Source organism: Haliotis rubra, unplaced genomic scaffold (assembly GCF_003918875.1).
Source record: "Haliotis rubra isolate DU_JTF1 unplaced genomic scaffold, ASM391887v1 Scf661, whole genome shotgun sequence".
NCBI lineage: Eukaryota > Metazoa > Mollusca > Gastropoda > Lepetellida > Haliotidae > Haliotis > Haliotis rubra.
In genome coordinates, this window is record NW_025767370.1 from 366970 (window position 1) to 432901 (window position 65932).

The window sequence follows — 65932 nt, forward strand, 5'->3', positions numbered from 1 at the left end:
TGCTACAGGGTCGTGTAATAATAATGCGACTAACCCGGCTCTCCCCAGGCGGGAATAACCCGTCAACCCAATCTCTTTTGCTCGGAGTTTTAGTTGTTTTACCGTGGGAGGGGGTTGTATGTTAAGTAATCTCAACAACGCTGGTTTGCTCATTCGAGAGTAACCAACTACACCCCGCTCTCTCACCATCTGCTTGAGCTCCCGATTAGTAGATATTGTTATACCATCAATAATAGGTCTGAGGACTGTGATATCTATACTTCTACCTATATCCATCTGCCAGCTTCTCAGGCAACGACTTTCCCTAGGTTCAACTTCCACGAACATCATTATACCTAGGTGTACACAGTCTCTAATTGGATCACTACACCTCCATGCTAAGGAGGCGTCTACATTCGTTTATGTAGTCTTTTTTCTTCTCATAGATAAGCTGGTGCCTGACTACGTTTGCCCCGTGGGCTTTACATAAACGGTAGTGACATTTCACTCCAATACCGCACACGGAACACGTGTAGTTCACAAAACATTTTCTATGAAAACAGCAATACCCCCTCCATCCTACATTTCCTACCACAGGTCTCAGTCTTCCCCCTCAGTATGTTCTGACATTGGTACGGGGCAGGTCTCATCTTTGGTATACTGATATGAGTACTTAGTCTAATTGTTTTACAACCAGCGCAGTCGCTGCTAGACCCTGCGCTATAAAGACCAGTTCCCGGTCCTTTTGCCCCAGGGATGGTGCGTAGTACTGAGCGAGTGTGGGCTTATGGAGTGGTTCTAGCTGTTTACTGGTTAGCGGGTATAATTCTCTCGCTCCGGGGATCAACATCATGGAATGTTTTAACGGCATGGTTCTCACGATGGAGTTGTTCGTTAATGTAATCGATCCTCTGCACACGTTTCTTCGCGTACTCATCTTGCGCTGCTTGAAATTTCTCGAAGGCCAAATCGTGACGCTTCCGTTCAGCTTGTATCTCGGCTGCGTTCGACCCCTGTAGTTTCGAGAAGAGGAAATTACTACCGGAAAATGCCAGGGCATTTACTAACGCCCCTCCAACCATCATGGCGATCGTAGCCATCCTATATATAGTTACATTTACTTCAAAATATTTTCCGGTAGGATCCCTTGTTTTACGAGGATGTCCTTGGTGGCCATCGCCATACCCAGGTTCATTATGAGCATACCCATATCCTGCAGGTTGAAATCTAGCTTGATAGACTGGCGACCATGGTGGCGTGGTATGCATCGTTGACAAACGTTTTACCCTCAGACATTATGTATATGATATAAAAATATATATTTATAACATGATATGTGGGTTGACCTCAAATTGTGGGGGAGGGTTTCCCTCTCGGGGTGGTTGTTTATTATATAACAATAATGAGAGAGTCACGGCAGCAGTTGCACCTGCAATCCACAGAAGTGGAGCCCGGCTCCACGTGTAGTTACTCTTATGTTGGTTAGACCACCTTTTTTCACCGGCAGCTACTCTCTTAGGGTTCTTCTGCCTGGTGACTGTAGGATTCACCTCCTGTGGAGGGTTTCCCTCCTGGGGTGGGTTCTCCTGTGTCATTTCTTGGGCAGCATCCATCTTGTATACTATTATTATTATTTTTCCCCTCCTTAAATTGTCAATGCTTTGCTGTGATAATCGCCACCGTCACCGGGGCTAAAAACATACCATATTTGTGGTACAGCACGCAGCTGATAGAGCTCAAGGCGTGTTCAATAAAAGGGTCTTTCTCAAGGTCCTCCCATAGGTAAAGGCGACGTTCCTGGGGAATGGGAAGGAAGTACGACACTATACCAGTGTAGATCTGGGTCATAGCCGATCCTATAGTTTTTGTCATCTCGGCCCCGAGTCTAGCCTCGTATCTCGCATACAGCTTATCGATTTCTTCGGTTGACATTTTGTGAATTTTATCTGGAGTGTAGTCCCCAAAGTATTGTTTGGCTTTACCACCAACAGCCAACACTACCAGTCTCTCAGTCTTGTCATCGTCCCCTCGCTTATCCCCCTCCACCAACAGTTGTTCTAGCAATTCATCACACTCCATCTTATAATGTAATAAGCAAGTTTTAGTTTTAATAATATAATACCCGATGCAGGTGAAACACAGCGAAATGAAGGTTAAGTTGCACACGACTAGCACTTCAAAAACAACCATCGGTCTTCCCTATAGAACTGTAACAATTAATTGCTAAGCTTTGCTAAGCATTTGCTAAGCATTGCTAAGCATTTGCTAAGCATTGCTAAGCATTGCTAAGCATTGCTAAGCATTGCTAAGCTAAAACACCCTATAGGCCACGGGTTGGTCGGTCTTGAGCACGAGCTTAGCATGTTTAGTTTCAGCGAGCTGTTTCTTCACCGATTCCCTATCATGTTTATTCATCACATCGTTCTCTCTCAAACACTCCTCGAACGAATCCCTGTCCTTGCAGTGGAATAAGGCCACCCATCGTGTCTGCTCCCTGAGGTCTTTCAACACCGAGTTGAACTTCTGCGTTAGCACCCAGACGCTGTGCTTTGCGTGCCGGCCGGAGAAGGCCAGGTACGATAGCATGTCTCTCTTTTTTGTTACTGTAAACGTACTTATTTTCGCGTGGTGCAATTTTCGCGGAATTGACAGTTTAGACTACATCGCGCGGTCAATTATTCGCGCAATCAGTAACTGCCGGAACTGCCAGCTGTCTCTTTGGCCGCCACTAATAGCAGTGAAAACAAACAGAGTGGCTTAAACTGTCAGGCGGCGTTTATTGCTTACTCACAGGAAATCCCTATCTGTGCGATATACTAGTACACAGTAATCCGTTTACTCACGGAAGTATTAAGTGCTTAGGAAGTGAGATATCGTGATGCAAGTACTAGTATATAAAGAGATGAAAAACACATCAGTGTTATGTTCCGAATTTTGATGATCTGACGATGGCATTGCGAATGTGTATATGAAGCTCTTTGTGATTTCAAACAAGCCGGGTTGTTGTGAATGAGATGAATGAGTGTTAAGTGATGTACTGGTAAATAAAATCTTAATGAATAAATAAAATACTGCTGTATTATTTCTTTCCGAGTCGTTTCATGGTAATCTGTTTTGTATCAAACCATCTGTCACTACGATTGGTCGAAATAGAACATGTGACCAATTTCCATGGCGGCCACAACACACATTGCTGTTTTCGCTAATTCGGCGATGGGATTTGGGTCATTATTTAATTATGTTTTGGGAAATCCATTACAGCGACAGTTAAGTATGATTCTTTATGCTTCTATCAGTCGTCATTTAAAGATTCCCGCAGATTTCTGTCTTCAAACTTGATGTGTTATGGTAACAACTCAGGGGCGAGCGTGGCTAGACTGAATGAATGACAGGTTTATTCACGGTGTATAAATTTTTGCGCTAAAATGTTTTGCGCGAAAAGCGCGAAAATAAAACCTGCGCGAAATATAATACGTTTACAGTATCTCACGATTAGCGCTGCAGTCGTCCAGGATGAACAGTCGACTCCCCCTTGAATTTGTTGTGATGAGCTTTCAACCAGTCCTGCAGACGTGTTCCCGGGTCGACTCTGTGTACGTCCGGGTCCGTCATCACCCAAGGTCTTTCCGTGTACGTTCTATTCATATGCAAAGTAGGGCACATGATAAGGATGTTATCGAACACATCCCGGTAGTACCCCTCCAACATATCCAGCACGAAAACAGTCTTCCCACAGCCCATCTGCCCACACACTATGGCGCAGTGCGGGTCGTGGGGCAAATCAATAGATGGCCTGCCGGAATCTCCCATTCTCTATATTAAGTTGCGCGTCCATAATAACGTATAGATATAATATCAACTTGCCCGCGGGTTGAGCCTTCTTGGTAATCTGGATTGTAATCCCCTCGCTACCGTTGTCGATGCGGCGGCCGCTACTGTGCAGTTTATCGTCATCCGTGGATCGCATGTCCAAACACAGCGCGTACTTGGTGGTCAGGTATTCACCGATCTGCTCGGCGGATAGGTCCAGGTCTTTGATGACGTGTTGGTGTCGGGTCGGTAGTTTCATTATCTCATCCCACTGCTGGTGTGCCCTCATACCGGCGCTGAACAGCTGGTTGGACACGCCCTCGATGGTCACTTCCACCTTTTCAATTGCGGGGTTGAAAAACTTCTTGCTGTCCCTCCGGAACGGCTCGTAATCCTCCACGGGGATGATCAGGATACCTTTCATCGATCGTTTAGGTTGATGTTCTACAGCGTGTCGCTCTTATCCCACACGATCGCTCTATGTCGCAGGACCCTGTCGTACAGGATGGCCACCTTCCCCGAGTACTTCTTTCAAACCTGCCTGGCCAGCTCCGGGCTAGTGACCATGTCGAACTCCAGAGAGATGTTGTCGATGGTGTAACTGGCCTCATCACCGTTCGGCGTACGCACGACTTTGCTGTAGTCGTTAAACGTCAGCTCGTATTCAAGCCTATCACCGAGTGTGGCCTGGTAAAACGGCGCATGTCCCGTGAGCAACTCAAAGTCGAGCGGTACGCAGAACCTGTTCCCGTACGCTTGGGCGATGGCCTTTTCACCGTCCGAGATCTTGTCTAGCTGGTCTTGCGTGAAGCCGTAACCCACGCGCAACTGAGTCGATTTGCTGATACCTTGGTACACGTCATTGACGCGTTCTCCCTCGCTTTTCCAGAGGTCCCCGTAGCAGTGAAACACGTCCCTGTCGTCGATTCTCAGCACCTCATTACCGCTGATCTTGATAGTGGTTTTCTTGATGATGGCTCGACCTACGTTCCGCACTAGCTCGCGTTTGTCGTTGGTGGAGGTCAATGTGAGGTTGAACATCAGTTGAACCGTGCCTGGTACGATGAGGTCATTCTCACCCAGGTTTGGGAATCTAACCAGCAGCGTTTGGTTCTGGTCTATCTTGCTGGGGTTGTTGCTGATGGTCACCGACTGGCGCATGGCTCTGACGCCTAGAGGCTCTCTTGATCTTCGGAAAGGATCTAGTTTCCTACCATACATTGTTATATAGATAAAATATAAAAGTTTAATATAAATAATGGGTGAAGGCGGTCATGAGGACATCCCGATGGATGATATGGGTGATGTGGATTACGATGACACCACATTCACGAACAACCCCTTAAGTGCTGAACTTGTACAGCCGGCCGTCTACGATTATTACGACGCAGTTGAAAATAGAGACAACATCAAGCCGTTGGTATGAGACTATGCCAAGTTTACCATCAATAAGAAGGGCACTGCGATTGAAGGCTCGCCCGGGGGTCTATATCATGAAAAAAAGATGGGAAAGGGCTGTATGCTTTGTCAACACTCACCAGTCGCCCTGGTGGGAGTCAACTGATCCGTGATGAACTAGGCTTCATAGATTACGGTGGCGCGGCCTAAGCTTCCCCTGAAGGTCGTCCAAGATCTGCAAGCAGCCAGAGCCAAACTCAGCGGTGAAGGTGATATGCCCCAACATGCTAAAGAAACATCAGACAGTCTCGAAACAATATTGGTCACGTACCATGCCAACCCCTTGCCGGGTCTCGAATTTACCCTGAGGGAACTGCGATGCCTAGACAAAGCCTTGAAACGTGTACGCGGAGAACTCGTAAACAACATGGGGAAACTGAACGAAGTCGATGAGCACATCGCTTGTGAGAAAATAAAACTCACTGAAACGGAGGACGATGATATGAAACGTCGTATCGAGGAGAGAATAAAAAACTTGGAAGATGAGAGACGGACTCGGTTGGAATCCGCTTCCTCGAACCGGGAAGCCCTCCGATCCCAGATCAGCCGCGTGCGGGAAACCATCGATCGAGTCCTAAATGAGGACACCACGCTAGCTGACAGGATCCGAATCCTCTTCCGAGAGCAAGGGATTACTATCGCCAGCATTCTGACTCCATTGGGCTTCATCATATCAACCCTGGTCATTTCGCTGACGCCTGCCGGCGGCAGTGGTACACCAGGTGGCACACTCACTGGTGGCGTCAGAGACTGGATAAAAAAAACACCTGAAATCCCTCGGGGAAGCCCTGGCTAAACTCGCTGGTAAGGCTGCCGAAACCCTGCCCGGCATCCTGGGTAGCATCGTCTCGTGGCTGATGAGCGTGCTGGCTAAAACTGCCACGTGGCTCGGTCAAAACCTGTGGGCAGCAATCGTCGGCGTGGTGGGTCTGGTGTACGTAGCGGCTAAGGAATTTTTAACCAAATAAGGCCCAAACCGACCGCGACCCCGCCAACCACCAGCGCTGTTTTACGATCGATGTGTTCCTTGTTTTCAGCCACCCGGTGTGGTGGCAGGGGCTGTGGTGGTGTGGGTTGAACCCTGGACTCTGGGGGTGGTACGACTATACCCGTTTCACCCGTGGGGGGTGGTACGTGGGTGACGTTGACCTCGGGGTTGATACCCGGCTTCTGGTCTGCCGTGGCTATGGTTATTTCGTTGTTGTAGCCCACCACTTTGTTGATTCTCAGTCGCATGTCGCTCGGAGCCATGTACAGCCCCATGTCGAACACATAGTCGACTTTCGACCGGGCATATTCCAACACATCTTGGTATCATCGGATGGCACCCGGTAGATCGACCGGGGAGGCTATTGCATCCTCGACGTTAGCAACGAACTGTTTCTGCGCGTCGTAAGCAGTCCCCTTGCCGAGGATGTTGGAACGCGTTTGATTCTGAGCGCCCTGCACGGCCCACACGTACGTTCGAATTGAGTCGTTCAAGCGTTCGATGCCGGCACGAGTGAACCCTCTCGACGTGTCCAACATGAACTGTCATCTGTCATCAGTCATCTGCTGCCCCCTGATCGAACCTCCAGACTCGGTAATCCTTGCTGTTGTCGAAAGCCATGTAACGGTCATCCCACTCGTTTGTTGTGAGGTGATGATACGACTTGTACCCCCCATTCTTTCATCTTCTTGCTGGCTTCCACGAGGGGCATGTTGTGAACGATGGGGATACCCAACCCATGGTTCGGTCCCGGCAAACGCCAATCCGTCTTCGGGTCTAGCTTAAATTCGTTGCAAATACGTTCGTAGGCCCGTCTATCGTACTGGTTGTTTACTGCGTCCCATGCTTTGTCTTGTGGGAGTGGAGCGCTGATCTCTTTGAGGATACGTCTGACCTGGTAGTACACATGGAACGTGAACACAGACTGTCGGTTAATGTCAAGCCGCACCCAGTCGTCGCACACAAGACGGCGAAGTTGAGTTGATTCTGCCAGAACTGCATCGGGTTGTTGAACCAAGCATGAACTACCTTAGCGTTAGTCACCAAAAACCGATACCTGGCAAATACATCCATAAACTGGGTGCCGAAATACAGCCCATCAGCGACCACGATCTTCATATTCGTGAAGTCTATGTCCAGTTTATGGTAAAACACTCCTGGGGAGGGATCCCTCCTGAGGAGGATTCTCCTCCTGGGTTGTACATTTTTTTAAAGTATTATATAATGGGTATATATACTCTAACACTTCCAGGAATAACGAGCTGTGAGGCCGTTCAGGTGATGTAGCGATCGATAACACGTCAGGTCAACTTGAAGTTGCACTCTGCGATATCACCTACCTACCGCGATGGACTAACATCAACGTCAACAACAACAAGCTGTTCGTCAGTGGCGACCGCAACCAGATAGCTGACGGCTGCTACAGCGTGTGCTCGCTAAGTGATGAGGCCTTCAAACCCTTGGGAGCCGAACTCAAGATGAACGACTCAAACGGTACAGTGGTGTTAATCAACAACGGAATAAACCCCTTGAGGCTCGGCTGGCCATTGGCGAGGACACTCGGTATGCCGCCTGATGAGATAAAACCAACAACTACCATCACAGGCACGAAGTTACCCGACCTAGTAACGTTCCGAGAGCTGTGCATTCATCTCGGTCAGCTGAGCACAATGGACAGCATTCAAGGGGGGTCACCCTTTCACGATACTGAGAGCCGTACCGTTGAAAACGGAGAAATACAACGACGGTGGGACCGACTCGTTTTCACCGCGGCAGTATAAAAGGTTAACTCGGGGCAACATCCCTGAGCTGATAATATCGGTGTTAGATATAAATCATAATCCTGTGAATATAGGATACCTCAGCATAACTGCGCACATAAATTGACCAGTGCACAAGGCCCCGGAATGAGGTTGAAAAAATGCATCAATGCGGGGATCTCCGACCTCGGGGACACACACGGATTCGACGACCCCGGAGTAGATGGTAAATTGTACGCCTTGCAACTGAAAAACAACATTTACAAATGAACCCTAGGTGATATAGTAGATACCTCAGGAGCGACCGTCAACACTCGGTACACCCTAGTCCACACCGGTGATGATAGATGGATTGTATACCCATCGTTCGGGTCAAACTGTTCAACATAGAAGATGTTGAGAGCACGACCGTCGCCCAAAACAAGCCATATACGCTCGTCTTCACCGACGATGACAAGTGGGTGTTGTTACCCCGCTAAAGTCGATTGGTTTCTCAATATTAGGCTCGGCTCCCCCTACATGTTCACGGAGAACAAAGACAACTACCTAAACAAAGTCGTGAACAATGGAACCCTGCTCGTGGCTTACGTCCCGGCTCAGAGATGTAGCATAATCATCAGCCCATTCGCCAGTATGGCAGCCCACATGCTATCTAGCAAACCCGGGATGCAAAACGTGACATTGCAGTTGGTGTCTGAATTCGAAGGCGTGGTCTACCGGCGAACTCCACGCTGGTCATCAAAGTCTACCTAGGGGAACCATCGCGGGATGAAGTCGAAATCGTGAAGGGGGTCAAACTGGGGTGGGTGAAACTGCACCAGTATCAGGTTTGCACTGTTTACGTGCGGCAGGGTGTCAACTCCCGCACCAGTCTGCAGGGGGTCACCGTGACCGTGGAAGACACGATATCACTCACCAAGATCTTCCTACCCGACAACATACACTTCATGGGGGTGAAGTGCACCCCCTGAGAAATTATCAGAAAAACAATTGGAAACTATCTCGTAATAGTATTATAGCAATGCCCAATCGTCATCGACCCAACGCCACACTTAACGATCTAGGAGACACGGAGGGATTCGATCTGCCCGGCGAGGAAGACGCCTTGTACGTCCTACACTTGAAAGACAACGTGTATAGGCGGGTGTCCCTAGCAGACTATAAAGAACCCGAATGGTTGATCAACATGACCCTCACCGCACCTTATATCTCGATAAACAAAGATATCTCGATAAACAAAGATAACCACATCACTGAAATTAAGAACAGCGGTATCTTACTCGGGGCTTTCATTCCGGGCCCGGTGCCTAATAATATAAGTGCTCAGGTAACAACGGATCAAAAGAGCAACCGCTTAGTTTCATACGGGGAGGGTGAGTTAAGGTTTGACTCCCCAGAGTATCTATTGGGGTTTATGACTATGAGACGAGGCTCCACACTCATCATAGAAGCCTATCTCGGGGGATATTCTTATTTTGCAGAACAACAACTTTTACCCGGGGTGACAATACACTGGAGTCCTCCGAAGAGTAGCAAAGGACGTTGCTGTATCATCATACAACCGGACCCCTTAACGGGTTCTATAACCCCTTCAGTAAGACCCTCCTATGAGGTTCGTGTGGACGCAGAGTTACCTATTAGCCTCTCACCTATTTACCTAGGTAAGTATCTAAACTTTGCAAGTATCAAGTACATTGATCAACTATTAACTAAAGCCCAATTAGGAAATATCTCATAAGATATATTATATGCACACAGAATGGGTCTGTACCCAGTCGTAGAGGAAGTCGCGAAGACCCTGGAAACCGTAGATGGATTCCGCTTGAGACAGTTATGTGATGTAAAACGCCAACTAGAACAAGACTATATAAGAAGTACCATAGAGCTTTCAATATCGTGGGCGGGACTGATACTGCCCTTATGGTAACTAGCATGGGACTAGGGGCGGCAGGTGTTGGGTTGTTAGCCACCATCGTGGCCGCACCTATAGTGCTAGGCATTGAAATAACAACTGGGGTGGTAGGGGTGGCAGGGTTGGTGTTTAAGTTTGCATCATGCAGACTGCATCGTAAGGCCTTGAAACACGACGAGATCAGGGTTCTAGCCGAAGCAAAGCTGAACACGGTAAGTGAGCGTATTTCGGCAGCACTCACTGACAGTAAGATCTCAGAGGAGGAATTTCGCTCAATCTTCTCTGAACTCGTACGATGTACCGTAAGATGAAACAAAAAATCCGGTCCAAGTCTCGTAAGTCTGCTATCAGCGAAGACGAGAAAAAAAGTACATAGAACAGGGGGTACGAAAAGCCCAGCAAGCCTTTATTATGAACACCAAAGAGATCATAGGCGATTCACATTAAACTGTTTCATTGAGGTCAACACGTCATAGCGACACTATTGTGTCACGTGGAGTCGAGAAGTTAACTGGGGGTTCAAAAGTAGTATATACAATGGGGGCGAGATCTAAGGGCCTGACAAAAGCTTTATTTGTGAAATAAAGCTTTACAGAGGCTTTTGTTGGACTTGGTCTCGGACTATCATTATATCTACTACTTGATGACATCTCTGATCATTAACATGAAGACATGTCTGATCATCAACGTTCTTGACAAACGTTGGCTTCAGAAAAAGATTAATCTTTAAGATTTAATTCCATAATTTACAACATAACTCTTGTAATATATCACAGACTATGGAGGTTTGTATTACAATTCAACGCAGTGTAACTATTATGAATTATTGCAGTTGATGCCATAATTTAGGACAGTATAACACTTCATCGGAGTTTATTACATTTCATTGTAACAGGGTAACGAATGTCCTCCACGAGTCCACGGTAAAACGTTGTGCAGACGTTGCATTTTAGTCTTGCAGGAAATCTGTTCGATCAAACACCAGTTGAGTGAGACTTATGACGCTCTTTGAATTTAAGAAGAGTGTACCTCACAAGTAAACTGTGGAGTCGCAGAAACACAGTAGGAGAGTTGTCACTTGTCATAGTTTTATTTGTATGAATCTTCGTGCGAAGATATACTTAAATATCAAGTTGAAGTGGCCAAATCCCTATGGTTTGATTTCACCAACTGGAGCAGAAATTCCAATTCATATGCATAATGAAACAGATAAGCAAGAAGAATGATATTTACAAGACATTTACAATTTTGTAAAGATGCTATTTACAAAAACAAATACAATTTTGTAAATATGTACAAAGGAAGATAACTGGTGTGTAATGCTAAAGGATTGTTCTTTGTACATCCCAAGACCTAATCCCTTGTTAATTGATGAGTGAGTCAAGTCAGTTTAGGCAGCCTCTTGAAGTAAGCTGTTTAAATCTGCTGAGTTGTAGGTTGGTTCGACATGTCCCGATGTGATCATCGTCCTCATGCAGTTAATAGATTCGTCATCAGAGTGCCTCAGTGGTATGCACAGGCTGTGAAAGTTGTATTGCACTAAATTTGGTTCATTGTATTGAGCTGCCCGTTTGTATGGTTTGTGTGAATGAGGACCCTCGCGCGTATTATGATATTGAAATCAAACTGCACGTTCTATATGAACATGGTTCATTATTCCATGGTCAATATCGCAAAGTTGGTGAAATGGTAGTATGCGGAAGTTTGTATCACATTTTTGATAATCCCTTCTTTTATGCTAATAAAATTGTTGAAAAATAAACTAATAATGCCATGCAAGATAATTTATATAGTGTTTCTAATTAAATTAGATATTTCTTTTTGTCCGAACAGAATTGAGAGCATAAACATGGAAACACCAATCTATGCATCGACAAGAAATCGGTATCTGTAAAGTCTTCTCAATGCAGGTTTTAACATTTGTTAAACAAATATAAGTTCCTTTGGCGCGGGTGTCACTACAAGAACAGACATATTCTGTATGAATACATCAAAAGATCAACGTCCAGATGTCGCTTCAAACCTTTCAAGAATCGCATTAAACAGCAGGCGACTGCAGATTTGAACATTATTTTCAGACTGTTATGATATAAAAGTGGTAATAATTCCTGCGCATTAGGGATCAGATTGGTTTGGCTATATAGGAATTTAATGCTTCTCATAAACTAGAATACACGTATTTGAAATTTCTTTCTTTCTGAAATCATCTGTGATATGAGCTTGTGCCCTGATGTTTCTTGAATTATTTAACGTGATCTAAAATGAATAATGTATAAACAATATATTTCTTCATTTAGAAATAAATTGATTAAACTGTGATTTATTTAAGAAGGAATTAATTTATGTTTTTGCCCGTGTATCGACACCAATTACATAAAGCCGTCCGCACACAAACCAAATTTCGTTTGCTGCACTGTGTAGACAAACAGAAATAGGTGATTACCTGGTTTGTAGACAGTGTGTGTTTACCCGAGCGTGGTGATGTTGTGACATGTAATTAACCTTGTTAAGGTATAGCCTATGATCAATAGTTATATAATATTTTTACACATCCAGTTGAGAGTAATTAATTAACTGACTGTTAATTACACAAAATTACTTCCACACCCCTGTTATGTAGAATGGAAGTGTCCACTAACCCAATAATGATGTGATTCACTGGCCTTTACTCATATCGCCTACACGATTACGCATTCTTATTATAAGTTTAATCAGTTATGTATTTCAATTACCTTTCAACTGACATTAACACTCTTGAGAAAATTCATATTTTTAAAAATAAGTTCGTTTAAGAGCAGGAATGTCCGTGTCAAATTAATGATCAGAGTAATAAACAGTATCTCTCCTGTGAACAATGCATATACGGGGAAACTATTACTGTATTAAGCGACAACAAAGTATACAATATTATTATATTGTTGCTACATGTATAAAATGTTGGGCACCCATGAAAGGCCACCTCCTCGTGGTGGGTGCTGGGTCACGCTAAGCGCCTTTCAACCCCCCGTTGTGGACCCGGGGGGCATATTTTGGTCCACCAACCCGTTTGCCGTGGGTTGCGCCCCTGTGTCGGTGGAGGACGGGAGGCTGGTGGTTGAGGGCACTGGGAGCCTGGAACCGTGTTCCTCTTGCCCAACACACCACTTCGCCCCTTACTTCACCTAGACGGGTGGTAGAACTGGCCCGGTTCTATCAATCGGCTGGTCACGCCAAGCCCTGTGCATGGTGATTATTTTATGCACATTTTTGTTACTGGGTCTTGGACATTTCGATTTTCTATGTACGAATTACTCATATATTACAATGCCTAGAGTCCTATGCCAGAAGGCGGTGGCTCATGGGCCAATCTGGCATTTTTGACCTCCGGGTTCTGTTTGTCTTCAGGGATCTGTCTAGGGCAGAACCAGCCTGACTTATACCCTGTTTGGCAAAATCAGCTATCTGTGTCCATTTTGCTGGAGTATAGCATTCCTGTAGCCTTGGTGTTTGTAGTTGGCTTCCACTACATCACTGTCCTTGTTGACACTCGATGGCGGGTGAGGAGCAGGGATGTTGAATAATCTTTCTTACATTATGGCTACCTTACAATTGACTGGTTCTCGCTCCAAAACGAAAAGACGGCATATTGATCCAGATGTTTCACTATCTTCCGATGAGGAGTCTCATCCACATACTGATTCTTGGCCACGATTTCTGGTTGTAGAAGGAGCTGATGGTGGTCCACTAAAAATCAATCCTTTTGTAGTTTCCAAATCCATTGAAGGAATATGTGGCACAGTGAAAATGTCACTCGTCTCCGCTCTGGTTCCCTGCTTGTGGAATGTTCAAGGAGACAACAGTCTGAAAAATCTCCTGAAAGCACATCAGTTTGCGAACACGGAGATTGTTGTGTCCGTGCATAAAACTTTGAATTCGTGTAGAGGCATTGTCCGAGATCGCGCGAAGTGCCTTTCAGACATGTCCGAAGAGGAAATTGCTGTAGAAATGACATCTCAAGGTGTAACGTCAGTTAAACGTTTTACCAGGAAGGATGGTGACAAGATTCTTAACACCAATACTTACCTGTTTACGTTTGGCCTATCAAAATCCCTTCATCTATCAAGGCTGGATATTTCAACATCGGTGTGGATGTTTACATTCCTCATCCACTCCGTTGTTTTAATTGTCAACGTTTTGGACAAGGAGTTTAAGTCTTGTCGCGAACACGCAAGTTTGCTCCCGCTGTAGTAAACAACATGATAGCACGGACTGCACTGATGTAATCAAATGTGCAAACTGCAGTGGTAATCACATGTCCTCTTCTAAATCGTGTCCTTCTTTTCTTACGCAAACAAAAATTCTGAAAGTAAAATATACCAATGATATTTCTTTCACAGACGCAAAGAAATTAGTGGCACATACATCGGACAATCCTTCTTCTTTACAGACATATTCTACTGTAGTCTCCTCTTCTCCTCCTCCGCCTCTTAAAGTTGACAGTTGTTGTCAGACAGCCATAAGCTGGGTATCAACCCTTCAGAAAACATTGTTTCAAATCAATGCTAAAGACACTGACACTTCCATTTCATCAGCTTCGCAAACTGAAACTGCACCAGAAATAGCAACTACTTCTGGACCAGTCACTGACCCTGACTGTCTTCCTGAACTGAAAATGAACAGAAAATGAGTGCAAAAGAAAAGAAAACAGCGGAAACAGGAGGCACGGTCTCTTAAACATATTGAGGCATCTTCCCCCATACTGACCCCTGTGCAGGTTCATAATACCTTTGAACCTCTCGATATGGAAGTCACTCCATCGCAGACATTGCAGCGTAGAGAACATTCCCCACACTCTCGATCACCAGTTAAGCCTCCATGAGTGGCCATGACCATATAATACAATGGAATTGTAGAGGACTTCGGAACAACTTTAATGATCTCCAAATTTTAATACAAGATTTCAAACCATCAGCAATTTGTTTGCAGGAAACGTTTCTCAAAGCCAGTGGTAAATTTGACTTAAGGCAGTATGCTTCATACCATTGCTTTTCACCCCAGGAAATAAGGCTACCGGAGGATCTTCTGTTATGGTGAGGCAGGGTATTCTTCATAGCCCTGTTCCTCTTAATACGCCTCTTCAGGCCGTTGCAGCACATAACGTTAAGTGTAGCTTTTACATTATGTTCTTTTTGTATATTCCACCAACATCTTCACTTCAACAGTCCGATCTTCAGGCACTTTATGACCAGCTCCCAAAGCCATGTGTCATCATGGAGATTTGAATGGCCATAACCCACTTTGGGGTAGTAACGACATAAATTCAAAAGGAAAATTACTTGAGGAGTTTTTCTTAAATAATGATTTATGCATTTTCAATGATGGATCTACCACTTATTTACACCCTGCAACTGGTACTTATTCCTGTCTGGACCTATCAGTTGTAACTTCTAATTTACTAGGCGAATTTGAGTGGTCTGTGCATGACGACCTCTCAGGTAGTGATCATTTTCCTACCGTTTTGAAATCTGTGACACCATCTGATGTCCCTCCGTCAACAAGATGGAATTTCACTAAAGCTGACTGGGCTCACTATCAAACTCTTTGTTCTAAACATCTAACACCTGATGTTTTGTTGATGCTCCTGACTCTATACAACACTTCTCCGATGAGCTGCACAAAATTGCTGATGAATGCATTCCGAAGTCCTCTCCAAATCCTCACATACGTAAGCCATGGTTTACTGTTGATTGCAAACAGGCTAGGAAGGCACGGAAGAAGGCTGAACAATATTTCCGTCGCCATCCAATGGTCCATAACTTCAATAAATATAAAGTATTAAATGCTAAAGCCCGGCGTACCTTTAAACAAAATAAACGCCAGTCTTGGCAAAGGTATGTTTCAAAGATAAATTCCCGTACGCCGATGTCAAAGGTGTGGAACATGATCCACAAAATTAAAGGTAAGGGTACCAAATCAAGCATACATCATCTCAAAACTGGAGATCAGTTGTTAACAGATACATCTGATATCGCAAACAAACTGGGTGAAACACTTCAAAAACATTCTTCCTCGTCTAACTATGTTCCTCAATTTCAAAAATACCAGCAACGGCAGGAAAAGAACAAAATCAATTTTCATTCGATAATGGGGAAGATTATAATGAAATCTTTTCTATTCATGAGCTTCATACTGCTCTTGACCAAGCGCATGATACTGCAACAGGAGCTGATAACATTCATTATCAGCTCCTGAAACACTTACCGGAATCCTGTTTAGAGACACTACTGAATATTTTTGATGACATTTGGACATCTCGCAACTTTCCTTCCTCCTGGCGTGATGCCATTGTTGTACCCATACCTAAACCTGGACGTGATCATACCGATCCCTCTAATTATAGGCCCATTTCTTTGACTAGCTGCGTTTGCAAAACCATGGAACGCATGGTCAATAACAGATTAACGTGGTACTTAGAATCAAATAATTTAATCCCAAATATTCAATGTGGTTTTCGTAAAAATCGCAGTACCATTGACCATTTAGTTCGATTGGAGTCATTCGTAAAGAATGCCATTATTCACAAGCAACATGCGGTGTCAGTATTTTTCGATTTAGAGAAAGCTTATGACACAACATGGAAGCTTACGGCATTTTAAAAGATTTACATGATTTTGGTTTACGAGGCCGTTTGCCTCAGTTTATATCCGAGTTTTTAACTGACAGGCAATTTCAAGTCCGCGTGGGTTCTACCCTGTCTGACCATTATGAGCAGGATCAGGGTGTCCCACAAGGTAGTATTTTGTCTGTCACATTGTTTAGTGTTAAGATCAACAGTTTATCAAAGGTCTTAAGTGATTCAATCGATGGGTCACTTTTTGTGGATGATTTTAATATTTCTTGTCGTGGTAAAATATACATACTATTGAACGGCAACTGCAGTTGTGTTTAAACAAAATAGATAAATGGTGTCTTGAAAACGGCTTTAAATTTTCTAAATCCAAAACTAATTGTATCCATTTTGTAGAAAATATAAACCACATAAAGACCCTGAACTGTCTCTAAATGGCTCTCCCATCAAAGTCGTTAAGGAAGCCAAGTTCTTGGGTTTAATTTTTGACTCGCATCTAACTTTTCTCCCCATATCAAGTCCCTCAAAACTAAATGCTTGAAGGCACTTGACTTGTTGAAAGTCGTTTCCAATTCTAAGTGGGGAGGGGATCAAGCTACCCTCCTACAATTATATCGATCATTGGTACGTTCCAAACTTGATTATGGCTCCATCGTGTATGGTGGAGCCTGCAACAGTAATCTAAAACTTTTAGATTCTGTCCACCACCAAGGTCTAAGACTATGTCTTGGTTCCTTTAGAACTTCACCTGTTGACAGCCTCTACGTCGAGGCTGATGAGCCATCTCTTACACAACGCCGTATAAAATTAACTTTACAGTATATTACAAAACTTTATTCCAATGAGTCAAACCCTGCATATAAATGTGTCTTTAATCCCCTATATGAAGATCTGTATAACAAAAAGCCTTCTCTTGTACCGCCTCTTGGTATAAGAGTGAAACCTTCCTTTCTGCTGCTGGCATTGAGCTAGAACATATTGCTCCTTCCCGTCTTCTTTCTTCTCCTCCTTGGCAGTTGGTTAACCCACAGGTTGACCTAACTCTGACAAAGTTTAAAAAATCAGAAACTAATGAATTACAATATAAACAAGAGTATAATCAATTAAAAGTACATATAATACATATAAATCCTTATTTACAGATGGGTCCAAGGACGGTGGCGCAGTGGCATCTGCCACTGTCGTTGGATCCAGAACAATCTCTTCTAGATTACCAGATAACAGCTCTATATTTACAGCAGAAGCAAACGCCATCTTAACAGCACTCGAATATATTCAAAGGCATCCTAAACATAAACAATATATAATCTTTTCTGACTCTCTATCTTGCCTTCAGGCTATTAAAAATCTATCTTGCAAACATCCACTTTTAATTGACATAATTGAATTGTATAATGATCTTGCTACTGGCCAATGCGACATCGTCTTTTGTTGGTTACCCAGCCACGTTGGCATTTCTGGCAACACAATGGCCGATCTAGCTGCCAAGGCAGCACTCAACAAATCTGTGACACCACTTCTGATCCCATACTCGGATTATAAAGCCAGCATTAGAACATACATCCGCGATCTGATGCAAAAGAAGTGGGATGCCCAAGTAGGTATCAATAAATTACTTGCAATCAAACCAACTATCGGTTACACCTACTTGGGTTGTCAGTCCAGATTTGAAGAGGTCATCATACGACGATGTCGTATTGGCCACACACAAGATATACTCATGAGTACCTATTGAAAGGTGAGGATCCTCCAGTTTTGTATCCCTTGTGATGAACGAATCACGGTCAAGCATGTCCTGCTTGACTGTGTTGAATATTCCATCACAAGGGATATCTATTTCAATGTCAAAACTTTGAAGGATCTTTTTATAATGTTAATTATCATTTAATAGTTGAATTTTTAAAAGAATTAGATTTGCTTACTGATCTGTAAATAGTTAAATATTTTATTGTTGGTAGTTTAGATTAATAACTGAGATTGTTAGTGGCTGTGCCCTCAAAGGGGGTTGAAGTACTGTAAAATTATTGTCCTCCTGAGAGGGTACGTGAAGTCCCAAAGCATTCAAAGTAAATTTAAATCTACTGTTATTTTAATCGTAGAATATATGTTCTTTTAATTTGTGGTTTGAATATCTAAAATTGCTAATAGCTGAGGGATGGTGTAAATCCAGCTAGGGTCCATGCAGGAAGCAAAAGTACTGTAAGTCCCCATGGTCCCTAGTATGGTGATCTACCTTCAGTTGTTAGCAATCTATAGCCCGGTTTTATATTGTATTGTCAACTATAGTTAAACTGTTTTAGATATAATTACTAGTTTTTAAATTATTCTTTGTGATAATCTAGTTATTTTACTGTCCTTCGTAGGCAGGCTTTTATAATTTACTATTACTTACTATGTGTACCAATTAATTGTTCTCGTCACGATATGGCTGAAATATTGCCGATGTGACGATAAATTTTAACTCACTCACTCACTATAAAATGTTGATATATATCAAAGTTTGCAAAGCCATCTCATTGTTGTCTTGTTGCAAGAGTTCATTATCCTAAAGGGATGAAGGTGATTGTGTTATGTGCACTCATGCATGAATTTGTTTTGATAGAGGTGTATGCGAAATGGGCTGGAGGCAATATGAGGCCGAGTAAAAGATCAAGCTAGTTAAGTTTTATGGTTATGTGATAGCGACTCTAAGTATAGTGCAAAAAGAATTTAGATGCATCCACATGGCTAATGCTTGAGTTCGTGTCACGCTCCTCGACAATATTCATGGCGGCAAGAATCTGTATCACAACGGCCACAAGTACCGAGTGAACATGGAGAGAGCTGAGAAGACTTACTGGCAGTGTGTTAAACCTGCTTGTCCTGCATACCTGGTGACAGTTGACAACATTCTCAACATGGTTGGCCACCTGCACAACCACAGAGCTCCCGACTTCCTAATGCAAGTTGACGTCTTCAAATCCAAACTTCACCACCGTTCTAGAACAAACACAACTACCCCGATTCCTCAGATTTACCAATAAGAATCATGCAACCTCAGACGCAACCCCGATATCGTCCTAGTTGCGCTGCAGCAAAATGTACCTACCTTTGACGCAGTAAGAACCAGCATGTACCGGCTGATGTCAACCTAGAGGACCAGTGGACGAGGACATAAGCTGAAGACCGATTCCCGCACATATGTTCCAGATACAATGCTGATTTTCACAAGCGACACGAACACTGAGTTTCTCTCTAACGCAGATGTCCTCTTTGGAGATGGAACCTTTTCTTCAGCACAAACATTGTTTGATCAGCTATATTCCATTCATGCAGAATTTCAAGGTCAAATTCTACCCCTTGTCTACGCCCTTACTCATAACCGAAGACACATTAATCCATGTGGAACCACTTTAAGAACAATGGACATCGCACCAATAACCATCACAAGGTCAAAAGCTGGTGAAGTAAAGCCACCCCAACATCTACGAAGTTGTTCGACTGATTCAGAAAGAATAATGTGCGACTGAGGTTAGAATTCAGCAAATTCGAGGACAAGGACGAGAACCAACTAGTAAGGGTAAATACCGTGTCATAGACTCCAGACATAGAAGAACGACTTGATCGCAAATCGTTTTAGGTGAAATGCAGTACACTGACCATGTGTCTGCAGTGGTGCATCGGTGTCGTCTCAGGACGCCGACCTTTCGATTTTCCACTAGTCTCAGGACTCCGTCCTGCGGTTTCCTTTGAAGGTTAGGTTCTGATTAGGCGTAATTAGGGTTGCCGATAATCTACTCTAGATGTTTTGATAAGGTGGAGTCGTCGCACTAGGTGAACATATCGCAGCTCACATGTCCCTTACAATTGATTGAAAAGTTTACAATAACAATTACATGTAGTAGGGTGCTAATATTGGACACTGTTCATATCTTTGGTATAAATATGGCCAACGGATTCACATTCGATTTCGAAATGGCAAATGCACAGTTAGATCAGAGATTCATCCCTACAGCTCACGGCATCGTTACTTGGTTGTTGGCAGGTTCATGTACAGAGTCAACAAGAGAAAACGAGACTGGATATCTTGGATATGTACTGTAAAAGACTGCAAATCCACTGCATCAACAACGAATGACAACGAATGTGTGCTATATGTATCATGAATAGGCATCGGATATGCGATGTATTTATTGAAAATGTCATATATTTACTTATGTGAATCATTGTAAAAAAACGATAAAATCTGTCAAACTGAGTTTGTTGATGGGTGCTTCAATTATCTTGATAAGCGGATAAAATATGAACAGTTGTCGTCTTCTCATTAGGTGTGCTCTCATCTGCATAATTCGGATTATCCTCTTCTAACGACTCGTTGATCCTTCATTGCCCTCGTAATCCTTTATTAATTGGCAAAATGAAACTAGTCTCTGGACGCCGATATTTCTTTACACTCAACCGTGAAATTTAGTCGAAAGGTCGGCGTTATGAGCCTGAACTGTCTGCAGTATTACACCTCGGTTAATTTTAAAGTATCTGAATGATGATGTATTTGAATGAAATGACACTGACCCTATTATACAATGTTGACGTTTATTAAAGAGTTATATTCAAACCAAGCCTTGTTATTTCTCTTAATTGTTATCACAACACGAGATCAGTGGAGCGTGATATCAACCGTTGACAACCTGTTGTTGCACTCATTATGGTGTACCTAATACTGGTTGTCTACGGTTCGGTTATGACACAAACGGACGGTCCCTTGTGACAGGTGTTAATTAGAGAATGTATTCTACTACAATAAACGTATTATGCCCTGGTAAGTGTTCACTTTTATTATATGCAGTAAACATTGTCCAGTCAGTCACTGGGTCTGCTAAACTTTTATTTAATCCATGTAACGTAGGCGGATGTAATTTGTATTTATACGAACAGTGACAGGGGAACAAATTAAACATATTAGCGCTTTGTGGATAACAACAGAAACATACACTTGAAACGGTATTTTGGAAAATGCTCCCCATAGTAGGGGTAAATGTAACAGTCAATGTCAAGACTGATGCAGACAAAGTGAAGTTATACTAGTATATAGAATTGGTTCCTAGTTGATCAAAGATGACGGCAAATAGAAAACATATTGCTTTAAACATGGTCCCAACTTTTAAATATCTATTTCTTCATGCCTCATATGAAGTTGCATTAATATAAAGCACAGGTGAATACTATTAAAACAGGGCTTGTTCCGTCAGTTCTCGTGTATAAATATGTCACATGCAAGATGCATTATGTACATCAACAATATGAACTCAAACAGAACAAAAGATGCGTCAAATAGTTACGTCTATACACTCCTCCTGACATCGGAGAGAAATCATTCAGGAGATCCTTGAGAAAAGGAGAAACTGAAAGAAGTTACAAGCTTTGTAAATATCATCTTTACAAAAAAATGATTTTTATGTACATAAATTGTACATTTGTGTTTGTAAATGACCATTTCTTTCTCGGGTATACCCTTAGTCAATGGTCAATAAAGAACAGCGGTCCTGAATTATAAAAACTCAAAATCTCTAACGGTTCATTATCAAATACCAGCCGAGGTCTTCATGTTGATGTCATATCATCTGACAGTTTTCCCGAAGTAAAATAACCTTGGTCCAGGCTTATCATCATTGAATGATCTTATGCTTCCGAATTGAAATTTCATTCATCATATCGTCGTTCGTGATATCCAGGACATCCAAGGATGTTTGCTAATGTGCGACGTCAGATGAATTAACCCCACACCTTTCAAGAACTTGGCAAGCACTCGTTGAACAGCGGCGACTTCCTGCAGGAGACGTTGTGTTGCCCACGCGGCAAAGCCACACCTGTTACTTCTGTTCCCACAGTTTTATCAGTGTGAAGTTCGCGTTGGGGACTTATGGAACGTCATGCATTACTTTTCGAAAAGAATGATGCCTTAATCCACCTTTCATTGGCTGTAATGTTACCTGAAAAGAAACTGTTTTCATAATAATATAGACTCTACTTTCATCGTGAGATTCAATTTAACAAGTGTCAAGTGTGTAATTCGGTAGTGTATAAGCGACAGTAGGTGTCAGAGTGTTGTGGTTACGATACATACAACCAACCAAATGTATAAAAGGGAGACAAGCGACCAAATGTATGAAAGGGGTATGACAAGTGCCAGGAGGTATTAGATGTTTGTAATGAAGAGTTGATGCGAATGGTTTGTAACAATGACAAGCTACAATCGGTGTGATGGCAATGGATTGTTATGGAGACATGCGACAGTTGGCATGAACGGCTTTTGATACAGAAAAGAGACAGTAGGAACGAGCGGGTTGTAACAGTAGGCGACACAGGCAAGAGACAATCGATACGTTTGAGTGGGATGTGATAGAGACAAGCAACAGTAGGTTTGTAATGGAGGGTTGTAATAGAAACAAGACTGAGTGCTGTGATGGAGACAAGAAAGAAGCAAGTGATAGGGCTGTTATAGAGACCAGTGCGGTATGTGTGAGGGGGGATGCTATAGAAACAAGACTGAGTGCTGTGATGGAGACAAGAAAGAAGCAAGTGATAGGGCTGTTATAGAGACCAGTGCGGTATGTGTGAGGGGGGATGCTATAGAAACAAGACTGAGTGCTGTGATGGAGACAAGAAAGAAGCAAGTGATAGGGCTGTTATAGAGACCAGTGCGGTATGTGTGAGGGGGGATGCTATGGAAACAAGACTGAGTGCTGTGATGGAGACAAGAAAGAAGCAACGTGATAGGGCTGTTATAGAGACCAGTGCGGTATCTGTGAGGGGGGATGCTATAGAAACAAGCCATAAATAGTTTTGCAAAGGTTGTGATAGAGACAAGTGTTAGCAGGTGTGACATAGTTGAAAAAAAGACGTGGCTGTAGACGAGAAAAGTAATACATGTACATAAAAGCGAGAGTATAGATGAGAGGGATGTGATAGAGACAAGGGACAGAAGAGTTTACTGGGGATGGAATAAAAACATGCGACAGCAGAAGTGTGATAAGAACAAACCACAGTATCTGTGAAGGAGTGATGGAGGCAAACGCCAGTAGCGATTGCTAGAACTGTGATAGAGACAAGAGACAGTTTATGGATTAAAGACAAAAGAAATTCATAAATCATAAACATTCGTGGTTGTAAAAATATGGGATTTATGTGTTCAGGCAACATATAGTAAAATGCGACATATTTTATATTTGGGATTACACTTTCTCAGTAAAGTGCCGATTCTAGTATTTTTGTAAGCCTCGGTTGCTGAGTGGGTTAGATGGCTGACCTTGTTTGCTGTCGATTAGGTACCTAACTCGGAGAGCGTGGATTCGAATCCCGGATGAGACTCAACCTGACAGAAGTAATAGAATCAGTATTTTAATGAGAAAGTGTAATCCCAAACGTAAAATATGTTGCATTTGACCAATGTCTAAATGGCCTAGTGTATTCATGTATGTGTGACGAAGGAACTTGGACTAACAGCTGTCTTGTTGAACATAATGTAGGAACCTACGTGCTGTGGGCGATTAACACAATATCACAGCCGTATACTTGAGATCAGCTTCAGTATTATTGATAAATATCGAGAGGAAAAAGGTCGTTCTGCCCTATGGCTGTGCAACTGCCACAACAAAAAGCCCCACGAAAAATCCTCCAATATAGTTTACGTCACGTAATGCTGATTGGTATATGGTTGTAGCACGACATAAGATCTGTAGCGACTTTGATCATTTTGGGAAATTGTCACATTAGGTATGTTGGTGAGCATTGCAACGTCCGATAAATAGCCATACACGTTTTTAAATGAAGCTGTTAATATGAATTTTGCCAATCTATAAAAAAACCAAAAAAATAATGATAAAAGATACGGCAATTGCATGCACGTATGCAGGTTCAAAATGATATTTTCGAAGTAATTCCCCCATATCAACATTCATAAAAATGACGAAAAACAATGATCACAACGAGGGTACGTGGGTGGCATCGACAAACTGTCGGTCATATAACCTGAGAGATTCTGTTGATATATGGGAAATGCTGACCTCTATTACATATGTATAGGTCATGATGTCATTTTTCGACATAGCATTGGTAAACTTCACAAAGCCTCTGAGAAAGTGAGCATTATCTACATATTCCCCGACCAATTTTAAGAAGTGGTAGACAACCTCACGCCACAGCATAGGTTAGCACCAGTTGTAGCTGTAAAACTGATCTTTGTCTAGGACTCGAAAACCTAAACATTCTGAAGTACCTATGCACATATTTCATTCAATGCAGATGTAATAAATTCAGACACTCGTGGTCTTGTTCCACACCATTATGAACTTTGCATGCATGGGATTCAGTTGTATAACATTGTGGAGGAAAAGATTGAGAGCTCAAGGTCAAAGCCGCGTGGCTGACGTAAAGATAATGTAATAAGAGGCAGCGATAAGAAATACCCTCAAGCGTGATTGTAGTTTGCGAAATCTAGCCAGATAATGCCCATGTCAATGTGAGACTTGTAGCGACTTGCAATCGATCAGTGTTTATTTGTAGTTGAAAACTTGGCATGATTTCAAAATTCCTTCATTTGTGTCATGTGCAGAGATTAAATACAGATAGTATTGTCATTTCGCTGTCCAACACAGCTATTATCATTTATCCAACCATGACCCACCTCACAGAATTGTAACACATGTGTTCTCAATTACCTTCACGGATACTTTTGTTTTGCAATTGGAAACCTACAGGCAAGAAGTGACTTGTCGCGTACAGCACATATGACAGATCTGCCATATTCTCCGAGAAGGAACGAGGTCAGTATTTTGAAATTCTTGTTATGCGACTTACTTACTCTTAATACATTTGTGCATCCATAAGAAAACATTACTTTTTCTAACACATGTGAATCAACTATTTACATATGAACTCTCACACATATGCTACGGTAGTAGTAAAGGGAATGTTCCCATACTCGCCTTGTGCGTTGTGTCTCCCGTTACTGTTTGTTAGCACTGTCGTGAGTGTTTACCGTCCATGACAGTCGTTCATCGTCAGTGAGGGTAAGCATTGTCCATGCTAAACGGTAAGCGAAAAGTTCGCAAGGAACCTGTTCTGGTGAATCTGACAGTTGAGATGATTGAGAATGATTGAGACAAGTTTATGTCCCTTTTAGTAAATAGACATATAACCTACACTGAAGGCATGGAGGACCATAACCGTTAGGCAGGTTAATACAACACTGACTATAAAAGAAAAACAACATTTCTATTTTTACTTTTGACTGTTAGACTTGAGTCAAACACAAAGTGCTTTCACGTTCAGCTTTATTACAGTAGTCTAGCTATTTTCGGATATGCGTCAACGTATTTCCTTTGCGTAATGTAAATATTCCAAGATATCTTACAAAGTGTATGAATTCATGGTAGTTGGTTTAACACTAGTCATGGTTAATGTTAGTGTATATAAGCTCTGTCTTGCTAATTAAAGCTTGATATCATGTTCGCCTTAATTGTTACAGCCTTTTCCTATAAAGCCACATAACGCGATTTTGAGGATTATAATATTTCAAGAAAGTATGGAACCCTTTTTTCATTGTAGTTACTGATTGAAGTGAATTGATTTCACGCTGTTCTTCTGATACACTACATTAAGACTCCTACGTCGGACATGATTCACGCATTAAATCATGTTTCTTGATGAAGTGGATGAAGCTTCGAACATATATATGCATCCTTCTTCACATCAATGCTGACAATCATGTTTGTTCACGAAGCAACATTCCAATTTCGAAATGGCCGTCACGACAGCCACATTGAAAAACACTCTATGTCGCCTTCTATTCTAGTGAAAACAAAATTCAATGACACTTTGGATGTTTATAGTAGCAGAAGGGCTCGCTTTCCGATTTGTATGATACTATAAATCTTTACGCTTGGACTACTAACTTTGCTGAAGCTTCACATGCTCATTCTCACCAAAGATGACACCTCAATTTGTTCAAGAGATCAAATCCGATCTGTTCTAGCAACTTGAACTGCTTTTTGCCATTTTGTTTACGTTGCGATAAACGTACATTTGGTATTTGTCCTCTTTGAAAACCGTCTGTTTACTTTGCAATCTTAAACGATTCGACCCTGTTTGGGACATGCTCTCAAATTTGTCAAATGGTATATTTCGCTCCTTTATTATGAACTAGCCAGCATGAAAGAGTGGAACATTGTAATGCACATTTCTCCTTGTGATAACATCAGAGGTTTTACACATTATTAGCATTTAGAGTTTCATGTTAGTCAAAAACTTTTGTATATCAGTACTGACAGCAATTCTGCTGGTTCTTTGATGACATTTTAAACTGCCCACTACATTTCCAGCTGATCCACAGTGCCGTCGCAGTATTTGCGTTTCATGTTGCACAATATGCTCGGTAATCTGCGTTCATATTCCTTCGTGTTATCCCATTGTATGTTGTGTTGTAGGTGCCATGCGGTGTCACGCTGATTACCGCCGCAAGCGAAAACTACATGTATATGGCCATTCTACTAAATATATTGATGCATATTGATAAAAGACATCAGAACAAAAACCAGAATACAAAAGAAACACAATGTTTCACTGACTACATTGCCAGATATCATATATATTGTCTGATGACCTCATTTTTTCAACAGACATAAATGCATATTTGACATACAAGCATCTCCTGTCAAATGGAATGCCTTTAGGTATTTCTGCCACCGAGCTTTCATTTTGAAAACCATTCGGCACTTGGATATCTATGGAGTATGATATAAGGTATATCACTTTTGTGGCCATGTAAAAACATTTAGAGTCTAAAACTGCCCTCAAGATCCTGGAATAATGTTATCGAAGCTTGCTGCTGCTGAGTGACATATAATACGCCTTCCCGAGGGCTGTGGTCCGTAAAGGTCATTGTTGACCTTCATACAGGATCAGATTCACAGTGAAGATCATTCGTAACGAATGTTTGCCAGTTTAAGTAATGTGGCTTTGGTGTAGATTTGCGTCGTCGAAAACAGATTGTGTACTATTGAATAATTTGGTATGTATGAAACGTGATAACCATAATCATACCAGCAAAACTGAAGAAATGTTCGCTGTATTCGGATGCAACAAAATATCCTTTTCCGAGGCAATGACGAGGAAAGATACTGAACGAACGTTTTGGAGTGGTGATTCGTAATATTGTTCTGCTTCTTCATTGCTTTGCACGAACCAACTGTAAAACTCGTACCAAAATTTTCAACTAACATATCCAAGCATGTGAATATAATAAGGAACATATTTATTACTCCGACACGACACCTCAATCTCTGGGGAAATATCTCTCTTCACCTTCGAGTAAGATCGCACCAGGAGAACACTATGTGAACGTTTCCCGAACCTATAAAGCTGATCCAGATTTTGACATTTTGAAAATCTTCATTTCATTGCTCACTAATGTATTTATCAAGATTTCAAACTCGCTTTCATGCCCATCGTTATGTCACTTATACTCACAATGTAAAGCAATGCTCGTACATTCCCCACCAAGTGCCTTATGCCTTTCTCTAATGGGACTTATCTTGTTCCTGTTATTAGGAACGCGCCAACCAGCCTATAAAATCAAACACCTCAATATGCTAGGCAATAACCATACCATTATTAGTTTTCCATTATACCAAACCGGTTGCACATGGACTCATGTTTTGAGTGTTCAATTATTGTTTTAAAAAAACTTGTTTTGTTCTTCAATTACTATTGCCTTAAACTATCATTGCCTTAATGGATGATACTCGCTTTCAATTCATCAATAATTACACACTGCATGCGCACACATGCAATTATGTTATCATCCAAAGGTATCCTACGAATTCACGCAGTCAAGCAAAACATGAGTAACGGTGAACAAAGGATATTATACTTAGGACGTTCGTCTTCATTTGTTTGAAACACATATTCGGGCATTGTCCTGCTGGAAAACAGCGTTGACGTTGGCCACGGTGGGGACGAGGTGCGGACGCAAGATCTCATGGACATAGCGCTGTGCTGTCAAGTTCCCTCGGATGTGAACCAAGTCTGTCCTGGCGTTGTGAGAGATGGCTGCCCACATCATGACACCTACTACAACAAATCTTTCCACTTCCTGTATGCAATTTGCTGCGAAGCGTTCATCTATTCGGCGGTAGACACGGACTCTACCATCCTGTCTGCAGAGCATCAATCGGGATTCATCGCTGAACCATACGTCCCTGAGGCCATGTCCCGTGCGCTCGAAACCATTGCAGTCGTAGCTGGCGATGTTGCCTGGACAAAATCACGCCTCTAACAGGACGTCTTGGTCGCAACCCTGCCTCTCGTAGACGGTTCCGTACAGTCTGGTCCGAGATCCTGCGGAGTCCCGGTACTGAGGATGCAGTACTAATTGGGGGAGCAGTTGTCGCCCTTTGGCATAGGTGGCGCAACCGGATGTATCTTGGGCATGAGTGGTGACACGTGGTCTACCGGATCTGGGAAGGTCACGTGTTGATTCCTGCTGCTGGTAGCGGTTCCATAGCCTCGATATGGTGCTAGGGTAGTTATAAAAAAAACTTGCAACATCTGATTTGGACTCACCTCCTTGCAATCGTTCGATGGCGTTGTTCCTTTGAGCTTCGTTCAGTCTTGGCATTATGGAATCTGTGCTGAGAGTTTTAACCGAAGTGAAGCAAAATCGAGAACCCTGCACTTTATAGTGATTGTTGTGCCTTTTGCACGTGTATACCATGCCTTTGCGTAAGTGGCTCAAAACGACAGCTGTTCCGTTTTTGCTATTTTTCACTTTTACCCATCTGTGTACAAAGTCATCGATTTCCCAACTATTCTTGCGATTAAAATGGATTTTATAAGCTCCATAACACAACATATTCAGCGTTCGTAACACTCAGTTTCAACATATCTAAATTTATAAGGGAATTGTCACTTTTTCGTTACTCCTTTTTAAGAGTATATTCAAAAGAGTCGTTAAAAATGATTCCGGTAAGTGTTTCAGGCGAATGGATGTTTTCAGCTTTTCTCCTACACTCCACTCAGTATTACAAACAACACAACAGTTACATGGCTCGTCAGCACATACAATATACATATTCTCACATGTATTATCATGGCTCGTCAGCACATACAATATACATATTCTCACACGTATTATCGTGGCTCGTCAGCACTCACAATATACCAACACCCACACGTATTATCATGGCTCGGCAGCACATACGATATGCCAATACTCACACGTATTATCATGGCTCGTCAGCACTCACAATATACCCATACCCACACGTATTATCATGGCCCGTCAGCACTCACAATATACCAATACCCACACGTATTATCATGGCTCGGCAGCACATACGATATGCCAATACACACACGTATTATCATGGCTCGTCAGCACATACAATATGCCAATACTCACACGTATTATCATGGCTCGTCAGCACTCACAATATACCCATACCCACACGTATTATCATGGCTCGTCAGCACTCACAATATGCCAATACTCACACGTATTATCATGGCTCGTCAGCACGCTCAATATACCAATACCCACACGTATTATCATGGCTCGTCAGCACATACGATATGCCAATACCCACACGTATTATCATGGCTCGTCAGCACTCACAATATACCAATACCCACACGTATTATCATGGCTCGTCAGCACATACAATATGCCAATACTCACACGTAATATCATGGCTCGTCAGCACATACAATATACATATTCTCACATGTGTTATCATGGCTCGTCAGCACATACAATATACATATTCTCACACGTATTAACATGGCTCGTCGACATGTACAATATGCCTGTACACAACATCAAACACTGAAAGCAAAATCACTGAACACAAGTGATCACATTTCATTCAGATGATAAAAAACATACCATAAACCAACCACAGGTTAATACTAGACTCGAGCGCACCGCAACTGAGAATGCACTTCGAACTCCCGCCTTTCCTTATAAACCCATAACAGAGCCATCTAGCGGGCATTCTTACAGCAACAAGTAGAACTTTCCTACGCAAGGAGAAAATAATTTCAATCTTATTCGTTCCTCAAACGAAAGAAATTATATTTCTCCTACACTCCACTCAGTACTACAAACAACACAACAGTTATATGGTATGTCATGTGCGGTGCACTCTTGAGACCAAAAGAACGGGGGCTTAAACACCCAAAGAAAGAGACACTTTCAATCTGATTTCTACACTGACCTTTACACAGCCATCTTTAGCCCCTTCGCTCCTCCACCGTACGCGTCCATGCCGTTTGAAAAGCCTATCAGGAACTCCCCGATTTGCAGATACACTTGCCCCACCTGATCTCAAACTGTGCAAACCATAGCATTTAATGTCAGGCATATATGGTTTAAAGGCCTCAATAAGCATTTCTCGTAGCCGAGTATATGACATTGATTTGTTATCTGATCTAAAACAATAACTTTCTTTTGTTTTGCACGTATTCCTAAACACAAAGGAATCAGAGTCAGCGTTTTTGCAAAATGAAGATACTTCCAAATACCTTTCCAAGCACTTTACAGGACACATTTTTGTATTGGTTCTACCAATAACCAGCCAGGCTCCATCCCGATACACATCTGTTTTTGAACTCTCGATGAAAACTGTCATATAAGCATCGTAGAAGATGATATCGTCATATTTCACATTTAGTAATTCAGAGGAACGTAAGAAACCAGGAAAAGCAAGAAGACACATAGATACAGTTCTCAAATTATATACATTAGGCTCACGCAGTTTATCATCAAAAATCTTTTCAAGCAATTCTAACGTGATAGGCTCCTTCTTCTTCACAGGTTTCGATAATTTTCGCTTGGCTGCTTCTAATACATTAACAACTAGGGCATTATCAGTAGGAGACGATAGCCTAATGATATTATGAAAGTGTCTAATGCTATAAAAGGCATTTTGCCCCGCGAAAAAAGATTCTGATCTTTGTATCACGGATAAAAGGTATACAGCACTATGCAAGGGACTTAACGGTAACACGGTGGACATACCGTTAGTAATCGCCCATTCTTTCCATGCACGGAATCCATACTCGTACTTTTTGCACGTGGACGTCGCTCTAGCATGAGGCAAAAGAACCGGCACATCTCCAGCTAGCTGTCTCACACTCGGGGGTAGCGTCCCTATCTCCTCGGAAAACACGTGCAAAAATACATCTGTAAACACAAAATACAATATCGACCACAAAGCGCCAACATTTGGAAATTTAAATTACTTATACCAAACAAACCATTTCCTTGTCTACTAGGCACATATGCCTCTTTACAAGTGGGTAAGTACACAATGTCCTTCACTTGTGAAATGAACGAACCCCCGGGACACAATGAAGGCCAAAATTTTGCAGAATACCATTGAGGTACTATCAATGTGGCTTTACAGTGGGCTCTAGCCAAATGTTGTAACACCCTGGCCACTAAATACACTGTCGGTACTATCCAGTTATTTCCTTCAGTCCAGCTCGTAGTATATGCATCGACTCCTCGTGAACCCGGATTCCAAAACTTTGAATAAAACCTGGTGACTTTGTTGTTATAATATGAAGCAAAAAGGTCTACATCATATGGGCCCCACATGGAACTAAGGTGTTGAAAAACATAGTCAGCTATACCCCAATCGTCTGTGTCTATGATTTTACTGAGGTAATCAGCTCTCTCGTTCTCAGCGCGAGGTAACCACTGCATTTCTAAGTGAATCTGGCATTCAATACACAAGTGGAATATCTTCAAAGCAATGTTCTGCAAATGCTTCTTCATGGAACCTTTGGATACAATAATGTCAACATTCTTGTTGTCGGTAAACCATTTGACTCTCTGCGATTTCAAATTGGCAACAATACTCTGCATAACCATATACACAGCCTTTATCTCTCGATAGGTAAAGCTCGCGTTAGCCTCATCAGGAGACCACTGACCATGTGACTGATCGCCACCAAACTGAACACAGTATCCACCATACCCGACATTACTTGCATCACTATATACAATCCGCGTAACAGTATTCTGCTCTATCAAACACTTCTCAGTATAGTTGCTTATGTTGCTTAACCAAAACTGAAGCTGTTGGATGCTTAGTTCAGAGAGAAGTACACTCTCATTCCATGATACAGTATCAACAGTTTGCATGGACAACGACCTCGTCATAAGCTGAGCAACAGATCCAAGCACAATACTCATGTTTATTATCTGCCCCACTACAGAAGCAACTTTTCTAACGGGTACAGTCCGGTTAACCGACAACAATCCTTCAACACACTGTATAAGTTTGTCCACTTTCCCCTGTGGTATAGACAAAGCCATTGAACGTGTATCAATGATAAGCCCCAACCATTCTAAACATTGGCACGGCTCCCACAGTCATTTTTCTACCTTAGGCACGAAGCCCGAAGAAATGATATCCTGCTTTACAATATTCGCAACATCTGCGGTGTTGTAATAGAGTCACAGGCAAGGAGGCCGTCATCTAAGAAGGTAACGATGTTATAACCCTTACTCCTCCAATACTTTACTAACTGCCGAGTTACCTTTGTAAATAGATATGGTGCCGAGGACTACCCAAAAGGTAGTACAAGAAACTTATAAAACTTTCTAACCGTGCCTTCCTTCCACGCAAATCCCAAAAACTGAGTATGATCTTCAAGTATATCGAAATGATGGTAGGCAGAATGAATATCGAATTTAACAATCCAATCATTTTTCTGTATATATAACAAAGCTGTCCTCCAGTCTTCATATTTGACCAATTCCTTCCATATATGTGTATTCACCACCGAGAGATCCAGGATCAATCTCTTTTTACCTGAAGATTGAACGGAAACAGAGAGGGGGTTTACGAGTGTAGGTTTTTGAGAGCATTCAACAACCAAACCTTTTCGTACCAAATCAGCTATAGTCCCGCTACAAAATCTTTATGCATCATTGCTGACTTATGGTTGTTTAAATCCATATCAGGTGGAGTAGAATAAAAGGGAATCTTGTAACCATTTTTTAGAATGTCAAGCACAAAGTTGGAGCAACCTGTATTTCTCAAACATTTTACACTGTCCTTTAATCTCGTCTTCACTATGATTTCGGCATGGCCCTGATCGTATTCAAAATAATCATGAGTCAGCACGATCTGACCTACTTCATCAAAAACACCATACCATACTTAACTTTGGTGTGCTCACTAGTATTGTTTTCCACTGTCTGAAGTGCGTCCCGATGTGGATGATTGTTGCTGTCCGCTGGTAAAGGGGCAATGACGTCGCCAGTGTTCAAAGCTTCCACACGAGAAACATGCCCCGCTGGAAGAACTCCTCCGAAAGGGCTGATTGACGCTAGGTACAGATTCAGGAGAAGTAACAGTAGCAGAAGCTGCACGACCACCTCGAGGCCTGTTGTAGGGAATTTCCGAACAGCTTTATTCTCAGCCCTTGAAATTCGCTTGTCGTCGTCTGAGTCAGATGCAAGATCTCGGGAAACATAATTTTTCACAGTTTCCCATCCACCATCAGAAGTGTCGGCAATCCTTATCAATTTATTACGCTGCTGAATACGTTGTATTTCTGTATCTACGAGCTCTGAGGCGTAATCCAACTTATTGTATTCAAGAGCAAACTTAATCTGCTCCAAGCTATCCAAAGTCTCAGAATTGAAAGTATGTTAAATCTTATTACCTTCTTTTTTTCCACACTGTTTCCTGAGCAGCCTTCAACTTCGTGAGTTCTTTAGACGTCTTAAGAAATTCGCCACGAAAACTCTCCAATCTATTCTCCATAGACTTAGCAATTTCTGCTTTATATTGGTCCAACTTCAACCAAATCTCGTCTAGCTTGTCAGAGATAGGTTTGTTCTGATCCATATTATAACTGATAGGTTAATACTAGACTCGAGCGCACCCCAACTGAGAATGCACTTCGAACTCCCGCCTTTCCTTATAAACCCATAACAGAGCCATCTAGCGGGCATTCTTACATCAACAAGTAGTACTTTCCTACCCAAGGAGAAAATAATTTCAATCTTATTCGTTCCTCAAACGAAAGAAATTATATGTGTCGCAATATCGTGGGCTTTTAAAGTGCAGTGTGGAGCTCATTAGTAGGAAATATTTCATTGTAATCTTCCCTTTTGTCCGATTGAAACATTCATAGTTTTCTTTCCTTGTTGATCATTCATATTCATTCAGTAAGTTTGAGTCTGTAATTGGAGTATGTAATTGCAATCCATTAGTACTTTGTCATTAATGTTTACAGCAGTACCGCCCCAGTGTGGGTTATGGCCATTTGAAACACCCTTGATTACCTTGTTCTCATGCTCCTTACCAAGTTCATAAAGAAAGCTTGCGGAATCGCATTCCATTCCTCTACAAGAGCTCTGAGGAGTCCTGGGAGATCTACTGGTGCTGGGTGACGTGTGTACACACGTCGACCGAGTTCATCCCAGGCATTGGGGTGAGGTCTGGCGAGCATGCTGGCCACTGCATGCGCTCGACACCCTGCAGCATTAGGAATTCCGTGACAATCCTGGCCCTATGAGGCCAAGCGTTGTCGTATTGCAGTAAAGAGGGTCTACCATAAAATCCATGCATAGCTTGCAGGAATGGTACTGCTATAGGAGCCAGAATATCGTCCCGATAACGCTGTCCGGTAAGATTATCGTGGACCACGTGCAGTGGAGTACGTCCAGTAGGAGTTATCCCTGCCCAAACCATGACCGATTCCCCACCAAATCGGTTATGCGTGGCCACAGTTGCATCTGTGAATCGATCTCCATTGTCTATTCCATCTCGTGCGGTGGTGGCCGAACTGCAGGTCGCCTACAGCGGAATCTGACTGCCCTTAGACGTCGACAAACGGTGCTCCTGGATATCCTTACATTGTTAACATTGAAGTGTTCTGTCTGAAGATCTGATGCTTTAAGGAATCTGTTACGTAACGCAGTGTTAATAATGTGCCTATCATCTCGGGCTGTTGTGACTAGGGCGACCTGGTCGACGTGGTTTTTCCACGGACCCATTGGCTTGAAGTCTGTGCCACAGTCTACCAATAGCGCTCTGACTCACATTAAAGCTGACAGCAACCTGCCGCTGAGTTTGACCAGATTCCAAAAGGCCTATAGCCTGACTGCTTTCAGCAAGTGTAAGAAAGGTATCATGTTAAGCTGCGATTTCAAACAGGTGAAAAAGCATCAATGCATGTGTATTTTCCTCCGATTTCGAGCGCGACTATAATAATGATATTTCAACGTCCTGATGTGTATGGTCGGAGACATCCATGCCCTCGCGGCTTCCAGACTGTTGAATATTCCTGGTTATTGGTTGGACCTGGTTATTCCTCCATTTTTGATAACACTGGAGGCCTCGTCCGGACCTGCAGACTGCAAGGTAGGAGCAGAATTCCTTGCCAATGTGTAATTGGTCTGGCAACCTACTGAATTTGCATGACATATTTTGGTTTAGAGGTCTGTTCAAGAACAATCACTTTTGCTTCTAAGAGTGGAATGTTTCCTTAATGCTTTACTCGCGATTCTTTAGACTGTAGTCTCCTGGTGGGACATTCCTTGGACAAAGAGATATAGCAACCAGAACAGTTGACACAGACAGGAGGTTGTCACAAAGACATGGCATGGTTTTAATACGTGGTCATATGTTTTACACGTATGTTATCTCAAAGGATAAGGGATAAATGTTTCCAACCTCAAGTTGCAATAGTAACACATACGTATTTGGTTTTTGTAATAACGTCATTCTTTTGGACAGTGAAAACCATCAGTAACTCCTTGGGAGCTCAATTCTTTCACGATGTCAGTCTTCACGGGCGATGTCTTAACTGCTATGCAACAAAACAAACAGGAACATATGCTAATAGTTCAGTTAAGGAACATCGAGATCTGTTACCTGCATTCGTTCAACAGAGAACCAGATCATAGCTTTTTCACTTCCTTTATTTCACCTGCCAAACAGATCACACCAGGGTACCAGGAGGGCATACTCAAGCAGGAAAATCCCTACCAGATTGGCACATGAGCCACCGCCTTCTGGCATTGTCAGTTTGCAGATATAGGGATATTCTACAGGAGTGCCGTTGGGACAGACCTGGACGAGGCACTTGCCACTACTCACTCACTGCAACATGGTCAGTAAAACCGTATGTTATGAGTATGGGCTGACCTGGCCAAATGTTTTTACAGTTATCCTGGCAGACTGACAGACAGTCACGATTCCTTGTAGTCTGCAATGCTTACTATCATACTGTAACATTAATCTACAAATGACGAATATATACGGTAATCTACGCTCATATATCAAAGGTCGGATATAACTGCTGTTCGGATATAACTGGTGTGATCTGTTTGGCAGGTGAATATACGTGTTGTATATTATAGTTGGACGGTGTATAACAAACTACAATTAGTGGTTCCTTGGCGTTATAGTCGTAGATTACTGTATTAGGTGTTAATCTGATAATTCCTTCAAATAGCCTACACCTATTACGCCGCTGCCCTATTTTGGATGACATGACACATTAAATCTTCCGATATTCAAATAGAAGTCCTCTATCCATAAACATTGGATGGGTACATGCAAAGAGGGAAAGAGTTGACTTCTTTCCTGTGTGTACTTGAACTGAAACCTTTTTGTGTGCACTTTTGTTGTTATCACGCTGTAGTGAAATTATATATTCCATGTTATTGGAATATTTATATTGGTCATGTAATCTTGTGAAAGAAATTTTTTGGAATTAAACCAGAGAAAGACCATGTTTAATCCTTTGGGAGACCAATCAGTTGTTGTTCGATTTGCAAGAAATGTGCAAGAAGCATGACGTATTCGACAAACATGGCAAACAATGTTAAGTTTAAATGACCAGACAACCAGACACTTAACATTTGCATTCAATGCAATCTTACAAAAAGCAGAAGTCGGGAAACATGCACCTTTATTAATCGGTCTGGAACAAGTTCGACTTGCCGTGACTATGTTATAACCACCAAGAGAGGAATGCGTTCGTCCCACCTACAACGCAGCATCGAATCACAGAAATACAGCTTGGCACTTATGTTGAAATCGACAGCACATCAATCACGATATAGACCGTCCCCATATTGGTCGCCCACCAGTAGCTACACAACGAAGGATTCGAACAATACTCTTCCGACAAAGGATTCAGCCAGCAGTTATGTTTATCATTGGAAACCGCTTGGCTACAGTTACGAAGACGCGACGTAACTCAGCTACCACCATCGAAGAGGCCATGTTTACCCTACGTTTATTCAATAAATCAGGAGAATAATATGACAATGGCTTATGGGTGGTAAGGTGTCGCGAAGGCCACCAGTGAAGACTTTGTGAGAGTCCGATACACCACAGTGACATGGCAAAACTTGGATCCATTCGCCAACAGCTACCAGAAGTAAACACCAACACTGCAAAACCGACTTACTTTACAGTAGGGCACTGCACGAGCAACGATGAACGTCGTTTGTCGTTTGTGACAGAACCACACTCTTTGACTGTTAATCGCTTCACAGTTATGACAGTGTGCACTTCCCTCGGCTATATCCGTCATGTCGGACAGGCAGCATGGTTTATCACGGACAATGTCCCAACATGTGTTCAGTGTCCTACCCAAAGGGACAGCAACATTAATGTTGTCCCCGTGCACACCCTACAAGAAGAAAACCAGATTGTAGCTTCGTGACATATGCAAAATATCTGCAGGTACCAGGGATCCTGTCCACGAGTACAAACCTATGCGGCAGATCATGTTCAATCAGAAAACACCAAGGATAAATGGGGTAATACTCCAGCGGTTTGTACACGAATACGTCTAGATATCAACCAAACATGAGATCTTGCTGGATCAGACCATGGTGATAAATTCGAGGTCTGCATGAACAGTTTGTCCCATGATCCACAGTTTTTCAGCCGCTGACAAGGTGTAACTGACATATACAATACAACCGGCATTGCAGTGGTCGAGACAACGGGGTAAATTCAGCCTGCAACAGTGCATCAGCTAATGTTGTAGATCAGATTAGTGCTATATATTTAGCAGATCCAAAATGATCTGGTGTACCCCTTCCCTGTCAGGTGTATCCCGTTGCAGAGGAAACTGTCTACAAAACTGCTTCCAACGGATGCACATTTTGAACAGGTGGTACACGTGCTGGTTTCCGTCGCCCGATAAAGTCCCAAATGTGCTCGTGTGTGTGTGTGTGTGTGTGTGTGCGTGTGCGTGTGTGTGTGTTTTGCATCTGGACTCATGGCGGACCACGGAAAGTGCGTCACTGCATTATTCTGAATATGGCCGAGCGTTGTCATCCATAAATACAGGCTTTCTAGCAAGAGGGTGATTATTGAAAAGAGGGGTACAACAACGCGATCCAACGCTTTCTAGATATATTGAGTCAAAGGATTATTCTGAATGTCGCTGAAATATTCATCAGTTGGTTGAATCGGGTTTTTTTGGCTGCAAATAATGTATTTCGCTGCCTCCAAACTCTCAGGCGCCATCAGTTACATGAAGAAGGAATCGGCTTTCATCAGACCAATGTATTCCAGGCCTCAGATTCCAGCGGTGCCGTGGTAAACCCCAAGCCAAATGTGCTTGTTGGTGATGATTGCTCAGCAGAGGACCTGGTAACCAGAGGTGCTTCGGAACATGGCTTGTGGCGTATGGTTGTCATCGAGTGAGCCTCAATAGTGCCCTGTCTTCTCGATCTGTCGTGACAACTGTGTAGTGGACATTCATTTTTCTCTGGCACCATATTGGCAGAAAAATGATTGGACATTACATAACGATGTGTGGTACGTACGCACACAAATAACGCAACGAGTAGCTTCACACCACAGACCATCAAGGTAGTTTGGGCATTGCCGAGGAAGGAAAGCTGGTAGTTCGACCCTGTTCGCTTCATAACATTTAAGAGACATTTACAAAACTGTTCTTGTCGGTCTTGCAGTAAAATAGACTAGCCCATTAGGTTAACAGAAAAATGATGAAGAAAACTAATGAAGAAAACAACAGTTCCAAATAGTTACTTAATTTCTTACGTTATTTGACTTTGGTAGTGTTTTTAACTACTAATATCATGACATGCACACTATATGCACAGCACAGTTCCGCTTGGTTGCATAATATTTGGTTGAGACGTGCTGACTGACAAGGCTGAATGGCGATGTAGCTACATTAACGGGTCGCTCATTTTGCAAATTATGCCAACAACATTCACAATTTTAAGGTATTGACATGTGCTGTTTGTTTGCGGAAGCAACATTTGGTAATTAACTAAACTAATCTCGACTGGTTTCACTTGTGATAGCCACTGTTCTTACATTGCTGGAGGGAGCGTAACCAGTCAGAGTATCGTAGAATGAGAAACCGCATTAGGTAAACAAAGGTTATAAAATACCGAGTTGCAACCAAAGTGACAATCTTCTTTATTGTTGATAAGTATTTTCACGACTTGAAAAGATGGAGTCATGGCATCGTCAGCGGAGCCAGGGGCTTCTCAGCTTTGCATATAGTGCTTCAGAGCGGTCAACGTACTTGCCTTTCCGTGTGACGTTTGCAGGCTTCACGACGGAACCGGAATACTACACATAGGCATGGCATGCCAGACATTTGAAAGGAAACAGATTTTCCACAGTGGAAGGTTCTGTCATACATGCTCGCCCATCTATTAAATGTTCAATTTATTTTGTTAGGTTTTCTATTTTTTAATCGAGAACATTGTCAAGGGAATCATGAAAGTCTGGAATGGAAATAACGATTTGGAATCCAGCACCGTAAAGCTGTTTCCCACTTGCCTATGTCGTCTCCCTGATTTAATTCAGTGGTCGTTTGAAGTTGAGAAATGTCGCTCTCTACACACGAAGCTGTCGCCCCCCTTCCCTCCTACTCACACCGCCATTGGAGGTACATGTTTACATCATTATGTACAACTTATATATGTTATATACATGTATGGTACACAAAGTGGTAATACATACATATCGCTTGGTTGCAAGAAAAAACTGTGTCTGTACATGCATTTAACCAGTTAAGTGAACAATGTTACGATCATGTGTTTTTGTTTATCTTTTGTGGGGGCGTTGCTTAAATGAAACATTAATATTTTGCAAAATATTACTAATTTCCTAATTGTTCCTAGTTTGTTAGAGTGAAAAATCTGGCTCATTTTGTGCATTTTCGAGTTTCTATAGTAATAGTTGTTGATACATTTTTACTTTATGGGGCCAAGGCTGGGCAAATAAACAAAAAGTGAAATTCATCTCCAATATCGTTTGTATTATAAAGAGTACGTTATCTTTCATTTGGGGGTGTTTTAATCCATTGCTCTGTTTCAACTGGCAGGAAATGCTTTGAAGTTCTGAAATTAAGTAAAGCCCTCCGATTATTATAATATAATAAATTCAGATAGGTTACCTATTTCAGTTCAGAATTTATAAAAATATGATAAATATCTCCTATTGAAGATTTTTCTGTGTTTGATATCCAAGTGTGTAGCTTAGTTTCTTTCAGTCTGTTTACAAGTGCTTTAAGACTATTAGGATATGCCTGTGTAGCCCAAATATAACTCATTCCTATTTTGTCAAACGTGTCCTTAATACAGGAAGTCTATGTATAGCCAGATGTGTTACAAGTTGAACTAATATACAGTAAGTTATCTAAAAATTAGGAGAGAAAATGTAGAAGCCAGCTTTCCTAAAATGTGTTTTCACCCAAAGAGTAACATTCGTGATTTAATTTCAGTTTAAAGTGGATATCTCCCCAGTTCCCCATAAACTATGAAGGAAGGGGTGCTTTTACCCAATGAGAGGAGTTCCTTTAATTTTATGTGAATATTTTCTACCCAAGAATTATCACCATAATTCACACCCATTAAGAAAAAAGGGGCAACCAAGCAATCGAACAATCGTAACTGACAAAGTAAGTGATCTACCTTTGCTTAAAACAAAATGCATGTTTTTTTGCCTTCTCAGCTAGATTCTTCTTATTAAAGTGAATGTATTATTTTTTGCATTGCAATTCCTAGGTATTAATAAGAAGACACGTTCTCTATACTGTAATTTCCAATTTTGAAACATTATTTATAATCTTTAGTGGAACCAGTAAATAGAAGTATATTTGTCTTGGATACATTTATATTAAGTCTCCATGCTTGACAATATTTAACAAAGCAATCTGACATATATTGTAAATAGTTTCCACAGTTTGCTAGCCAGACAGGTTAACTATGCCTGAAAGTTACTAGGCCACAAATTAATTCACTAGACCGAAATTAGAATGTAGAAACTAAGCAAAACATAGATGAGAATAAGATATTGTCGGCATGACACGGGTTTCATCATTAATCTTCTAATATGATGAACATTTTTATCAGGTCATAATCTTGCATGATTTAAAAGTGTGTTATAACTTAGCGAGTGAGTGAGTTAAAATTTATCGTCACATCGGCAATATTTCAGCCATATCGTGATGAGAACAATTAATTTTATACAAAGTAGTTAATGGTAAATTGTAAAAACCTGTCAACGAAGGGCAGTAAAATAACTAGATTATCACAGCTTCGAATTTAAAACTATTAATTAAATCTAAAACAGTTTAACTATAGATGACAATACAAGGTAAAAACAGGCTATATATTGCCAACAACTGAAGGGAGATCACCATACTAGGGACCATGGGGACTTATAGTACATTTGCTTCCTGCGTGGACCCTAGCTGGATTTACACCATCCCTTCAGCTATTAGCAATTTTAGATAATCTAGCCACAAATTAACGAACATATATTCTAAGATTAAAAAAAAGGGGAGATAATGTTTTGGGACTTATGTATCCTCTCAGGAGGACGTGTTATAACTTAACAAGTCGGAGATAGTGATATGTTTACAAAATGACCCCATGAAAATTCACTAGCAAGTCGGGCCAGTGACTGAGATTGGCTATTGCGCACACTTGTCTGATGCCAGCAAAACGGTATTGTGGCATATAACAAAACAAATGGATTCATCATATTTTCTAATCGGTTGTTAAAATAACCCGGATGTAATTCGACTCCTTTACAGTTGTCATTTTGTAGATTATATTCAAGGTCATTCAGAAATATTGTAAAATAGTATCGGTGATACATTTTCACCTTGTCGAACGCCAGACGTACATGGGAAGAAACTGGTCTTCTCTCCATTACATGATACACAAGATTTGATATTTGTATACATGTTATGAATAACTTTAAAGCATTTTCCGGTTATGTTGTTTGATATCAGATTTTGCCATAGTTCCGACCGCCATACAGTGTCAAAGGCTTTTTTTGATTCGTTTTGAATACCCTTTTCTAAATCCAGCTTGTGCTTCAGATAATATTGTATTAGAGTTTACGAATTTTGTAAGGCGATTGTTTAAAACAGAAGTAAACAATTTCCCGAAACCGTTCATCATTGTAATAGGTCTATAATTGTCTGGTACATTTGGATCACATTTGTGGTTATAGGTAGGCATTATTACTCCACTTAACCAGCTTTCTCGGAAACTCCCTTTGTCTAAAACCGTGTTAAAAGGTTTTATATATATATATATATTTATATATATAAATAAATATTCCATATGCAATGGCAAGAAGAGTGTGTACTATTGTTTCGGATGTGGACACAAGAAGGGCAAGATTAGAAGAATTGAAGACATATCTTCAACCAGAAGGATATCGACGTGGGGTAGTTGAAAATGCCGTTCATAAAGCAGTAAAAGTTCCAAGGGAGACACTTATGAAAACAAAAGAAATAAATACAGAGGCGGACAGTCTTCCATTTGTTTGTACGTACAATACTAATAACTGTACAATTATGCCCATTATAAAAGCAAATCTTCCAATTTTGTATAAAAGTGATACTATGAAAAAAGGTTTATCCAAGACTAAATTTATACGAAGCACTAGGAAGCCTAAAAATCTAAAACAAATCCTTTGTCCATCTAAATATTCACAACATACAAACGCTGTCAGTGTAACAAAATGTCACACACCTCGATGTGGAACTTGTTCAATCATAACTGAACTGTAAATTTACATTTTGTGAAGACAAACTATTTACTATCAAAACCAACATGAACTGCCGCAGCAAAATTGTTATATATGTTTTAATATGTGCGGGATGTGGTGAGCATTATATTAGAGAAACTGGAATGCAACCAAAGGACCGAGTCACTGTACACAGACAACAAATTCGAGATCCTAATGTGCGATGTATAAATGTACGCAAACACATTGATTAATGCGGGAATGGCCAGTTTACTATCTTTCCGTTTTATCAATTGTTTAACAATGATAGCAAATTACGAATGGAAAAAGGACAAATGTTCATAAGGCTCTTTTAACCTAAGTTTAATTCAAAAGTATAATTTGTAACTTTCTCAATGTGCTTCAGAAATACTATGAAAATCGATGAAGTCTGATTCAGACGAAATGTTTGTTTACAAACAATAGGGTCAGCGAGTGCTATGTATTCATACGCAGGTAAAGCGGCCTACGTGTAATTAGCGGTCCCTTGATTCAGGTTTAAGGACGGCCACGTGCAACAATCTTAACATCCTGAAAAAATGAAAAAGTAATTATTAGTCCGCAAGCTTTTTGGTGCCACCTTTTTTGCCCTTTAATATACTATCCCAAAAAAGAAACGCATAGGCGTTTTGTATTTTTTAAAATCTATTAATAACCTATTGTGTTCAAACAATCGTCAAAATAAGTAACAAAGTGTTGATAACATGATTTCACACAGTTGCACGTGTGAAAAGTCGACTTTACCTGAAAATGTTGATTTTGATGAGATTTCTTACAAGAATTAAAATTGCATCGCCACAACGCAACAAAAATCACCTTCCAGTTGAAATTGTGCAGCAAAGAGCATGCACTGTTTGGCTATAAAAATCCAGGTTACTTTCGGAAATCGGCATCCGTTTTGAAGGAGTTTCAAGGTCAAATCACCACGCCAAGTGTTGAAGCTGCGACACGTAACATTGCCATTGAAAGAATGTACGCTGGAGATTAACAATTTTCTGTTGCCAGGCGTCTGAATGTTAGTCTGAGCACGATATCACTACTTGCAGCTCGTTACAACCAAACAGGCATAACATATGGCTGCCCCGGTACAGGCAGACCTTGAGTCACCACTGCAGCCCAAGATCGGTAAATCCGGGTACTACATTTGCGTGGTGGTACTGCCACGGGTGAGAGCACAGCCGCCAGGGTGCCTGGACTTCGGAGCATATCCGGTTGCCACTGATGATCGCCATATCAGGACTATTCATCTGAGAAGTCGTTATGTAACGGCAAAGTCAAATACAGCGACGGCACGAGGACACCGTATCAGTTGACATACAGTGTACCGGTGACTATGAGAACATGGTATTCGAGCACGTCGACTCTTACCGCGGCGTGCATCTGACGTCGCCAATTGACATGGGCAAGGCGAGTTCTACGCTGCCAGATGCGTGATTGGCGACGTGTGATATCAACAGACGATGGCGGCCGGGTTCGTTTAACAGACGAATAGGTAAACGTTTAACGCCGAATTGCGTTCAGCAAGTCCGACCGTTTGGATCTCGAAGCGTGATGGGGAGAATGGCGGCGATCTTAAAATGAGACTTGTGATTATTCATGGCAACCTGAATGATCGACGATACTGGGATGAAGTTTTGCGACCAGATCTGTTGCCATTTATCTAGCAACAACCACGGGGCATTGTCTACCCACACCACAACGCAAGGCCTTACATATGTACAGCAAGACTGACAAACGACTTTCTGCATAACGCTAACATCCTTGTTTTGCCGTAGCCAGCATGTTCTCCCGACATCAATCCAATAATACATTTATTTGACTACCTGGATCGACAAGTCAGAAGACAACCAGTGCCACCTGTCACCAGCAAAACAACTGGAACAATGTATCCTACAGGAATGGCAACGGATCATTCGCCTAACGTCATTCGTCGTCTTACCTCATCAATATGTCGACGTGTTTTGGCGGGTATTGAAGCCAATGGTGGTCACACTCATTATTGATTTAACATTTTATGATATTTTGCAGAAAAAATCCGCCTTGTTGATTTGTGTAAAAGTTCAGACTATGATACCACGTGAATTTCAGTGTCAGTCAAGTGGTAATTTCGGGTTTATATGAAATGAAATTGTGTTCATTTGCTGTAGAATTGAATACTCTTATTGAAATTAAACAGATGTTCAATTATATATGCTTTTGGTTTCTTTTCAAATTTGGTCAACTACACTGTATACTTTCTTTTGAGCACTAGCTGCCGACTGTGGCGACAAGTACATTGCTTATTGTATTGTTTACGGCGGTAATAACATTACGTGGGTCATTTTGGGAACATAAATCATTAACAGTAGAGTCGGCAATGTCTCTGTCAATGGCATCTACGTAATCATTAACAAATGTTTTGTTCCGATTTTTTGTTACCTGATTGCCTTCGCTTGTATCAGTATGTGAAACTGAAAAGGACACAGATATAGGAGCGTGTATAACAGAGTACACTGTGTTAAAGTCGTGCACTTATCAATATCATACTTGATAGTAACATAGTCTTGTAAAATACCTGCTCGAGACTTCATGTCACCAACAATTAGTATATTTTCAGATTTAGTTGATAGTTCAGAATTACACAGAGTTCAGAGTTCCACATCAACTTTATTACACGTACTGCCAGCACCGATTACCACGGCCGACTGGTTATATAAACCAAGATGTCGTTTGATGATTGTACATACACGTCTGTCAGTGGGTTTCGGTTTTGGAGTTCACCCATGTGAAACCTACACACATTGTTCTGTGTTGGTGTATGCATTTCATATCTGAGGTATGTTCCTCTCTGAACATAAATGTGTGTGACAGAAGGCACATATGTTCGATAGTTCCCGAATGTGTGTGACAGAAGGCACATATGTTACATAGTCCCCGAATGTGTGTGTGATTAGGGAGTGTGCGCGGGATGCGTGGCCACATGGTGACAGATGCTTCGGTGTGAATGTGTTTGTACGTACATGTGTAAAAGCGCTTGGTATATATGGATCAGACATTCAAAGCGCTGTCACACATGTACGTATAAACCACTGCATCTGAATATTTTTAACATGTACCTTATTTAACTTGAGTATAGTTTTCACGAAATCTAGTGTCTCGTAGGCCTGATAGCCGGATGCCGTTTTAGCACATCAGCGTGTTTCGTGTACATACCGCGTCAAACATCGCACAAGCGCTACCACAAGATAGTGTTACAACCTGACCTTGGTTCTGCATTAACCTTCAAAAACAGCGGCAACAATACACGAGAGCTACCACAAAAGAGTGTTACAAACTGACCTTTGTTCTGCACTAAACTTCGTAACCGGTGGCAACATCACACGAGAGCTACCTCAAAAGAGTGTTACAAACTGACATTGATTCTGCTGTAAACTTCGTAAACTACAGCTAACTTCAATTTATACCTCGGACTTCCATTAAATGAGCTAATTATTCCTAACCTCAATTCTTTCTCTAATACACTACAGGTTGCATAGATTCACTATAACATGCCGGCAAAAATGAATCTATCCACCCCGTCTAACCTTACTTACTTCCAATTATATCTTTATTATTAAATCAACATATTGGGGGTGGGGGGGGGGTGGGGGGTTGTTTGTTCTTTAACAGAACGTAATGAGGTAGAGCTCCACATGTGGCGATTAACCACAACAGACAGTCTGATTGACTGACTGACTGACTGACCTGGAATACATCCGAAGTACTCACTAACGCAACCGGGTCCTATAGCTGCAACTCCTGTAAGTTCATGTAGGTACTAGGGAATCGAACCTGCCGAAAATCTCACTTTTATCACAATATGTTTGTAAATCAGTATATATTTCTTCTCTTCTTCTTCTGTTCCCAAGCACACGGGCATAGCCGCATGTAGGATCAGGCGGTTTTATAGTTAGCTATGTTCAGTTATGAAACGTCTTGTTGCTGATTTATTAAATGTTTTGTAACTGTATCATCAAGTGACAGTTAGATTCCAATTTTGGATGTTGAAAGTAACACTGATGAAAAGTACATTTGTATTTTTTCGAAACAAGGAAAGTTTTTGAGTAAAGGAAAATATGTTGGCCATTGGACCGAAACTTAAATAATGCTACAAACAAGTGTAATTGTGTTAAAATGAATTGAATTGTGATTCATGATTTTCACATTTACACATTTATTGTTTGGAACACAAAGAATGCGCCGGTTTTATATAGTCAGTTGACAGTAATACTATTCCGCAGGACCGCACGGATACTCGATATAGTTAAATAACGCAGAGCAGAACGGCCCGTGTGTTACCCTTCAGTGCCCATCACAGGTCAACAACAATATTTTACATGTGCTTTTCAACATGACGCGAACAGGGTCGAACTACAGGCCTTCCTCTCTCGGCAAGGCCCAATCAGCAAGGCCACCAAGACGATATGTAGTGTAAGATTCTTATAGTGTTCTTTGTGTGCTTACATGTGTGTGTGTGTGTGTGTGTGTGTGTGTGTGTGTGTGTGTGTGTGTGTGTGTGTGTGTGTGTGTGCGTGCATGTCGTACTCACCGAAAACAGATACACATACTCGAATATTAAGAATATTACAAGAATGGCACTGAGCTGTCATTGCGAGTTTGCATCATTACCATAAAGCAGCAATATTGAAGCAATGTACGTCCATTACGCCGTTTTTACGTGTTGACCTTTGTGATTATATGTCACGGGTATCCATGGTGTTCACTATGCTCATGTTTTCTGCAAATACCCGTTACCATAGCCATTTCATGGTAATTACATATGATCATTGACAAGATTTGATTGATATGTTTATAGGACCCTTCTCCAGACTCCCAGATAAACTGAATATTGTTTACATTTGTAAATATGCATAATTTGATTTAACTTGAGCTACTTGCATGCGTATACGTATGGGGAAATTAAATACTGTAAAGTATAACAACACTGTGCGTATTGACCTCGTGTGGTATCTTTTTTAGATTCCGAACACAAATATTGTTACTGTTCTTTAGTTACTGACTGAGCGCAGGAATAATGCAATCAAGAACTCTGCTTGTTCATACTGCAATAAAGAATATTAAGCATTTGTTGTAGCTTCATGTGCAGTAAGCGCACAACATGTAACATAAAGAGATGTTCTAACAGTTCAACCACTATCATGAAACATATTGAGTCCCATCAGGAATCATGCTGTCATATGTCTGAATATATGCCTCATGGCAGCCATATTAAGTCCCACCAGGAGTCATGCTGATATATGTCTTAATATATGTCTCATGGCAGCCATATTGAGCCCAAACATGTATTCGGACTCCACATCAATGTCTCGCGGCAGCCATATTGATATGTCTCAGTACATATCTCATTGCCGTTATGGCGAGTCGCGTCATACATCAGGAGTCATATGGCCGCCACAATGACAATGTCCGGGCAAAATCGTTCCGAAAACGTACACATGTTTTCTGTAGGATTTGTTTTGAAAGAAACCTTACCGTGTAAAGTGGTTGCAAAAGCTGTTCCCTATATTCTTATTTACTGCTGGAGAATTTCTTACCTACGTCAACAGTAACTTCATTTGACTTCTAGAATTTAATAGGGTAGAACTCTTCGATTCTTCTGAATCAAGCAGCTGGAGTTCTTTGTTTTAAACATATTTTATTCATAAGAAAAGGATTGGGTACAAGTTATACAACTTAGAACACCCTCTCCGTAGTATTTACATAGTATTATTTACATTCATTCTACAAGATGGACAGAGAAGAACAGAGCAGAAATATGGGAAAAAGAGGAACAATTGCAACATTTAAGAAAATCGTTTTGAATGACAAATATATGTTTGAACAATTTTAAATATGTTTTGATTTATGTGAACAGTCAGATCTGCATTGCCATGTAATAGTAACTCATAGGTTATATCCACATTTGTAATACTGCGTAAATTAGTCATCATGATAGTTCTCTGTACTGTATATAATTGACAGTCAAATAAGTAATGATAAGAATTTTCACAAACATTTCCACAAGAACAACTTGGGTTATCTCTTAAACCAGCACGGAATAGATCATAATTCAACTGACTACAGGTGTAACGTAGTTTTGTAAGGATGATGTTAGTGATTCTCGGTCCAGAATCAAAGTATTGAGGAGCAGTTTTATGTGTTATAACAATATTCGATATAAAAGAATTCAATGACTCGCTTTTTCTCACTTCAACTGGAAGTTCATTCCACATTCTAATTGTGGATGAAAAATAAGAATCATGGGAAAATTTTAATCGCGAGAAAGGAAGTGAGATATCATCAGAGTTGCGAAGATTATAGCTACATTTAGATGCTACGTCCCCAGGAACAAGATCAATAAGGTACGATGGTGCCATATTATTCTGTATTTTGTAAAAAAAGGCGAAGTTTACGCTTTCTCCTACGTTCTGCTAAAGATTCCCAACCAGTTTCATAATACAGATGTTCATGATGAGTATATTTAGGTAAACCTGTAACAATTCTTGCTGCTTCTAATTGCAGTTGTTCTAATTTATTTGCTTGATATTTAGCACATCCATCCCATACTTCACACGCATATTCAAAATGGGGTCTTATGAACATTACGTAAATTCTATTCAATACAGAGCGTGGTAATAAAAATTTGAGTTTACGTAGAGAAGATATCATTTTTGAAGTTATTTTTACAATATTATCAATATGGTCAGACCATTTACAATCTTTTGAAAATGTTAATCCCAAATGTTTATGATTATTAACTGTTTTGACACAAACCCCGTTAAAGTACAGATTTAGTGCATCAACATTCTTTTGCAAGGAGAAAAAGATTGCCTCAGTTTTATCAGGATTGTATGTTATAAGCCACCGCTTTGCCCAAGCCCGCAGCCTTTCCAATGGAGTTCTTTCACAATGTTTCCGTACGACCCCGCATACCTCAGCACATTTTGAAATCTCGATTTATTGCCACATCGTGGATTATGCGTCTGATTTAACGTTTCTCAAACAATTTGCGTTTGAAAAAACCCCCCGAATCTTTCTTGGTTTTGCATCCACAAGATTGCAAGTATGTAGCAGTGTCAAATGATGGGCATACGTCTTTGGATGCACATCGAAACGTGATTTGGTAGCGGCCCTATTGGATTTAGGTAGTTTCTAATGACACTGCATTGAAAAGGCATGTCAGCTCAGGTATGGTGTGATGAGTGACGAGTATCGAGTATCGAAATCGTCATCACCTCTCACGTGATTAGGTGCATCGATGCAAAATTGATCTCGACATCTCCATGGTGTAGGTAGACGATGCATCTAAGTATCACAGTAAAAGACGAAAAGCAATTCGTTAATTTCAGTTTTGGATACTCAAGTTCAACTCTTGATCGACACTCATGATAGTGTTCAATGTTTGTTAACCTTATGCCAAAGACTGCAATTTTATGATTCACCAAGACACTTGAAGACAGAAATGAATACAGAATTGAAACAAAGTTCACCATTCGACCGCCATCATTGCTTCTTTTACTTACACTGGGCCCGTTACATCATTGTTTGGGGTGGGGTTTAAAACTGAAGAGCAAAATATTTTAAACTTATCATGTATTCTAGGTGAGGTGACATGGGGTTTAACGTCGTACTTGAGAATATTTCGCGTGTGTATGTGTATGCTTGAACTAGCCCAGACTTAACTTGGTTTTATAGTGCTAGCTCACTGAGATACCATGCCGCAGTTAAGCATGAATACCCCACTCAGACACAGTATACTGACTCCGAGCCGACCAGTCCTTGTTGGACCCATAAATGCCGATCGCCAGTGTGTAAGATCTTGTCTTGACTACAGGGAAACACAAAAATGACAGTTACCTTTAAAGTTTTAATAATGGATAACACAATACACAAACCATCCGCTTTGGCTCTCAGTGACGTGTTACATGTATGGAGCAAGAAAGAGGACCAGACAACATGGCGTGTATGTGATGCGACAAAAACATTTATTTGTAACCTCTGAATGTGGTACAAACAATATATGGTGTACCCTGCCCGTGCCCACCATCGCATATCCCCGTCAGCATCCGTCGTATCCCGTTGCAGAAGGAAACTGTCTACAAAGCTGCTTCCAACGGATGCACATTTTGAACAGGTGGTACACGTGCTTGTTTCTGTCGCCCGATAAAGTCCCAAATGTGCTCCAGGGGGTTCGCATATGGACTCATGGCGGACCACAGAAAGTACGTCACTGCATTATTCTGAATGAAAGCGGCCACTGCACGAGTACGATATGGCCGAGCGTTGTCATCCATAAATACAGGTTTTGTATCAAAAGGATGGTTATCGAAATGGGGGACAACTAGATGCAGCACTTACTGGATATACTGATCATCCGTCAATTTCACATGTATTGTCACGTCAAGTGTACAGTACCACCATACCATGACGCAAAGTCCACCAAAGGCACCGAATGTTTTTGTTTTTTTCTGAAATGTTGTAATATGCTCCCTCAAAACTTGCCAGCGTCCATCAGTTACATAAAGAAGGAATCGGCTTTCATGAGACCAATGTATTCCAGGCCTCAGATTCCAGCGATGCCGTGGTAAACCCCAAGCCAAATGTGCTTGTTGGTGATGAGGACGTTCGATGACCCTTCGAGGAGTTGCACCCGGGTCTCTGATTCCGGACAGTACTCGCAGGGACCAGGCTATGGTAACCACTGGTGCTTCAGAACATGGCTTGTGGCGAATGGTTGTCATAGAGTAAGCCTCAGTAGTGCCTAGTCTTCACGATCTGATTTCACCCTGAGTCGTCCATAATGTGGGCGATCCTTCCCTCATTGGTTTCACTGTAATTTTCTGACGAAGCCACTGACAGCTGTGTTGTTGGTATTCATTGTCCGACCGATTGCTTTAGAGGACATACCGGAGTTATGTATACCAATAATTTGTCATTTCTGGGCACCCGATACTCTTCTTCGTATCGTAGTGTTGAATATCAACATGGGGCACGTACACAAACTGCACTTGTGAAAGTTCGTGGGTTAGCTTCTGGACATGCCCCACAGGGTGTGCTTGGGAGACGCTTTCCACCAGAACCACTTGTAATAATTTCTTAATATATTTAGCATATGTGTCATCATAAACAAGCTGAACTTAAAAGTCACATGCAACGTAAAACACAACTTTGCAGATTCTGATACCTTTCGGTATGGACTTACCGAAACAAATCGTCAAAAATGCAAATTCAACTTATAAAGTTAAAAAAATAACGCGATGAAAAAAACCGCGCGAAATCGGAGTTTAAACGTTTCACTAATTTTCCCCAGACTTTTCTGGGGAAAACGGGTTTCAACAGCTGGGTTGCGCTCATAGCACATGCGCAGTGAAATAGGTTCGCGCAGCTTGGAAGCGGGTTGTCCGGTGAATACTCGGTGAAGGCTTTGGTGTGAGCTATTTTTCTAATGTTTTGTTGATATCTCACAGGCGCGAGCTTTTTATATGTTATGACAGTAAATTAACTGTTTATATAATTTCATTTGTCTATTTCACCACACGTTCTTCTTACCGAGTCACTTTCTCAGTTCGATACTTAAAAGCAATGTCATTATTTAGCGTTGTACAGAATTTCTAACTGTGATATAGATATGTCGTTGTCACAGACAAAACTCAATGTCTTGTTTTATTTACACCTGTGTGTCTGCCTGCCTGTCTGACAATATTCAATACACAGCTGCTATCAATGACCACATGCAATTTGAACTTAACACCAATCAGGCTATACACCATAAACAAAATGCATTGATTTATGGCCCGAGTTCGGTCTCTGTCACATTATGTAATTACACAGACAGGCAGGTGTGATACTTGAACACATGACATGTTATGATGTCTGTTGATTGCAAAATGTTATACACAAAAAAATGAGCATGTATTTACAAAACCCAACACACACAATGAGCCGTGAAGGCATCTGCAAATGAACCAGCCGTTACACTTGAGTGCACACCCACCCGCTCTGACTGGGTTCGGTATCCCGGCTGCTTCGTTTCTTGGGAAGTAAACCGAAGTACACAATTTTGCACTTTTGATTTGCGATTGTACGCTTATAAACATAGTTCTTTTAGTGGTCAACATATTTAGGGGTGCTTAACTATTTCCAGATGTATATATAGCTGAATAGGTCACTATGACATCATCAAATCTAAGTTTAAAAGACGTTTTTCATCACAGTTGACATTATGATTGTTTGTATTTCTATTCATGTTATTGCTTGTGTGGCATTCATGAAAAATAAATTAACATCTCTCAACACGTATTCAGTACGTAACGAATGACCACACTAAGAAGTATCTTTTGCACTTTTCTGGTGTAGGTGTTGTCACATAATATTAAAATATTGTGTTATTATTACCAACGGTTCAATTACAAAGTAGGTTTGTCACGAATCACAAATACAGTGTCATACTTTGTATAAAATGTCCTAGCCCCTCCCGATTTGTGACGGATAATAACTGGATATTAGCTGAGAGCTTTCCGAAATTGTTGGGAAAGTTCGTAGTAACGGAATACATACTATGCCTACTTTTGATATGGCACTACGATGGCAGACATCGCAATAGCTGAAATACCTTTGCATACCAGGAACTTCAGTGTTATCTGAGAGAGTATTTGCAACCTCAGGACACATTGTCGAAACACACAGGGCATACCTCTGTCTCTGAAAGGCTGTCACATGGACACACTTGTGTTCTTAAAGAAGAATTAAAAAACTCCAAGTTTAATGTTAAAACCACAACAGTTGTTTTTGTTTCTTATCACATCAGTTCGTCAGTGAACGTTGTACTGTTAAAGCATTTTATGGGCACTTCTTTCGACACAAAGAAATACGGAGTGACTCGTGTGAAATACATCAATACTGTGGGAGTCCTTCTATAAAATTCATTTTTGAACGTTCAGATAATCGTCAAGATATGGCATTTTTCAGAGATTATGAGAGGGGTGCAGATGAAACCATTACTTTCAGCTTTGTAACGAATAAACCAAAAGACACTGAAGTTTCAGTTTTGTAGACTGTGTTTGAATGATTCGTTCTAAATTCATGTACATTTCGTAACATAAGCTGATGTACTTTAATCCTGAAATATAGCCCTTGACCTACATTTCCAGGACGTTCAGCAGGAAGTGCAAACAACTGAGCTGCAGTTATAATACTTTCTCCATTATTAATCTTAATTTAGGCTTCATTAGTTGTTGATCAGTGAATCTCCATTACGTAAATGGATCGTCAATAGTTTCCAAAAGATCTTCAATAGTTTTTTAAATCATGCAATATTTTGCAACTTATTGACCGACTACTTTTGTTGAAGGATTTATCGGGGCCCTTGTGAATCTGCTCGCTTCATGCAAAATAATCCATTAAACGGGGGTTCAAGTACAAGTATCTGCACTGTTTTGGACAATATTGCATTTGCAGAAGGTAGTCGATTAAGACAATGTGTGAGTATTGAAGTTTTGAGAGGTGGAATGCCCACGAGTATGAAAAACACAACGAGGTTCTTTCAGTTTTTATTCTATTCCGTCACTACAACCAGATGTTTACATTTGGAATGTGACTTTAGCTCCACTCCTGTCCACGGTGAAACTAATAGGCTCGTTCGAGACGTCGCCAAAGGTACTTTCCGTTCGTGAATGATGTCGAGGACGCCACAAAGAATGTCGGTGCGAGAGAATAGGTGTCTAAATTATTATCTTACACTGCACGACATCTTCGACAACCTTTAGCATTTCTTTGCCTTTTTCTTTTGCATCTGAAACATTCATTTGATAAACGTTTAATCTATGGGGACGAGAAGTACATTCGTTCTTGTTAAACATCCTCCTGGCTATTCTTGAGCGTTTATCTATCCTTCTAAAGCATCAAGATAGTAGTTATTTCTCAGTTATTTTGTTCAAATGCAATGACAGCGAGGCTGAGTCAGCACAAATATACAAAATGTTTGATTGTGGCTAATGTACTGGTTACCTGAGTGACATGTACTTCTCGTGAAGTCAGACTGGACATCTGAGACATTTTCTGTGTAGGATCCATCTGTCACATACTTCCTGGGGATAGACTTTTGTTTTACTCCACCGTTGTTGGTCTTAGTCACACTTTCTAAATGCTTCAAATGCTTCGCATCATTTTCCATAACGGTTTCAAAATTACCAAATTCTCAGGACCAGAAACAGATGCCATTTAGGTTGAACACTGTGTCCAGCAGGTTTTGCGGTGTGTCTTCTCCAAGGATCCCCATTTTCCATAGCATTTCCTCCTGACTTCACGTCAACACATCAGTTTCCGCTTCTGAATCCCAGGGCCTCTTCGCGTATGGGATTTCATTTTTGCGTCAAAAATTCGGCGAATAGCCGCAAATTCATAATCGCTAAACATGTTTATGTCTTTGCCGTTTTTTTTTAGAAAGTACTGAATGAGATCAACATTTCATTGATGGTGTTCCCATGATACTCCTCCCCTTTCTGATTCTTTACTTCCGTTATAAAGGACTGACTGACTGACTGAGTTTAGTTTTACGCCGCTTTTAGCAATATTCCAGCAATATCACGGCGGGGGACACCAGAAATGGGCTTAAGACATTGTGCCCATGTGGGGAATCGAACCCAGGTCTTCGGCATGACGAGCCAACGCTTTAACCACTAGGCTACCCCACCGCCCCCCGTTATAAAGGAAACCAGATGTCGACATAACTCGTCATCACTGAGATTCAGGATACACTGTCCCAGACCACCACTGACACCTTTCCTTTCCAGATACCATGAATCAAAAACCCGTACAGCCCAGTGACCTTTCTTTTCCGTATGTATTTTTAGCCAACATTTCCAAATTGGAGATCTCCTCGACAGTTAGAGGCGTGCCGAATCGGGACTCAGATTCTTTTTTGAAGACCTTTTTAAGAAGATGTTCTCGCGGTTGTTTTCAATGGTTTGTGTTGTCACGTACTAGTTTTTCATCAGAAGAGATATTTTGCTCAAGGGCATCTTCCACTGACACAACAAAGTTCATGTTAGACATGTCCCCTTTAGGAAGACGTTCAAAGTCTCAATTAATATCACTTTCCGTTAATACATCTTGCGAAAACGTACTTTGCGTCAAAATCATCATCACTCTCATCACTAATTGTTTGATTGGCATTCTAGAAGTTGGTGACTCAAAAATCAAACATACAACTTTATGGATGACAACTTCTTATTCATTGCATAGAGCGACGTTTCGATGTAGATTCTTACATCGCTATCAAGCTAAAAGGTTTTAGCTTGATAACGATGTAAGAATCTACATCCATAAAGTTGTAAGTTTCACTCTCATGACTCATTGCTACCTTCGTACCTTTATTCATGCAATCACTCGTGAGTATGGATGAAAAGCATGGTTTGTGTAATACAATAGCATCAATAGGAATTTACACGTCCATAGTTCGAAGTGTGCAACAATATGCATGTAATTTTACTGCGCCTATTTTACTGAAATCAGTTACGATATTCCGAATGGCGAAACTGGTTAAGGACCGTTCTCACGGTACGACTTGTAGTAACTACTTGTAGAATCGACACGAGTTGCAATGTGAGAACACCCAAGTCGTATTAACTTTCACAAGCTCTCAACCTGTCGAAAGCGAGTTGAGAGAAATAGAAACTTCCCTATTTCATGCAACTCATTTAAATACGATTTTTAAATCTACGTGCCGATACTACAGGTTGTTACTACAAGTCGCAACGTGAGAACGGGCCTTTATGAATATCAGTAGAATAGACTCCTCAGTTCACAAAACTACAACCCGTACGATTAAGTTTTAAATTTCTAAATTAGCATACAAATCCAAACTAGTGACAATAACTGTTTCTCCATAAACTGAGAAGGATCTGTTGGAATTCCATATGTAAGTTATTGTAATTAGTGCTGTAAGAAAAGGAAGTCTGTTTGTTGTTTAACGCTATCCAAAATATTCAATATGACGGTAGACAATCTGTAAATAGTCAAATCTGGATCAGACTATCCTGTGATTGACGACATGAGCGTTGATCGGGTTAAATGTACAACATACATGCTTAAAAATATATATAGAAACGCATAGGTGATATTAAGGATATTGGACTCATGTAGCTGCAGCAAAAGCAATACAAATTGTGATATACTATTTCTTTCCGGAACGTCATCTGTTTGTGATTGTAAACAGCTTCAATGCCAAAACGCTGCAATTTTTACTTTTCCTCTTGTTTTAGAAACGTTTGAAGAAATATTCTCCAAAACGCCACCAAGAACACATACAAAGCAAAATGCACGTGTAAGTAAGTGGAAAAGCTATTGATCAATATAAAAAAAGCAAACGTTATGTTCAATTTGTCATTCGTTTTTGCCTGGAAAAGGGAAAATTGTCATGCCAGGACTGAGTGCCGCCAATTGCAACATCGCCATAAACCGCCTTGAATATGAGGAGTTGCAGTCTGCAGTTGCCCGACATTTCAACGTTCACCAGAGCACCATATACGCATGTAATAGTAAATTCTTCAGAAATAGTATTGGTTTGAATTTTCTAAAGGATGGTCGTGTGCTCTTGAAATGTAAATCTCTAAGCTTGTTCTTACTCATGTATGCTGATGATCTTGTGATATTATCCGAGACAGCTGAGGGTCTCCAAGGGTTACTATATTCTTTATCTTCATATTCCGAATGTTGGAGTTTTGAAGTTCATATAAAGAAAACGAAAATAGTTTTGTTTAGAAATGGTGGTCGTATAAGGAGGTCTGAAAGGTGGTCGTATAATGGTGTATCTGTTCATGTTGTTGATAGTTTCACTTTAATTTTAATAATAGGTTTAGTGTTGCTGAAAAACAGCTGTCCGATCAGGGGCGGAAGGTGGCGTTTAATGTAAATTCTAATACTAGATCCCTTCATTTGAATCATGAATGTTTATTGTCATTATTTGATAGTCATATTGGAAGTGTAGTGTGTTATGCCTCGGCTGTGGGGGGCTTTCATAAGGGAGGCAACTGTGAGCGGTTACATCCCGATTATTGTAAACGTTTGTTGGGTGTTAAAAACTGTCCTTGTAGTGCTATGCTTCATGTTGAACTTGGTCGAATTCCTTTAAAATGTGCAAGAATGTTTAATATCATCAAATATTGGAGTAAGTTGATAATTGCATTTCACGTGGTTGCTATGAATATGTTTATGATAATGTTGCAAGGTGTAATGTGCAGAATTGGGTATTTCAAGTTAAAGTATCGGGTTTGGAGACAGTAGGTATGCTCATGAACTTCATTCTAGTTTCTTACAAGTTATCAAACAAGGAATCTTTGATCATGTTTGTCAGTATGTTAGAAGTCAATTGTCTTTATTATCTAAATAATCTAAAAATCTCATAGATAGCAACAGTTGACAATTTTACCTCCGCAAATGTATACCGGTACCTCCTCTTTACAAAAGATATATAACTAAATTTAGATTATCGTCACGTAAATTATCAGTAGAAACAGGTAGATATTATAATGTAAATATGAATTAAAGATTATGTTAAGTTTGTATTGCAGATCTTGAGGACACATTTCATTTTATCTTTAAATTTTCTAAATATAATGAAATAAGACATAAAAGATTAAACAATATTACTGGAAATATCCTTCTGTTTATAAATTTGTACAATTATTTAATATTCAAAATACTGCACAATTATGTAACCTGTGTCAATATCTTGTTAACGCCCTTAGATGAGAAATACCTAATTTATATGTAATTTATATTGTGTACATTCTCCTGCCCGGCATAACATCCTGTCACATGTTTAATAATACATATCAATTAAATTTAATATCTAGCCTTTGGGATCGTTTCCTTGCACACCAGTTGCACCCAAGATCGTCCGAGGAGTGGCCGTCCAAGAGTTACCACCCAAGCCCAGGACCGGTACATCGGGGTTGCTCACTAAAGTCTTGCGTCATCATCTTGCCACAGCCGTGGAGACTGCACAACCCATCACTGGGTTGAGAATAATTTCCCGCCAAAATGTCAGGAATCGATTGCGTGGAGTGGGGATTTGACCAAGAAGGGCAGTTGTCGCCTCTGTTCTGGGAGACTTCCATCGGCGCAATTGTTTGCGGTGGTGTCGTAGAGTCCGGAAGTGGAACCTTAGTAACTGGAGGCAAGTGTGGTTTAGTGATTAATCATGATTTCTTCTTCACCGACGAGATGGAAGACAGCGTCTTTACCGTAGGAGATATAAACACTTTGCTCAGATTCGGTGGAGAAAGTGTCATGGTGTGGGATGTGATATCCAGCACACAGATATCTGTGTTAGTAATGGTTCAGGGGAATTTGACAGCAAATCGGTACATCAAGGAAGTCATTGCACATCACATGCTTCCGATCACAACAGAGGGAGTTGATCCAGCATGACAACACTACTTCACGTGCAGCACTCGTCACGGTCCGCTTCCTTGCCATTTCTCACGTAAAAGACTTGCCACGGCCCGATCACCAGATCTAAACCCGATAGAAAACCTATGGGATGAACACGATCGACGTGTAGGTCAACGTCAAAACACACCTCACACGCTTCCACAACTGGCCGTCGCATTGCGGGAAGAGTGGGGAAGAATTCCACAAGAGCGGCTTCGTCGACTTATCCAGTCTATGCCGTGCCAGTGCCGAGCAGTAATTTCTGCCAGCGGTGGCCATACAAAGTGAGTGAGTGAGTGAGTGAGTGAGTTTAGTTTTACACCGCACTCAGCAATATTCCAGCTATATGGCGGCGGTCTGTAAATAATCGAGTCTGGACCAGACAATCCAGCAATCAACAGCATGAGCATCGATCTGCACAATTGGGAACCGATGACATAATTATGTCAACCAAGTCAGCGAGCCTGACCTCACGATCCCGTTAGTCGCCTCTTACGACAAGCATGGGTTACTGAAGGCACATTCTAATCCGGACCTTCAAGGGTCCATACAAAGTACTAACCTTGACGCCATCGTGTGACTCAAGACAGAAAGACAACAATAAAGGCTGCTGTTGTGTTGGGAACTCTTTGTCTATAGACGCGTGAACTTTCACATTTTTATCATTGATGTTACATGAAACAATTGCTCTTAAAATAATGCAATACATTCTTCTAAAACTGGCTCATGGGTTTTTCTATTTTAAGTGTTTATGTCCAAATTGAACCCCACTCCCCAATGCCGTTAGTCGACTCTTGAGACTGAACTGAACTTTATTCACTCAGGCTGCAAACTGCAGCATAAGAGGTACATAAATAATATTTACATTTATACAACATAAAAAGTATATACAAACGGTATGATAGGTGCAATGTACATCGAGCTAGTTACATATTAAGTTATTGAAATTATTTCTTAAATAAAGCCATAATCATTTTACAAAAAACTGAACGTTCCTAGTTTCTTAAAGTTCCTAGTTTCTTGGTGTTAAATAGGATATTCATTTTATACATATTTGGTCTAATGTAATACTTCTGGATATATTTTTCTTTTTCTAATTCTAATTTCGGACATATAAATAAATAAATTCGTCACCAATATCATTTAGGTTACACATAGTACACTTTCTATCATTTACTGGGATTCGTTGCCATCTACCTGACAGGCATAGGTTGCTTCACAAAGCAGTCGTGTTAAACTATAAGAGTTACGATAGTCGTGACGCTTCCTTTGTGAAACCGCGCTCCGAAGATAAATTCTAACCCAGATCTTCACGGTAAGTTTGACAGTTCAAACACAGATAGCTTTGTTGCAAACCACGGGACGTGTATTTTGAGAATGAGTATTCCCAAAAGGCAAAACGTCCGACAAAAACAGAAATAGTAACAATTTCGCTGTCAACTAAGATTCTAAAAACGTGAATGCATACATGTTTCTCCAACATCTGATGTATCCTTCAAACCATGATCTATAGAATTTTGTCTTGTTCTAAGTATAGTGATAGCCGGTATCGGTTCACTTTCTAAGTGCTGTGCGTTGGTTTGTTTTTGAATGTCACCAAAAACGGACAGTGAGAAAAGATCATTTAAGTGCCACCACATGTGGATCGCATTCCCAGTACATATGTTCTGTTCAATGGTAGTGAACATAAATCGGAAGACGATGGCTATCTAAAGGCTATGCTGGAGTAGAGATCATCGTAGCGCTTAGATCCCTTTGGTCCCTGGAATATAGTCTAAGAACAATTACACAAACTTACGAACATTTCGTGAACCGTCCAAAATGTACATATGACCCAACTTGTAATCAACATTGAAAATCTGACAGTTGGTCAAGTTATTTTTAACTTCTGAATAACAGTTGTAGAGGTACGAGGATTTACAAATTGTAAATTATGTGTGGATTCCTGTCACATTCACCATAAACTATAGATTTTTACTAGAGGGCCTCGCCCAAAGATATTTTTACATGCCAAAAGAATCCCCGTTAGAGACTCCGCTATTTACATCAGATTTACATCATTTAACAAGGACCCAAAAAGGAATACTATTTGGAATGTATGAACACACGTAATGAAATCAGAATCATGGGTTTTACTTCGTAACCGATTTTTATTCTATCATGAAACCTATTAACTAAACTGATTGTTCCGAAACGTTTGTAGCGGGAAAACAATAGACGGTGCTATCGCAGTGTTTCCCGTGAAACACAATCCGACTTTTGGTCATCATCCTGTTTTGACATATGCTCAAGTCTGTTTCTTCGATGAAACGTTTTACACATAGTACCTTGTGGAAGGGACTCATTTTCGATGTCAGTGACAGTTTGACAATGCTTCGTGCTTGGTTTGTCAGTTTATGGTAGTTTGTACGAGGATGCGATGTACTGGTAGTGCCATGTTCTCAACATTAGGTGTCCTTTGAAAACAAAGCAGTCACTACTGAATTTTTGTCGGCTTCTTCTGGCCTGCCGTGTATTAGTACGTTGATAGTACGTTGTTTCGTCGACTGAATGCCTCCAATCTGTCTAACTCACACAGTTGTGTGTACTGCCAACGTAACGTGACAGGGCATCGTGCTGGGCTTCATTCCGTCACCGTGACGTCCAGGTGATCTCTTTTGGATAGAGTCCACCGCGGAACGCAAGCCTGTCATATCTGCTTGGAGATCAGCTTTCACAAAATGCAGTCAATTCACGATGATATCTTTCACTTTGTCGCGGGAAAGCGGCCATGTGTGTGTTTGAATGCCTTTCGAACACAATAGCAGTTGTGCGATCACGTCTTCGGTAAGCCTGTCGTCACCACTGAAGCACACATCACGTGCTTGTAGGTCACTTAATGGGGACAAAACTATGTTGTCGAATATTGACATTTTGTATGCACGGCAAGAAAACTAATGATACAGAGAGACGAAGGGCAATAGTTACTTAGATAGAAATTTGTTTCAATTTTTTTTTAAACCCAGTCCATTCATGGATTCAGTTAGTTAGAATTAGAAAAAAAGCTACCCTGTTTTCAATTTTGCGGTCCTTTATCGTTGATTTAATACCGCTAAATGTAATTTAAAATCCGAACGCGACAGCGTGAGGTATTAAATTAAATATTTTGCAACAAAGCAGCGGAAGTGGAAGGACTGGGCATTACGGCCGGGACGGAAGCGGCCAGGTTCAACCGCTAGGACGTGTGGGCCGACGTGTATTGTCGACGTCATGTCCGCTAGATCTAGACCCGGTTTGAATACTGCCGCTTTTGCGCTGCTAACGAATTTTCCAGCTTCGTAGTTTGTTCACTGAGATTACTGACAAGAAATTCTTCTTTAAACCATTCGCCTTTTACTTCAAAAACATCAAAGATGCTGCCAAGGTAGAAATCGCCGATGTCCGCCATGTTTGTTTACAAACAAAAGGGTCAACGAGTTCATTGTATTTATACGCGGTGAATCGGTCACTTTAATTAGAGGTCTTAAACTGCCATTTAAGTACGGTTTTGATGAGCTCTCAGCCAATCAGAATCGAGTATCACACAATGTCGTGCTAGAATAAATATTTGGGCGGAATATTCAATCCTTGCATTGAAACTGACCTGTAGACTGCCAAAGTCAGAATGACCAAGTATCTCAACGTATTAATAATGTGACGATGGTCATATGCCAGGAAGAATATACGGGATATTACGTCCTGTTACGTCCTTATTCATTCCAGGCATCTTGTAATGTAACATAAAATCACCGAAATAAAGAGGAAGGCAAACGATCTTAGGAGGTACCCTGGTATGAAAATTAGTATTTTTACTAGTCAACTAATGAAATGTTATTGATTCGCTAAATGTCTTCAAATACGACGAGACACCAAATGACGTCCTGTTGAGGGGATGTACTGACAACAAACAGCATCGGCGGTAACAATAATTCAAAGAGGAAGGTTACAAATGTCACGATGTTATTGGACTTTATCGGATATAAAACATCTCTAATAACATGATTTGTCCACTGATAGGGTTTGACAGAGGGACTGAATGTCATATTTATGAAAAAAGTAAATAGTGATGCTAAATGTCGCGTTTGAATACACCCATGAAGATTACATAGTTCCTCTTGACAGACTGCAGTTTTAAAACATAACTTGACAAAGCATCTAATTCTGGGGTTTTCTCTACGTCATTCATTAGACAACATGAACTTCATGAAGCAAAACACTTATCTGAGTGTCTTCATTGAGACCCAAGTTGAATGTCACAAAGAAGAAATGGCGGGCATCAAAGAAAAAAGACCTCCCTGATAAAATATCACAAAAATACGGACAAATAGCTAGCGTCCAGGGATAGGGTAAAGGCAACTTTAATCTACATTACATTATATGACATTACACAACATGACATATTTTCCCATTGCTTCATTACTTTCGTGTTTCTTATGTTTCTATTTGAGATTTGAAGTGCTCGTATTCTAAGTTTTGTTATTCTTCTACATGAAACGAAACATTGGTACACCCAAATGAGCCTAGTGAAATCAAGTCAGCGCCCTTTTCGTATAATGTTGATGCCTAATAATTCCTGTCATGTCATTCCGCACATGTCCTGACGATGATAAACATATAGTATAGAACTGCCAAAAGTGGTCGTGATTAGTTCACAGCTAATGTTAGATGGTTATGACAATTTGGATTACATGTACTGGTGAGATTTCAGCTACCGCCATAGTTGTCCGTGTCAGTACTCATTCATTTCCGATGAAAACAACATGGAATATTTTGTTGCTGAGTGACATCACTCAGTGACACTACTATTTCACAATAACATACACGATTAGCCCCACCTGCTATCAACCAAGTGCAAATAAACATTGTTTCAACAAAGTGGAAGTTCATCAAAATGCAGATTGCTGATGTAGGCTTCCTGGATTTAATACTGGTCAATATTGATATTCAAACCAGACATCGAGCGTTATAGATAAGACACGTAATATAGATTTGATTTTCCTCCACAATATTGTACAATACCTGTCAGCAATAGAAGAGTTAATGTTATCTAGGAGACGACCTGTATTCTATCACGTTTGTTATTGCAAGCGTTGCAACATATCTTTTTATTTTCAAGATACAGCTGTAAATTAATGTCCGTTTAAATAACTATACTAGGCGTCATTAATAAATGATACATAGCACATGTAAAGGAAAGTGTCAAGGAAATTATAGAACTAAGGGTGTCATCATAATGCTTAAGGTGTTGACAAATGTTACACATCGTGACATACAGACAAAAAGTTCAAACAGCACTAGCAAACATCAGCTGTATAGACCACCCCCATCCCACCCCACCCCACCCCCATAATAATGACAAACATGAAGCACTCGCATCGGTCATTCAATATCTTGTGTACCTTCTTCGCGTGCACCTTGTTCTCATGCTCCTTAGCAAGTCCTTATCAATCATACTTGCGGAATCGCATTCCATTCCTCTTCTAGAGTTCTGCATACTCCTGTGAGATCCACTTGTGCATCTTTCTCGCGCAAGTAGTTGTATATTTAGGATACAGAATTAACAAAGAGGGAATACATCTAGTACCAGAAAAAGTCAAAGCCATCCAAAGAAGCTCCAGAGCCAACACCAGTCACAGACCTCAAAAGCTACCTAGGAAAGCTCAACTACTTTGTAAGATTTATGAGGAATGTGTCAACCATATTGGCACCACTGCACGAACTATTACAGAAGAAATCAACATGGTCATGGGGACCTGAACAACAGAAATTCTTCAACAAGCCCAAGGAATTGTTGTGTTCAGCCGACGTTCTAGTACATTTCGACTCATCAAGGGAGTTAATACTGGC

At 41.0% G+C, this 65932-nt stretch overlaps 1 long non-coding RNA gene across 1 annotated transcript; it reads left to right on the forward strand.

Moving 5' to 3' along the window:
- Window positions 1-42050: 42050 nt before the first annotated feature.
- LOC124257481 lies at window positions 42051-57246 on the forward strand. The gene is made up of 4 exons (XR_006893286.1): window positions 42051-42063; window positions 43923-43937; window positions 44868-44869; window positions 57178-57246. It is a non-coding gene; the product is annotated as an uncharacterized LOC124257481 (long non-coding RNA).
- Window positions 57247-65932: the final 8686 nt, after the last annotated feature.